This window comes from Carcharodon carcharias, chromosome 10 (assembly GCF_017639515.1).
Source record: "Carcharodon carcharias isolate sCarCar2 chromosome 10, sCarCar2.pri, whole genome shotgun sequence".
Classification (NCBI taxonomy): Eukaryota; Metazoa; Chordata; class Chondrichthyes; order Lamniformes; family Lamnidae; genus Carcharodon; species Carcharodon carcharias.
In genome coordinates, this window is record NC_054476.1 from 22,027,156 (window position 1) to 22,099,244 (window position 72,089).

Below are 72,089 nucleotides of genomic sequence, written 5' to 3' on the forward strand. Positions count from 1 at the left end.
CCCAGGGTTTTAACTGAGTGAAGATGAAAGAGGAGGTGTATTGTACAAGGCAGGACAGTGCATGACTTGGGACAGCCCATATAGGATGCAGCTGTCATTGCCTATTGAATCGCCACACCTGCTTCAAATACTCCTTGTCACTCTCTTCTTGTTACTGTAGCAGTGCTACCTGGAGATGACCTCATGTTCACTTATCGCTGACTTGCAAAATCATGCCGATTGTTTGGGGCATTTTGCTTTTCCTTTGTTTGACCTAGAGTTTGCATGCTTTTTTATTCAGTCATGGGATGCAGGCATTGCTGGCAAGGCCAGCATTTGTTGCCCCTCCCTAATTGCCTTTGAGAAGGTGGTTCTGGTGATCTGTCTTCGTGAGTGGCTTGCTGGGCCATTTCAGAGGACAGTTATGGGTCCAGCGCATTGCTGTGGGTTTAGAGACACATGTAGACCAGACTGGGTAAGGAGGACAGATTTCCTTCCATGAAGGGCATTAGTGAACACAGTCTGGCAATTTCATCATCATCATCACTGATATGAGCCTTTTGTCTCAGATCTATTTATTTAATTGAATTTAAATTCCCAAACTGCTCTGTTGAGATCAATAGTCCAGGCCTCTGAATTACTAGTCTAGTGGCATAGTTTGCTGTACCCCTTGCTCCTTGCTGGACTTCAATCCGAGCCTCAGTAAAGGGGTGGCAAGGAATCAGAGACCATCAATATTATTTGTTTCCACATTTAATAGGGTAAGTGCATTTTATCATTTGGGAATACTGCTTAGTGTCAAAATGAATATAAATTGTCTTTTGCACTTCCATGAAAATGAACTTTTACTTTTGGTCACGCCCATGTTTTTTTTGCAAAATGCTGAGCTGACGAGGGTGTGGGGTGTTGCTGCGGTGAAAATTTTATTGGTTGTTGGCAATGTGATTTTGGATACAACAGTCTTGCTGGTACACCCTGTCTGTTGAAAAAAAAAAGAAAGACATTTTCCACCACATCATGATAAATTATTGAGGTCCCCAGTCACCTTGGCAAAGTATTTTCTCTGTCCTCCCACGGGCTAAATAAAACTCACCAAAAACTAGTCAAAACTTCTTTTTCTCTTCCCACACACCCAATAACAAGCTACATGTCTTGGCTGGGTTATCAGAGAACATTGCAGAGATTATGTACTCTGCTCCCTCCCAAAGGAGAACGGAAAAATCAGTGTGCCAGTTATCTTGATGCTCATACATACTTCTTGGTGTCTATTTACAGAGGATCATTGTGATAGGTCTGGGTGGAGTTTGTCTATCCGCCTTTTTGCCTGAGGAATTGTGAGCCTGTGGGGAAAGTGGAGGGTAGGAGACAGTCAAATACCATCTTTAAGTGTTGTGTATATCTGTCTTACTTGTGGTGTTTACTTTTTCTGCTGGTGACTCTGACAGGTCATTTTTAATAACCTCCGCCTGAGCTCTAATCACACTGCAGAGACATGAACTTAAACTCTGGCCTGACTCTGGTGCAGTACTGATGGAGTGCTGCACTGTTTGGAGGCGCTGTCCATGATATTGACTGGGGTGGGTTTTGGAACAGTGGGGAAGAGCCTTCATCAAAAAATCTGGTTGTGTGTTTTTTTAACAGACTCCCTGGCTGCTTGATGCCTCAGGAAGGCTTCAGAAATGGTTGCTGTCCAGGATCAGGTGGATGTGGGTGTGGGTAGAACAAGTCTGGAGGGGTTCAGTGATGGCCACGGGGTATTGGGGTAGATTGTGAGGGTCAGGAATGATCGAATGGTTGGGCAGAGAAGATCACAGGGATCTGAGATCACAGAGGAGTTAGAGGTTGTGGAGGGGGTATGGCAGGAGATGGTAGGTTGAGTAGAGTGAGATCATGAGAGACGGGTCACTGATATGTGAGGTAGGGATTATCGGTTCGTGGAGGGAGATCATGGTCATGGGAGGAGTGCTTACAGGTAAGTTGGTTGGGCCCGAAGGGAATGCTCTTGCTTCCCGTGGCCCACAATCAGTGCTGTAAAGGCATTTAATTTATGGGTCTGACATTTCTCTGGAGAATTGCAAATTTTGCACATTTGCTCGAAAAGGATGTAAAGATAAACCCAGAAACTACAGGCCAGTCAGTTTTTAACTTCATGATGGCAAATCTTTTAGAAACAATAATCTGGGCAAAGTTAGCAGTCACTTAAACAAGTGTGAATTAATTAAGGAAAACCAGCACATATTAGTTACAGGAAGATGATGTTTAACTAACTTGATGGAGTTTTTGATGAGAATTGATGAGAGTAATGAGTTCAATATGGTGTACATGGGCTTTCAAAAGGTGTTTGACAAAATGCCACACAATAGGCTTTCCAGCAAATTTGGAGCGTATGGAATTAAAATGACAGTGATAGCATAACTGAGTGACAGGAAACAGAGTGTAGTGATGAATGGTTGTTTTTCAGGCTGGAGGAAAGTGTACAGTGAGGATACCCAGAGGTCAGTACTAGACCACTGCTTTTCTTGATCTATATTAGTGACCTAGGATCAAATGTACAGGGCACAATTTCAAAATTTGCAGATAGCAAGTATTGGAACTATTGTGAACTGTGTGGGGGATACCGATACACTTGAAGAGGACATTGACAGGCTGGTTAAATGGACGGACCTATGGAGGATGAAATTTAATGCAGAGAAGTGTGAAGTTGGTGTGAAGAATGAGGAGAGGCAATATACAATAAGGGATGCAATTCTAAATGGAGGTGCAGGAACAGAAAGACTCGGGGTATGTGTGTACAAGTCATTGAAGATGATAGAGCAGGTTGAGAAATTGGTTAATAAGGGGAATCAAGTGTATCGGTATCCCCCTCACAGTTCACAATAGTTCCAATACTTGCCATCTGCAAATTTTGAAATCTATCCTCATAACTGAAATTCCTCCTTTCTTAAACCATTCTTGTAAATCTTTTTCTGCTACTTTAAAGCCTCCACATCCTTCCTGAAGTGTGGTACCCAGAATTGGGCACAATATTCCAGTTGAGGTCAAACTAGTGTTGGACAGAGATTCATTCTAACTTCCTTGTTTTTATAAACTATGCTTTTCTTGATCTATATTAGTGATGTCAGGAACGGGAGCAGACTAATATAAGGTGAGTGCCAAAAAGAACAAATGGCGACATGAGGAAAATCTTTTTTGCAGCGAGTGGTTAGGACCTGGAATGTACTGCTTGAGAGTCTCATGGAGGCAGATTCAATCATGGCTTTCAAAAGGAAATTGGATAAACACCTGCAGAAAAAAAAATCGCAAGGCTACAGGGAAAGGGCTGAGCAGTAAGACTACCCGAGTAGCTCTCAGAGAGTTGGATGGAAACGATAGGCTGAATAGTCTCCTTCTGTGCTCTGATGATTCTATGATTCTCATCTCCTTTTACCTGCTGGGTTTCTCAAGAATCTCATGGCTTAAAAGTAGAAACCCAAAAGCACACCACCTCCTTAAAAGATTTCACTGGCAGACCTGCCTGAGAGTGGACTGGTCATCTGTGTCTTATCTGAACTCCGTTAAAACTGGAGATGGGTGAGTTCGGAGGGGGAGGTTGGGTTTCCTGCTTCATGTTTCTAACATCTCAACCACACTGGAGTCACGGAGGGTCCCAGAGGACTGGAAAATCACTAATGTAAACCCCCTGTTTAAGAAGGGAGTGAGCCAAAAATCGGGAAATTACAGGCTGATTAGCCTGACCTCGGTCATTAGTAAGATTTTAGAGTCCATTATTAAGGATGAGATTTCAGAATACTTGGACGTGCATGATAAAATAGGGCAAAGTCAGCATGGTTTCATCAAGAGGAGGTCATGCCTGACAAATCTGTTAGAATTCTTTTTGGAGGGAATGAGTAGGTTAGACAAAGGAGAGCCAATCTACTTGGACTTCCAGAAGACCTTTGACAAGGTGCCGCACAGGAGGCTGCTCAGTAAGATAAGAGCCCATGGTCTTAGAGGCAAGGTACTAGCATGGATAAAAGATTGGGCTGTCTGGCAAGAGGCAGAGAGTGGGGATAAGGGGGTCCTTCTTAGGATGGTGGCTGGTGACTAGTGGAGTTCCGCAGGGGTCAGTGTTGGGACCACAACTTTTCACTTTATGCATTAATGATCTAGATGAAGGAACTGAGGGCATCCTGGCTAAGTTTGCAGATGATACAAAGATAGTTGGAGGGACAGGTAGTATTGAGGTGGCGGGGAGGCTGCAGAAGGATTTGGACAGGTTAGGAGAATGGGCAAAGAAGTGGCAGATGGAATACAACGTGGGGAAGTGTGAGGTCATGCACTTTGGTAGGAAGAATAGAGGCATAGACTATTTTCTAAATGGGGAGAGAATTCAGAAATCTGGAGTGGAAAGGGACTTGGGAGTCCTAGTCCAGGATTCTCTTAAGGTTAACTTGCAGGTTGAGTTGGTAGTTAGGAAGGCAAATGCAATGTTGGCATTTATTTCAAGAGGACTAGAATATAAAAGCAGGGATGTGCTGCTGAGGCTTTATAAGACTCTGGCCAGGCCACATTTAGAATATTGTGAGCAATTTTGAGCCCCGTATCTCAGGAAGGATGTGCTGGCCCTGGTGAGGGTCCAGAGGAGGTTCACAAGAACGATCCCAGGAATGAAAGGCTTAACATATGAGGAACGTTTGAGGACTCTGGGTCTATACTCGATGGAGTTTAGAAGAATGAGGGGGGATCTATTTGAAACTTACAGAATACTGAAAGGCCTGGATAGAGTGGACGTGGAGAAGATGTTTCCATTTTAGGAGAGACTAGGACCCGAGGGCACAGCCTCAGAGTAAAGGGAAGACCTTTTAAAACAGAGATGAGGAGAAACTTCTTTAGCCAGAGAGTGGTGAATCTATGGAATTCATTGCCATAGAAGGCTGTGGAAGCCAGGTCATTGAGTGTATTTAAGACCGAGATAGATAGGTTCTTCATTGGTAAGGGGATTAAAGGTTATAGGGAGGAGGCAGGAGAATGGGGTTGAGAAACTTATCAGCCATGATTGAATGGTGGAGCAGACTCGATGGGCTGAATGGCCTAATTTCTGCTCCTATGTCTTATGGTCTTATGGTCACCCATCTGAAGCACACCTACCTATTTTCCTCCCCCATCACTGGCTTTCATTCAGATGAGATGTTAAACCAATGCTCTTTCTGAAATGTGTGTGCTGGAAGGGAGAGGGTAATAGGAAAGGTTGTCATGTTGAAGTACAAAATTCCAACACACCATCATACCAATAGTTGTTTCCACTCACCCCCTCACCCCACTCCACAATAAGTTCCCTGAATACATTGCTATTGTGATGGTAAATTAGATGCTTTGTCATGGGGATCAAAATGAGAGCCAGTTTCTCACCCTGCTATTTAGAAATCTTGCAGGACAAGAAGATCAGAAAAATAAGTTTGCCTGCTGATTCCATTGGTTGAGGTATGTAGCACTTATTGATAAAGACACATTTGCATTCATTTAGCTTTGTTTACATGCTCAGGATATCTTAAAGGTGTTGTCGATGACTAATTAATTTTTAAGTGTTCACAATGCAAGAACTCAGAAACAGTAAGTAGGATATATGACCAGATAATCTGTTTTTGATACAAAATCAAAAATTGCTGGAAAAACTCAGCAGGTCTGACAGCATCTGTGGAGAGAAAGACAGAGTTAACGTTTCGAGTCCGTATGACTCTTCTTCAGAACTAAAAGGAAGTTAAAATATGGTGAAATATATAGTGTTTAAGGGGGATGGGACAGGTGAAGCTGGATAGAGGGCCAATGATAGGTGAAGGCAAAGGAGAGATTGCAAAAGATGTCATATACAAAAGGTCGAAGGGGTGTTGATGGTGGTGATACTGGCTAAAGGAGATGCTAATGGTGACATTGAGAGTAGAGAGCAGGATGAGCAAGTGGCAGACGGCCCTAGTGGGGGTGGAGTGGGGGGAGGGGACAGTGTGGGAAAAAAGATCAAAATAGACTAAACGGTGGGGATAAAGCAATGAATGGAAATAAATTTTAAAAATAATAATAATGGAAATAGGTGGGAAAAATATAAATAAAAATTAATAAATAGATATTTGGTAAAAGAGGATCAAAAAGGAGTGAGGATGGAGGAGAGAATTCATGATCTGAAGTTATTGAACTCAATATTAAGTCCAGAAGGCTGTAAAGTGCCTAATCGGAAGATGAGGTGCTGCTCCTCCAGTTTGCGTTGAGCATCACTGGAACAATGCAGCAGGCCAAGGTCAGACATGGGCATGAGAGCAGGATGGTCTGTCAAAATGGCAAGCAACAGGAAGGTCTGGGTCGTCTTTCAAAAATCTGTTTTTGATGATGGCCTCACCCCTCCCTATCTGTGAAATCTCCTCCAGTCCCACAGCCCTCTGAGATCTCCACAACCCTCCAATTCCGGTCTCTTGTGCATCCCTCATTTTAATTGTTCTACCATTGGTGGCTGTTCCAGAAGGCCAGATGGTGAGAGATAGAACTCAAGCCAATCTTTACACCCTTTTATAAGCTTTTATTTACGGAGATACACATTAGAAACATGCACGTCTTAACCCAACCATCACAGATTCAGTCTGTTCCTATTTATAGGAGTTTAAATGAATCCCCGGTTAATCCCATACACCTACATACAATTAAAGACAATTAATAAACAATTAACAGGTTCCCTTCTCTCCTTTAAATAAAATTTGAATTATTATGTGTACAACCAAAAATTGGAAGCAAACTAAATCAAAACGCTCCATGTTATGTACAAAGCATTACATTGTGAGACATCCCTCCCCTCAGACTCTAAGAATTTCTTTGTACATGTGCATTTTTTTTTGTAAAACAATCCAACAGTTGATGATTTGCATCCACCCACTTAATTTTAGAAATATTCTTTCTCTCCAGCATTCGTTTCAAGCCAGCAAGGTCAATCCATAAACTTTTCTCACCCACATTTTTTGTAGGGTGTGCATTATCTCGCGAAGAGCAATTATCAACATAACATTCGATGGGTACGTTATCTTCAATATTCTGAAAATTGTTGACAGGCAGAATTCTAGGCCCACTGCTTCCACAAGAGCCAGGGTGGAATTTTCCACGCCCCTTGGCATCGGGCGTCATGGCGGCCGTGAACGGACAATATGGCGGGGAGGCCAAAAATCGGTCTCACGACATCGTGAAACCAGCTTGCAATCATCTGCTCTGCCTTTCAATGGCGGGCCGCGTTTCCCACTGCCACACGTCGGGAACTTCATTTTAATACAGCTGCACATCATTATAAGCCCATCTTGCCGGAATCGTTCCCCGACATCATATTTACCGTCCATGCTGGCGGGAAAACACGCCAGTGCAGAACACATCTTGACAAATGCGATGTGCAGAAGTCGGGGCTTACTGTCGGGGCCTTGCTCGCTTCGCTGACGACCAAGGGGCAGGAGATGCTGGAGCCTCACAGCAATGGGATCCTGGAGGAATGAGCATCACGTGCTAGGTGGAGTTATACAGACATGGCTCCATTGGGAAGCAGCTCATGGAAGGTGGAAGGTTACCGTTGAAGATTTGCTTCGGGACATCAGTGTCTTGGCCATGGTCTGCAACAGAAGATCAGTGGAGAGGAAAGTCTAAGTTGGACTGGGAGAGGAAGATATGTCGGAGAAGTGGGGTGAGGTGGGTGGCGGGAGGTGAAACGGTGGTGTCGGGGGGGATGAGATTGTGGGGGGCAAACGATGTTGCTGGAAGGGTCAGTTTGGGAGAGGGGGAATGATGGTGTTTGGGGGGGTGGGGGTGAGGGTGGGAGAGGGGAATGATGGTGCCGGAGGTGTGAGGTTGGGAGGGGAGCGCAAGTACGGGGGAGGAGGGTTTAATGGGGGAGGATATGACAACTGGGGAGGTAGGTGTAAGGCAGGGAGAAAGGTGGGTCTAAGGGAAGGAGTTTGGAGGGGGGAGGAGTTTGGAGGGTGAAAGGACTTCGGGGGGAGGATGGAGTTCAGAGCAGGAGAAGAAGGAGTCTGGAGTGGGGAAGAAGTCCAGAGGGGGGAAGAGTCCATGGAGGGAAGGAGTCCTCCAGAGGAAAGAGTCCAGAGGGAGGAAGGAGTCCAGGGGCAAAAAGGAGTCTGGGGGGAGGAAGGAGTCTTGGGGGAGGAAGGAGTCCTGGGGGAGGAAGGAGTCCAGGGGGAGGAAGGAGTCCGGGATGAGGAAGGAGTCCGGGGGGAGGAAGGAGTAAAAAGGAGAAGGAGTAAGGATGGAGGAAGAGGTAAGGGAGTGGATATCCAGGTAAACGTGCAAGGGAGGGGTCTGTGGAGCCGATGATTGCCCCGTGGGGAGTAAGTATTAGGGAAGGAGCAAGGGGTGAGGAAGGAGTAAGGGTGGAGAAATGAGTAAAGGGAGGGTGTCCAGATGAATGTGCAATGGAGGTGCCTGTAGACTCACTGACTGCCTCCTGGGGAGTGAAATGACAGTGGACATTGTAGGAATCTATGGTGAGAATGAGGGCAGAGTGAGCTGGTAACATGGGAGGGTGAGGGTGCGATGGTAGTGGTAGAAGGGACAGTGAGGGTGGTTTTTGGAGAAACAGAGGCAGACATGGACCCTGAGGGTGGGAAGGATGAGGTTGGGGAGGTCATTTGGATGACGGTGGAATTTTGGGATGGTAGGGAACGTGAACATTTACCTGGACATCCCCAAAAGTAAAGGGTTCTGGCTGGTAGGTGATGGTCGGGAGGTGGAGGGTGATGCTAGGGGGATCAGCTGTGATGGGGGCAAAGATATGGATGACTTGGGGAGGGGAAAGGACGGGGGAGATGAAGAAAAATGTTTTTTTTACTTGCCCTGGAGAAGGTGGTGGTGAGCTGTCTTCTTGAACCGCTGCAGTCCATGTGGTGTAGGTACACCCACAATGCTGTTACCGGCACCATGCTTCTAAAACCAAAAGTGAAAGGAGACACCTAGTGGCCGGGAACAGGTGCTGCATGGGAGTGAGACCAGTGGGTGGGTGGAGATGCAGATCAGCTCAGATGGACAACTGAAAGAGAGCCCCAGCAGCAGCATTGAAAATGCCCAGGACAGTGAGATGAGTGTGTTAGAGGTGTGTAAGTGAGACAGGAAGTACTGGAGGGACTGGTATTCTTGAAGGTAGATAAATCATAGGCCAGTCAGTCTGACTTCGGTGGTGGGAAAATTTTTAGAATCAATTCTGAGACACAGGATAAACTGTTACATAGAAAGGCAACAGATTGATCAGGGATAGTCAGCACGGTTTTGTTAGGGGAAGATAGTGTCTTACTAACTTAATAGAATTTTTTGATGAGTGACAAGGAGGATTGATGAGGGCGGTGCAGTGGATATTGTCCACATGGATTTCAGTAAGGCATTTGACAAGGTCCCACATGGCAGACTGGTCAGGAAAGTGAGATCTCATGGGAAACAGAGGAAGGTGGCAGGTTCGATCCCAAATTGGCTCAGTGACAGGAAACAAAGGGGAATGGTCGATAGATCTTTTTGTGAATGGAAAACGGTTTCCAGTGGTGATCCACACAACTCAGTATTGGGGCCCTTGCTGTTCATTGTATATATTAATGAGTTCGACTTAAACATGGGAGGCATGATTGTGAAATTTGCAGATGACACAAAAATTGGCCATGTAGTTGATAGTGAAGAGGATATCAATTGACTCCAGAATGATATCAACGGTTTGGTTGAGTGTGCAGAGAAGTGGCAAATGGAGCTCAATCTGGAAATGTGTGAGGTAATGCATTTGGGCAGGGCAAACAAAGCAAGGAAATTCTCAATACATGGGAAGTTATTGAGGGGTTGAAGAAGTGACAGACCTTGGAGTACATGTACACAAGCCCTTGAATGTGGCAGGTCAGGTGGACAAAGTGGTCAAGAAAGCATATGGAATGCTTTCCTTTATTAGATGAGATAATGAATACAAATGCAGAGATGTAAATGATGGAACTATATAAAATGTTGGTTAGGCCACAGCTGGAATTTTGTGTACAGTTCTGGTCACCACATTACAGGAAGGACATAATTGCTCTGGAGAGACTGCAGAGGAGATTTACAAATGTGTTACCAGGGCTTGAAAATGGCAGCTATGAGGAGAAATTGGATAGGCTCGTGCTGTTTTCCTTAGAACAGAGGAGGCTAAGGGGTGACATAATTGAGGTGTACAAATTTACGAGGGCCTAGATAGGGTAGACAGGAAAGACTTGTTTCCCCCAGCTGAGGGGTCAATTACCAGGGGCATAGATTTAAGGTGATTGGTAGGAAGATTAGACGGGACATGAGGAAATACCTTTTTACCCAGAGGATGGTGGGCATCTGGAATTCGCTGCCTAAGTTGGTGGTTGAGGGTTGAAATGCTCAACTCATTTAAAAAGTACCTGGATCTTCATCTGTAGTGCTGTAACCTGCGAGACTATGGACCAGGCTGGGGAATGGGAATTTAACCGGCTGGTTTCTTTCTTCTCTTTTTTGCTAAAGCAGACATGTTGGGCTGAATGGCCACTTTCTGCACCGTAACTTTTCTATGGTTATGGTTCTACGGCTCTATGGTGAAACAATGATTCTTATTTTGTCTTTGCTCTGTACCTCTTTCTTTCCCCAATCCTTCTTTTATTGTGTGAATGTACAGGGTCATGTAGCGACACCCCCTCCCTGTGTTTTGAGTGTGAGTAAAATAAACTAACTCTTTGATTTTACCCTATCTTGAGTTTGCTGTGGGGTTATTAATAGAGGGTTGAATCATTCCAAAAACCGAGGGGTTGGGGAAAATATGCCACCACTTACAAAGGGGGAAATCAAAAATGAAAAACACCTTTCTGTTTATGGATGGGTGTTGAGAGGAGAAATCAGAGCTGTTCCTATATTAAACCCTTCCCTGCCCATAACAATAGGGATAGGACTAACACTCTCTAGATAGGGTTGTTAAAGTTATTCCAGACATCCCCTTCCCTTAATATCTAAACGAATATGCTTGAAAGCCCTCCAAGCTTAACTCTCAATTTTAAAATCTACTCTAATGTTATTAATAACACATCTCTCATATTCCTCAGCACCACTGTGTAATAAACCGCTAACAAGCATCATGAAGCCTGAAAATTTTCCATCATGATACCAATAAAACATCACAAAATTTTCTTTTACTTGAATGTAACCCATTTTCAGCAAAACATCTTACTGAAGAATACTATATCCTGGAGGTATCATTCAGGCCATAGATGCATATGTTTGATTTCCATAGTTTCCCTTCAGCATCTGCTGTCTCCTTGGGCAGTTTCCGAAATACTTCTATCTGAAAAGCATTGCCCTATGGAAATGAAGCCTTTATGCTGATTGACATATGCTCCCATGAATATGTGGCCAAAAGAGTTAAAAAGATCTTTAAGATTACTTTTTCAGTTGTGGGAGAATCCACTCTAACATCTGTATCACTCAGTCACTCTTCAAAGCCCTTGGCAACTAGCCTCATTTTAGCCCTTTAAGTCCCATCTGCAAGGACTTTTTCAGTATGAATCTGCTTATGTGACAAAGTCGGTTGACCCTTATTTTGTGCCTCAGAATGAGCTCCAAACTCTCTCCTATCACCTAACCCCCTTTGCTTTGCCTCTTTTATTCATTTATCTCCAAGTTTATTGGCAGCCACTCCCCAAAACTTCACAGTCATGAGGACTTTCTGCTTCAGTTCTGTTATGAGACTGTTCTGTTGCCTTTAATTTATTGTCTAACCTACTCAAGGTATGACCTCTACTTTCCTTTACACGTCTACAAGGACTACAGCTGTGAGATTCCTTTCTTGCGTTACTGGAGATTCTTTCTTTAGTACGCGACTGATCTCTGATACAAGGGTCACTTCTGGACTCACTGCCACTACTTGCACTGCGCTTTCTTACTTTCCACCCTTTCATCCTATTTTGCAAGTCCATGGACGTCCCTCCCTGGCCAGCATTCTGAACATTCAACCAATATTTAAACTTGCCAGTAGCTTTTCCTGCATGAACCATTCTGTATCCCTACATTCATTAGGCACCTCTGGAATATATGTCAAACGCATACCCACTCTTGGCAATTGGCCTGCGGATATGATAGTTTTGTATTATGGGACTTGAGCACTCACAGTACCGCTATCCAGCCCTAGACCTACCACATTTTGATCTTCAGAACTCTTAGCATAAAACACATGAACATTTAAGGTACAAGGTGCCTCACTTAATTCCATCAGCAGCTCAGAGTCCGATGTTTTGGAAGTAATTCCGATTCGTCACAAAGAATGAACCTTAACCATTTGATTGTCTTGTTTGATAGGTCCTGTCATACCATCACAACCTATTACCTTACCAGGACCTTTCCATTCCTTATGCACCCCTCTTTTATAATATACCAAATCTCTTGAATTAAACTGTGTCTCAGTTAGCCATATGCTCTGTGGTCAGTGCTCTCTCAATTTTCTGTGAGACCTCAGCCTTGGTGAAAGTCCTTCTCCCTGCATGTCAAGCATTGAAAAATGCAGAAATATTTGAATAAATTCCAGAGAAGGAGGCCAATCACACAGAACAAGAGACAATTTGGAATTGTGCCAATAGACTGATCGATAAAGACAATATCTCCAACCGTATGGGATGAATTCTTTGCATAAACTGCCCAACTTGCAGCCCAGTTGATCAACTAAAGCTTTATGCAGCATTTTATGAATCACTGCATGATTCCATATGACCATATTGTTCATATTTTCACTTTGAATTAGTCATTGGCAAATTTCCATTCAGTATCAGTCAGAAACTTTGCTAGTGCCCCAAGTAAACTAGTTGAGGATGGATGAGTGGCTAACTGGACTGAGTGGGAAAATAGTGGTCACCTGAAAGTAATTGAGTTGTCATAACTGTAATGCACGGTCAGTGTGCCTTTGGGGATCTTGAATCTAGGGTGCGCGTGTCATGGTGGTCAAAGGAAGTGTTACAAGGACACTCTGAAGTCTTCACTTAGGAGTTCTGATATCAACTTCGAGTCCTGGCAGAAGCTAACCCTGGATCGCTGCACTTGATGCAACTAAATGAAAATCGGTGCAGCCTCCTTTGAAAGCCACCGCATCTCAGAGGCAGAAAGAAAACGCAAGGAGAGGGAATACCGAGCCAACAACCCATCCAAAACTAAGTCGTCTGTGGTGTTTGCAGCAGAACCTTCCGGGCACAGATTGGCCTTAGCAGTCACCCACATACCCACCGGAACCCTACTAAACACCTCAAGTCACCTTGAAGAATGAAAACAAGACCATTGCGCTAAGTATATTTGGAAGCTTTTTATTTTAATGATAAACTTTGAAGAGAATTTGAAAAGCGGCCTTTTTCTTGTTGCAGGCAGTCCCATTAAAATCTGAGGCATAGTTGCATAAATAGTTGTAATTCGTCACCCACTTCCAGGCAGAATATTTATATAATTGGAATACATCGTTAAACAACTTAATAATGTTCTTGGTGACTACAGCAGTGGCTTCGCGAGATTATGTTAGCCAATTGCAGGATTTCTACACAGTTCACTCCAATTTGTTGAAACAGCTGAGGAAGTTCCTGTAGCAACTGTTCTGTATGACATCACAAATGGTGCAGATTAAATTGATTTAATTGCCAACAGTGGGGAGGTGGTGGTACAGTGGTAATGTCACTGAACCAGTAATCCTGAGGCCCAGGCTAATGCTCTGGGGACATGGGTTCAAATCCCACCATGGCAGCTGGTGGAATTTAAATTCAATTAATAAAATCTGGAATTATAAAGCTAGTCTCAGTCATGGTGACCATGAAGTCATTGTCATAAAAGGCCATCTGGTCCACTAATGTCCTTACCTGGTCTGGCCTGCATGCGACAGCAAATTCATTCATTCACTCAGTTGTGTCAAATCACTATGAAGCCTAACAAGGAATGAAAACGGATGGACTATCCAGTGTTGACCTAGGCACTGGAAAGGACACTCAGCCCTGTGACCCTGCAAAGTCCCCCTTACTAGCATTGGGATAGCTGTCCCATGGACTAGTCAAGAAACAGACTGATACAGATATACTCATGGAATCATACCAGATGTGGTAGCACAGTGGTATGCATTAGGGGGAGGGGGGTGTAACCCTGGGGGTCCTCAACATTGACTACTGGACCCCATGAAAGTCTCATGGCATCAGGCCAAAGATGAGCAACTGAGAGTGGCAAGGGCAGAGAATGTACTCTGGGTGGGGAACTTCAATATCCATTCAGTTTGGTGGCAAGACATAGCTGCTAGTCTGCAGCAGGTGGTGAGGGAGTTAACAAGAGTGAAAAACCTACTTGACCTCATCCTGTTGCAGATATATTTGTCCATGACAGTATTAGTAGAAGTGACCACTGCACAGTCCTTTTGGAGACAAAGTCCCATCGTCACATTGAGGATACTTTCCATCGTGTTGTGCAGCGCTACCACCATGTTAAATAGCATAGATTTTGAACAGATCTAGCAGCTCAAGGCTGGGCATTCATGGGGTGCTGTGGGCCATTAACAGCAGCAGAATTGTACGCAACCACAATCTGTAGCCTCAAGGCCCACTCTACTTTTACCATCAAGCTGGGGGATCAACACTAGTTCAATGAAGAGTGCAGGAGGGCATGCCAGGAGCAGCACCAGGCATACCTAAAAATGAGGTGTCATTCTAGTGAAGCTACAACACAGGACTACTTGCGTACCAAGCAGCAGAAGCAGCATGCGCTAGACAGAGCAAAGTGATCCAACAACCAATAGATGGGATCTAAGCTCTACAGTCTTTTCACATCTAGTTGTGAATGGTGGTTGTGGTAATCTTTAAGAAGAATGTTGTAATGGAAGATCACATGATCTTAGTATCCAATGGTAGAGTAACGTGGCCTACTTAAGTAGTCAGTAGTAAGTAGCCTATAGTTAGAGTCTGTAATGTAGAGATAGGGTTTGAGTTATTAGAACACAAGTGTAGCTGCTGAGTTCCTTTGTAAGTAAATAGATTGTCTTCTACCTAAGAATGATTTGCTCATCCACTCTGTGTATGGTACCAAATTGGCCATCCCCAAACAAGCTTGCAACCCGGATCCATAAGTCCAATCAAACTAATGAGGATCCAACAATGGTGGACAATTAAGCAACTAATTGGAAGAGGAGGCTCCACAAATATTCTCATTCTCAATGATGGGGAGCCCAGAACATTAATGCAGAAGTCAAGGTTGAAGCATTTACAACCATCTTCAGCCAGAAGTGGCGAGTGGATGAACTATCTCGGCCTCCTCTTGATGTCCCCAGCATCACAGATATCAATCTTCCAACAATTTGATTTGTTCCACATGAGATCAAGAAGGCACTGGATACAGCAAAGGCTAAGGCCTTGACAAAATTCCGGCAATTGTACAGAAGACTTGTGCTCCAGAACTAGCTGTGCTGTTAACCAAGCTGTTCCAGGTCAGCTACAACACTGGCGTCTACCCGACAATGTGGAAAATTACCCAGGTATGTCCTGTACACAAGCAGGACAAATCCAAACTTGCCAATTACTGCCCTATCAATCTACTCTCGATCATCAGTAAAGTGAAGAAAGGTGTTGTAGATATCTCTATCGAACGGCACTTACTCCGCACTAACCTGCTCACTGATGCTCAGTCTGGGTTCCTGGCTACTCAGCTCCTGACCTCATTACAGCCTTGGTTCAAATGTGCACAAAAGAGCTGAACTCCAGAGGTGAGGTGAGAGTGACTGCCCTTGACATCAAGGCCATATTTGACTGAGTGTGGCATCAAGGAGCCCAGCAAAACTGGAGTCAATGGGAATCAGGGGGAAAACTCTCTGCTGGTTGGAGTCATATCTGGCACAAAGGAAGATGGCTTTGGTTGTTGGAGGCCAATCATCTCAGTTCCCGGATGTTGCTTCAGGAGTTCCTCAAGGTAGTTCCTAGGCCCAACCATCTTCAGCTGCTTCATCAATGACATTCCCTCCAATACCTTCCCTCCATCATAAGGTCAATTATGGGGATGTTTGCTGATCATTGCACAACTTTCTGCAACATTTGTGACTCCTCAGATGCTGAAGTAGTCCGTGTCCATATGCAGCAAGACCTGGACAACACTCAGGCTTGGGCTGATAAGTGACAAGTTACATTCGTGCTACAGAAGTGCCAGACAATGACCATCTCCAACAAGAGAGAATCCAAACATCTTCCTTTGACATTCGATGGCATTGCCATTGCTGAATGCCCCCCTCCCCCACTAGCAACATCCTGGGGGTTACCAGAGACTGAACTGGACCAGCCATATAAGCACTGTGGCTACAAGAGCAGGTCATGGACTCGGAATTCCATGGTATGCAACTCACCTCCTGACTCTCCAAAGCCTGTCCATCATCTGCAAGGCACAAGGCAGGAGTGTGATGGAACACTCCACTTGTTTGGATGAGTGCAGCTCCAACAACACTCAAGAAGCTTGACACCATCCAGGACAATGCAGCCCCATCCAACACATTCAACATTCACTCCCTTCACCTCCAACGCACAGTGGCACAGTGTGTGCAATCTACTAGCTGCACTGCAGCCACTCATCAAGGCTCCTTAGACAACACCCTCCAAACCCCTGGCCTCTACCGTCTAGGAGGACAAGGGCAGCAGATACATGGGTACATCACCACCTGCAAGTTCCCCTCCAAACCACACACCATCCTGACTTGGAACTGTGTCGCCAGTTGTAGTGATTGTAGGTATAACTTTTCCTACTGCCTTTAGAGGTCACATGATTGTACTGACAAATGAGACCTAAGCTTGGGTAATCTTAGGGGCGGGACTTTCTAGTCATGGGCCTGGTTCAAGCATGTAGCTTCTAAACGAGTTCTGTAATGAGGTTACATCAAGTTCACTACAATTGGCAACAAGGATAAATAGCTCTGATGCTGCACCTCGCCTTGTGAATGTGAGTGCATCAATTTTTAAGGAAAGAAAGAAGATTATACTCATCAGTCATGCCACTCTTCGGCGGAATCGACCCTTATAACTTGTCCATGGAAGACTGGAGCCAGTACATAGAGCGCCTAGGTATTTATTTTGTGACAAATGCAATAACAGCGGAGGAGAAGCAGAAAGCAATCCTTTTAAATATCAGTGGTAGCGAGACATATAACCTCATCCGCAGTCTGATGGTCCCAAACGTGCCCAATTCTAAATCTTTTAATGAATTGGCAGATCTTGTGGAGACACATTTTCAGCCAAAGCCATTGGTAAATATGCAGAGATTTAAGTTTAACTCCAGAGTAAGGGCCCTGAGAGAGTCCATCGCAACTCAGATAGCAAAGATGAAACAGTTGACTGAGCACTGTGACTTCGGAGACACACTCAATGACAAGTTGCAGGACCGGTTGGTTTGTGGCATTCACGACAAGGGCATTCAGTGCCCATTTACTTGCAGAAGCTAACATTGATTTGAAGCACATCATGGAAATAGCGCTTGCAATGGAGAGTGTTGAGAGGGACAGATAGCATTGTACATGCTCCAGTGCCACAAGAGGTTGTGCTTGTGTTGAATTTCTTGGACTCTTCGCCAGTCTATGCGAATAAGGAATAGGACAAACAGGGATCTAATTTTGTCAAAAGTCTGAGACATTGTATTGCAAGGATGGTTGAATTCACCAATGTCTGAAGAGATGAGACCATTCCATGCCTGTAAAACAGAGTTAAGTTGTCAAGATAGAACCTTATTGTGGGGATCAAGAGTTGTCGTCCCTTTGCAGGGAAGAGAACCACTCTTGATGGAGCTTCACAATGCACATCTAGGCATTTTGCAAATGAAGATGCTTGCGCAAAGCTATGTCCGGTGACCAGGCATAGACAGTGACATTGAAAGCATGGTCAAGCACTGTGTCCAGTGTCAGCAGCAACAGAAGTTGCCGCTTTCAGCTCCACTGCATCCATGGGAGTGGCCTGGTTGACCCTGGGTTAGACTACACAAAGACTATGTAGGTCCATTTTTGGGTACCATGTTTTTATCAATCATTGAAGCGCATTCTAAGTGGATGGATGTGTATGAAGTTGGATTGCTAACATTGTGTGCAACTATTGAAAAGCTGCGCCAATGTTTTAGTGTACATAGCCTACCAGAAGTCATTGTTTCAGATAGCTACTGTCTTCATTAGTACAGAATTTCAGAGATTCATGAGTTTAAGCGGAATTAAGCATATTAAAACAGCAGCATATGATCCCTTATCAAATGGGTTAGCCAAAAGAGCAGTGCAAACTTTCAAATCAGGAATGAAGAAGTTATCCAAAGGCACTTTAGAAACTCGACTTTAACATTTTCTTCTCAATTATCATACAATTCCTCATGCAATTACAGGGTCAACACTATCTGAATTACTGATGAAATGCCGCCTTCGTACAAGGTTAAGTCTGATGTTTTCAAACTTCGAGGGGAAGGTAGAGAACAGCCAGAGTAGTCAGAAATTGAATCACGATATTCATAGCAAAGCTCAAAGATTTACTGAGGGAGATCCAGTTTTCATGCAGAATTTTAGAAATGGACCTTCTTGGGTTCCTGGTATAATTGCCTCAGAAACTGGACCCTTGTCATTCCAAGTGGAAGTGGAAAACGGATTGCTCGAAAACATGTGGATCATCTAAGGAGTAGGGAAAATTTCAAACAACCAGCTATTCCACCTGTAATTAATGTTGAACATTTAATCCCGGAGGTGACAGGTCGACCTAGAATAGACATACCTGATGCCTCTGTTGAATTTCCTAACCCTGAACTGCCACTTTCTAATGATGCACCAGATGCTGCAGTTCCTAACTGTGCTGATCCAGTGGCAGAATCTCAAGTGGTAGAGCTACACCGCTGTAACCGAATTAGAAAACCACCTCAGAGACTCAATCATTAATCACATGACCTGTGCATATATGTATATTTTGTAGATTAAAGTATTCTTTGTAAATAGCAGATGTAAAAAAACTAAAGGGGGAGGAAACGTAGTTATTGTAGGTATAGCCTTTCCTACTGCCTTGAGGTGTCACGTGATTGTACTGACGAATGAGCCCTAAACCCGGGTAATCTTAGAGGTCGGGCTTTCTCACCGTGGACCTGATTCAAGCATGTAGCTACTAAACGAGCTCTGTTATAAAGTTATCTGTTTCAAATAAGAAACCTGTCTGATACATTAAGTTCATTATACCGTTCCTTCACTGTTGCCGTGGCAAAAGTATGGAGCTCCCTTCCTAACAGCACTGTGGGTGTATCTACACCACATGGACTGCAGCGGTTCAAGAAGGCAGCTCACCACCACCTTCTCAAGGGTACTAAGGAATGGGCAATAAATGCTGGCCTGGCCAACGATGCCCACATCCTGTGAAAGAATTTTTAAAAAGTTGCCTTTCAGCTGGAACGTCTCAGTGTCTTGTGCAGGATGTGACATTTTTAGTCCTTTATTAATACACTAACACCCTTTAGCGTTTCTCTATTGAACATTTAACCATTAGTATAATTTACAGCATGTTAAATTGTTTGGGACATTTCTCAATGATATGGCTGGGTGATCAACAAAGTCGTCATTTCATTCCTGCTCCATTGCTTTCTTTCTTCATTTTGCTGACATGGAAGGAAGTGGGAGCACCTGCATTGATGAAGCAACTTTCACCACCTCAGTCTCTCCCTAAACACTTTGCAGGCAATGAAGTACTTTCTGAGGTGCAGTCACTGTTGTCATATAGGAAGTATAGCAGCCAAATTGCACGCAGCAAAGTCCCACCAATGACGTTGAAATAAATGAACAGGTCACCTGTTCCAGGGCTGTTGGGTGAGAGATATATGTTGGCCAGGACACCAGGAAAACCCCCCTGCTCTTCTTCGAAAAGGCAGGCTCTCAACTTAACAGACATCCTAAAAGACAGCACCTATGGCAGTGCAACACCCCCTCAGTGCTTCACTGGAGCATGAGGTGAGACGAGGTGTTCAGATCTTTGGAGTGGGGCTTGAACCCACAACACTTCTGAGAGGAGCACAAGGTGACCATTTTATTAATTCCTTTCAGTTGAAATGTTTCAATCTATCAAAGATGCTAGAACTGGATTCAAAATACAGCAAAGTCCCACCCTGCGTGACTTCCTCTTTTCGAATTCGCTTACCGCGCAAAAGTCTTTGTACACCAGTTCACCCACTGAAGGCCCAAATTCACTTATCTCCGGTTTTAAAAACAAAAAAAAAATGAAGCCATCTTTACAAAATGCCAAATAAAAGAAAAGCTATCTAAATAAATTTTTTTTAAAAATGAAGGTGTCCATGATGTATTTCCTGCAGCCAGCTTCCTCCCCCACCCCCCATTTCCTTGGTCCCAGCAACATGAACCCCCTCCCACACAAGGGCCCCGATAACAAGAAGCCCCCGTGGATCCAGCAGCAAGAACTCCCCGTGACCCCGATTACAGTCCACCTCCACTCTCAAGTAAAATACTATAAGTGTGACAAACCCTTTTCTTGTTTTATTCAACAATTTCTCCAGTAAATTTTTCATGAAATTTATTAACACGATAGGGTGGAATCATCCCAGATTTGCACAAAGTGTGGGAGTGGGTTGGAGAAAGCGGGCCACAATGGCGACTTTTCACGCTGTATCGTCTCATCCTGGTGCGTTCCGCCTCATGAATTATGCGGGGAACGTGCTGGGTCGCTGGTGGGTGAGCTCGGATTTGCCCAGTATGCTGTGACCTCAATGTTTCTTTGCTCTGGGCATCGTATTTAAAACGCACCAGAGTGCGTTCCTACGTTCATGTCTACAGACCAGAGGACTGCTCCAGGTGTGACAGATGGCCTCGAAAGCAAAGAAGACGGCAGCCCCCAAATTTAGTGACGCCTCTCTGGGCCGCCTGTTGGATGCAGTGGAAGGCCGACTTGATATCCTCTACCCCCGCTCTGGCCGCTGGAGGTTAGAGAGTCCGCCAGAGTCACCCATCTGGCCTGGGAGGTGTTGGCAGTGGTGGTCATCGCCACCAGAGCACAGAGGAGGTCAGCCATCCAGTGCAGGAAGAGGATGAATGCTCTCATCTGTTCCACCAGGGTAAGTCAACCACTCTATCACTCTCAATTCACACACATTCCATCACACATCCACATCTCGCACATCAAGGGACAACACCACTAACTCTCACACACGCCCTCACATCTCCACCAGGCTCATATCCTCTGGTGTTCACGTCCTCATCCTGTCCATGGCTCCACTCACCACACAAACACTCCACGCAGTGCCATGCGTCCTGCTCACACTCTCCTCATCTCTTTTCATGCAGGAGAAACTGGTTCTCAACAGCAGGGAGAGGTCCCAGACTGGGCATGGAGTTTCCTACATTAGGCCCCTCACTCACTTTGAGGAGCGTGCCATTGCGCTGACTCGTGAGGATGTGGACCATGCCTGTGGCTATGGTGAGTCAGCGGCAAACAGTCACATGAGCATCCTGCACGCCATCGTCCCTTTCTCAATGCAACTGTGAGTGCTCTCTCTCATCTGCTTTTGACCCTGCTGCCATGTACTAATTATCTCTACTTAGGTTCACAGGGAGCTCTGCCAAGTGACTGACACCCTCAGCCAGCCAGTCCCTCAGCTCCATCCACATCCTCACCTCCAGTCAAGAGGACACCTCCTCCATTGAAGAGCTGGAATAAGCAGCCTGGAAGACCCGTCACAGCACTTACCCACATCCTGCACCAGCACAGGGACACCCATCGGCGGTACCTAGTTCTCGAGCAGGCTGAGGTTCACAATCTGGTGGTCACAGCACGCACACGTGTCCACAGCAGGAGGAAGGAGGTTCAGCTGAGCTCCCTGGCATGTGGGGAGCTGCTGGGGGAGAGGCATCTATGAGGTCCGAGTCAGATAACAAGCCTCTGCATTCGGCCTTCCAACTCATTGTGGAGGGTCAGCAGACGGTGGAGAAACATCATGCAGAGCTGCTGGGAGTGGGATTGGCGTTCTGCCAGTGCAGACGCCATCGGATGATCCCACAGTGCATTCACGCTGGCGTGAAACTGATTTTTGGCCTTCTCGCCATATTGCTCCCCCCTCCCCCACCCCGCCCATCATGACGCCCGACGCCAACAGGGCAGGAAATTTGTTTTTACTTCCTTTGATCCTTTATACATGTCAAATTTTAGGATGGCGGGAAGCTATATATTTGACTCCTATTGTAAAATATGTTTGTTGTTCGCAAGTTCGCAATTTGCGAGTTTTTGCAGGAAAGTAACCCCTGTGAACAGAGGGACTTTACTGTAATAAACTTTTACCAAAGAAGGTGATTTGAGCTGGATATGAAGCTCAGGGGCCTGATTTTAACTCTGTGTGAGTAGATTGGTTTTGAATGAGTTAAAACCTCGCCCTCATTACTGTTCAAAGGTGAAGGACACTCAAGCCTTTCCCCATGCAAATTGTTCTCTCTGTACCATATTTGCAATGGTTTTTAGTTACACCCTTCCTATCAAGAATTGATGGTTCCCACAGTTGATTTATAAATAGTGGCTAGAGGATTGCATGAAACAGTTTTGAAAGTGTAAGGGCTGTTGTCTGGACATGTACATCTGTCAGGTAGTGCTGAACATGTCATTAAAATTTTTACCGCAATGTCAGGTTACAATAGAGGTAAATTTAGTTTAAAATGATGGGATCATATTTACATTGAATGAGGTGATCTCTTCAGCCTGATCTAAAGTAAAACTGGCATTGCTCTGTGCTCTGGTTTTCAGCTTGTTGAACAACTAATTGTTTCTGCACCACGATAAAAGCAAAAAACTGCGGATGCTGGAAATCCAAAACAAAAATAAAAATACCTGGAAAAACTTAGCAGGTCTGGCACCATCTGTGGAGAGGAACACAGTTAATGTTTCAGTCTTGGAAGAGTCAAATGGACTCGAAACATTAACTGTGTTCTTCTCCGCAGATGCTGCCAGACCTGCTGTGTTTTTCCAGGTATTTTTATTTTTGTTTCTACACCACTTTGTGTTTCATCCTCAGCCAATGTCCTTTTGCCTCTAATTTGGGCAGACATCAAAGCTTTGCTGGGATACTAATTATTTGGTAGAAATTAAGTGATGCATCTAAAATTTTTTGATAGGGGACCTTGTGTGGCTTATTAAATACAGAGTGTGACTGCTGCACGAGTGGATGATCCTGAATCATTTTACCAGAAATAGATAAAGTCTGAAGTACAGTCACTGCTGTGGCATATGCAAACATGGCACTGCGATGATACAAAATGCTGCAAAATAGGAAATCCCAGTGCTTTCTTCCAATTAGTACTCTGGGAATTTTTACTAAAATAACCTGACCAGGGTACCTTGTAACATACCCTTTAATTTATTCTGTCCTGCATGTCTGATTCGTTAATGTGCTCGACCCTTTAAGTATTTTTGCCTGGCCACACCATAACTTAAAGAGGCTGACTTGAGCCCAGCCTGCATGGGAACTTTTAAGTTGCTGCATGCCAGGAAAACTTAGAGGGGACAGTGGTAGCTTTGTTTAACTGAACCTCTGACAATGCAGCATCCCCTCAGTGCCATACTGGGACACTAGTTCACATTATGCATTCAAGCCATAGAGTGGGAGGGGGTCGAACCCACAACCTTCTTATTAAGAGGGGAGAATGCGATCAACTGAGCCTAGCTGACGCTAAGAGTGTTGGTCAATGTTACCACATTTCAGTTAACTGTCTCCTTTGATGAGTATAATTTGCTATAAGAATTGTAACAATTAGCAAATGATAAACTTCTCATTCATTTAATGTCTGCCCTGTATAACCAGGCATTAATTTAGAAATTCCTAGACCACTAAATATAAGTTATAAAGATTCAGAGAAATGATATCCTCTGGTGGAGGGATCAAGAGTAAGAGGACATAATCTTAAAATTAGACCTAGGCCATTTAGTTGAGGAATCAGGGAGAACATTTTCACACAAAGGCAGTTGACATTTGAAATTGTCTCACCTCATAAGGCTATGGAGACTGAGTCCACTCAAATTTCAAGATACTTTTTGTTGGATAAGTGTATCAAGAGACATGGGGCTAAGGCAGCTAATTGGGGTTGAGATACAAACCAGCCATGATCTAATTGAATTAGTGGAGCAGGCTCCAAGGGCTGAACAGCTTCCTCCTGTTCATGTGTTTCTATGTGTAAGTGTGGAATCCTGATGACACAGCTCAAGAAGAAAAGAACTTGCATTTATCTAGTGCCTTTCATGATTAACTGATGTCCCAAAGCACTTAAGGCAAATGAAGTACTTTTGAAATGTGTTCACCGCTATAATGGTGGAAACATGGTTGCCAATTTGAGCACAGCAAGATCCCACAAACAGAAGTGCGATCATACTATTCTGCTCTTATGATATTGATTGAAGGATAAGTATTGGCCAGAATACTCAGGATAACTCCCCTGCTCTTCCTCAAAGTAATTCCATCAGATCTTTTATGTCCACCTGAGAGGGCTTAACAGCAGTTCTCACAGTGCACTCCCTCAGCCCCGGGCTAGAACATCAACCTTGATTTTTGTCCTGGAGTGGCACTTGAACCCACAACTTTCGAATGCAAAGATGTGAGTGTCACCAACAGAGCGTTGTCAACAGCTGATTCCAGGATCTGCCCTGAGCTAGCTAATTTTAGTGGGGGAGGTGGAAGAAGCACAATAATTGGACTCAAAGTCAAGACGTTGCTTGACTGCAAGCCAATATGTAACACTGGGGTGATGGGGGATCAGGACTTGCTATGAGTTAAGACATATCAGCAGAGTTCTGGCTGACCTGAAGTTTACAGAGGTAGGATGTGAGAGACCAGCCAAAGTGCATTGGAATAGTTGAGTCTAGAGGTAATGAAGGCATTAATGAGAGATTCAGCAGAAAAAATATTAAAGAAACACCTAGATCATGCTAATCAGACCCAGTCTCTTGATGGAGAGAGGGAAGGGGGTGGATATTGCTCCTCTTATCCACTGACTCTGCTGACTAGTGCACAGGTGAGGAATGGATTAAACTGGCTCAGGTAAAGGGCTAAATTTTCACCGAGTCAGGGTGACAGGGGAGCCCATTAAAAATGATGGGTGGGTTCCGATTCTGGGATTTCGGACCCCATTCCCAAGCTGTTGAATTTTCCGGTATGCGGGCAGGATCCTTTCACAAGCCCATTCACAGCACTCCCTACCTGGCTGGCTCCATTACAGAGGTAGACATGTCCCACTCCTCCACAATTTTCATGGAGTCGGGCCAGGTTTTTAAAGAGATGTGATTCACAGCCCGTCAGGGGAGTCGCGAACTCTAGTGTGCCTCATGAGACCATTAAAAGGTGAGTTCAACAGGTCCTCCTCAATCCTTCTATGCCAAACTATGACACTTCCAGACCATTGACCCATGATACACTGTATAGAACCAATGAACCCTATAGTAACAGAAGGATGTATAAAAATAAAAAGCTTTCAAAAAATTTAATTCATTCATTGCTTTCCACTATGTTGAAAAAAAGTCATTTCACTACAAGGCAATAAAAGTATCAATCATTCAGGCCATTTAAAGCATCAATAACAGAACCACAAGCCCTTGAAACCACTTAAGCTTGTGTAAATAAACATTGCAAAATTGACCGCAGAGATCAGAGAGCCAGAGCTGTCAACCAAGCATACATAATGAGGCTTTGCTGTGAGCCCAGACATCTGTTACTCTTGTTGAAACAGTGGCACCTGAGGGAAAACATTGCTTGATGGATAGCTACTGTCACTATAGGGGTCATTGGTTCTATACAATCAGTGGGTCAGTGGGCATGGAAGTGCCATTGCTTGTCATACAGAGCATGAGGGGCCATTGGGAGTGTGAGGCTTGCTATAGCATGGCATAGAGGGCATGAGGGTCCATGGAGGGGAGTGTGGGGGGCATAAGGTGCATGGATGGAACATGGAGAGAGTGCGGGGAGCGAGGCAGTGTGAGGGCTGATGGCTGGAGGGCCATGGTGTTTTTATTTTAACTGGGATGAAGTCCCACAGTGGGCCTTTTAAACAACCCTGCCTTGGCATCTGGCTGCCCCTGTGGGTGCTTCTGGGCTTTTTCCCAGGTCGGCTAGCCCAGCTCCAGCCCATACCCACCCCCTCCCACCCCCAGCAATGAAGATCCCACCTTTGCGCGCATTCTCTCCCAAGGCCGGTGGGCCGAGACAGGAATTTTCCTGACTCCCTCTACTGCCTTGAGGATAAAAATTCAGGCCAAAGTCTCCAGTGCTTAAATAACCAACCTGGACTCATTGGGTGAAACCATTATATACCCTGCCCAATTTGGTTATCCGAAGATAATCTCAAAGTTCGGAACTTCCTCCTTTTTGCTCAGGTTTCCTTACATTATCCAACCTTCAGCACTGCAGTATGTTATGGTTTAAAGAGAACATACTGTAGAAGTGCAGTAAAGTATGTTGCTGACAACAGTAACTATGTTATGTTGGAATGTATGGCTGCACCTCTCTTTTCTAAGCATACCAGTTGGCACAGTGTGTCTACTGTTTTGCATATCAGGTAGCGACATATCAAGTTTGTAAAAATACTTGACATTCTTTCCTACAGCCTGGTTACCTTTTGCAGTCATGCTCCAGTCTTCCAGTTCAAATATAAGGTATTGGTGACAGATTAATATTATTTATCAGCTTTAAGTGCGCCAAGACCTGAGTAATTGAGTAGCATACCAAGATGTATAATAGCAGCAGAAATCCCATCTGGAAGCAATTGTGTGACATAAACCAGCAAAGGAAGTTAACACTAAACAAAATCATGGGGTCATGGGTGTGTTGAAAGGCCCTTTCCCAGTTTGTTCACTTTAGCTGCTTTTATCTTGGGATTACTGGGGTGCGAGGCCCGCCAGTACCCATTGCAATGGGTCTCATGCGGCTCGCAGTGTTGGCAAAGCAATTCACGAATGCCGGTGACAGGAAAAAAAATACCATCAGGTCTTCCTGGCTGTTAGCCTTAGCAAATCTGGCAAGTTTCCTTTGTGTTTGCTACTCACTTCAGAGATCCATGTGTCGGGGCCTGAAACACAAATAAGAGAAAGATGAAGATGTGCATTTATATGGCGCTAATGTTTTGAGTCAAATATGACTCCTGTCCAGAACTGAAGGGAGGTAGAAATATGATGGGATTTATATTGTTTAAAGGGGAAGGAGAAGGGAGTGAAAAGAAAGGTCTGGGATAGGTTAAAGAGTGGGAAAGATTAAATAACTAAGATATCCTGGAGCAAAAAGCAAAGAGAGTGGTAAAGGTTGTAGTAAAGAAACAAAGCATTGATCCAGGGTAAGTGTTCATGACAGAATAATGGACAGATCTGTCTGAAAGTAAAAACGTGAAAACAAGATATAGACTAGCCCTTGGCAAAAAAAAAAGAAATCAAAATGGAGGATCAAGCTTATGGTCTAAAGTTATTGAACTCAATGCTGAGCCCAAAAGGCTGTAAAGGGCCTAATCGGAGAAGGAGGTGCTGTTTCTCCAGCTTGCGTTGAGCTTCACTGAAATATTGCAGCAGGTCGAGGACAGAAATGTGAGTGTAAGAGCAAGGTGATGAATTAAAATTGCAAGCAACCAGAAATTGAGATCCTGCCTGCAGACTGAGTGGAGGTGTTCCACAAAATGGTCACCCAGTCTGCATTTGATCTCTCGAGTATAGAGGAGGCGACATTGTAAGCAGCGACAGCAGTACACTAAATTGAAAGAAATACAAGTGAGTCACTGCTTCACCTGGAAGGAGTGTTTGGGACCTTGGATAGTGAGGAGAGTGGCAGTAAGAGGGCAGGTGTTACACCTCCTGCGGTTGGATAGGAAGATGCTATGGGAAGGGGATGAGGGGTTGGGCTGATAGAAAAGTGAACCAGGCTGTCACAGAGGGAATGGTCCTTTGGGAAAGCTGACTGGGCAGGGGAGGGGATGATATGTGTGGGGGTGACATCATGCTGGAGATGGCAGAAATGGTGGAGGATGATCCTTTGAATATGGAGGCTGATGGGATGGAAAGTGAGGATAAGGGGAACCTTATTGTGGTTCTGGAAAGGAGAGAAGGGGTGAAAGCAGAAGTGCAGGAAATGGGCCCAACACATCTGAGGGCACTGTCAAGCACAGTAGGCTTCGATTGAGGAAAAAGGAAGACATGTCAGAAGTGCCATGTGGAATGTAGCATCATCAGAACAGATGCGATGGAAATGAAGAAACCGGGAGAACGGAATAGAGTCCTGACAGGAAGTAGGTTATGAGGAAGTGTCATCGAGGTAGCTGTGGGAGTCATTGGGATTATAATGAATATTAATAGAGAACCTATCCCCAGAAATGGAGACAGAGAAGTCAAGGAAGGGAGGTATTGGAGATGGACCATATGAAGGTAAGAGAAGGGTGGAAATTGGAAGCAAAGTTGATGAAGTATTCCTGTTCCAGGTGAGAGCAGTCATCAATGTACCGGAAAAAGAGTTGAGGGAGGGAGCCGAGTAAGACTAGAACAAGGAGTGTTCTACATGCTCCAGAAAAAGATAGGCATAACTGGAGCCCATGCCGGTACCCACATCAACACCTTTTATTTGGAGGAAGTGAGACAAGTTAAAGGAGAAATTGTTCAATGAGAGAACAAGTTAGACAGACAGAGGAGAGTGGTGATGGATGGGGACTGTTTGGGCCTCTGATCAAGGAAGAAGCTGAGAGCCTTCAGACCCTCCTGGTGTGGGATGGAGGTGTAGAAAGATGGGATATCCATAGTGAAGAGGAAGCGGTTTGGGCCAGGATACTGGAAATTGTTGAAATGACATAGTGCGTCAGAAGAATCATGAATGCAGGTCGGGAGAGCCAAATAGAGTCAAGATGGGAAGAAATAAATTCAGTGGGGGGAAGGAGCATGCTGAAACGATGGAACACCTCCACTCAGTCCACAAGCATGATCCCGACATGGGATGCTACCCCTTTAAACTATTTTTGCCTCCCTTCAGTTCCGAAGGAGTCATATTAGATTCAAAACGTTAACTCTGTTTCTCTCTGGATTCTTCCAGACCTGAAGTTTTCCAGCATTATCTGTTTCTAATTTTAGATTTCCAGCACCTGGAGTAATTTGCTTTCATTTATATACCGCCTTTCACAATCACTAAGTGTCTCAAAGTGCTTTACAGAAATACCTTTGAAGAGCAGTCACTGTTGTAATGTAGGAAATGTTGCAGTCAGATTGTGCACAGCAAGATGCCACTTTTTGATAATGACCAGATAATCTGTTTTGTAGTGATGTTGATCGAAGAATAAACATTGATCAAGAAACTGGAGTAATACCCCTGCTCTTTTTTGAAATAGTGCAATGGGATCTATTACATTCACCTGAGAGATCAGGCAGGGCCTTGGTTTAATGCCTCATCCCAAAAACAGTACCTCTGACAGTGCAGCACTCCCTCAGTCCTGCATTGGAGTGTCACCTGTGACTTTTGCATTCAAGTCCTGGAGTGGGTCTTGAACCCAGAGGCAAGAGTGCTACCAGTTGAACGATGGCTGACACCTACATGCAATGCATGCACAAGAAGGAAAGTAGTGGCTCTTTCCTTGAGAAAAGAGCAAACTGAGGGGTGACCTGATAGATGTCTTTAAGATTATGAAGGGATTTGACAGGGTAGATGTAGGGAAGGTGTTTCTACTCATGAGGGACACCAAAGCTAGGGGTTATCATTATAAAAACAGAGAATAATAGAAATAATCAGCAGGTCAGGCAACATCTGTGGAGAGAGAAAAGCAAGAGTTAACATTTTAGGTTATTGAACTTTTGTCAACACTGGCAAAAGTTAGAGACATACCAGGCAAGGAAAAAGGGGAGGGAGGAGGGAAGAACAAAACAGAAGCTCTGTAATAGGGTGTGAGGCAGGAGTGATTAAATAATAAAAGTTATAATTGGGCAAACCAAAAGAGGGTTGGTAATGGAACAGGTAAAGAAACAGAAGATGGGTCTAGTCAAGCCTAGCCACTAACATAACTATCAAAGCACTACTCCTATTTTTTTTGGACAGCAAGTGCTGCCAATGATTCTGTTGATGCCATTTACAGCTCCTTCAGACACATCTTATGTTTTGAAGAAACTTATGCGCCTGGAGAGTGGTTAAAATGTGGAACTTATTACCACAAGGAGTAATTGAGGTGAATACTATAGGTACATTCAAATGGAAGCCAGATAAACACAGGAGGGTAAAAGGTTATGCTGATAGAGTTAGATGAAGAAGAGTGGGGGGAGGCTCGTGTGGATCATGCACCAATTGGGCTGAATGCCCTGTTTCTGTGTTGTACATTTTATTTAATCTACGTAACAAGAAATTGTATTCACATGGCACCTTATGACATCCACAGGAAAAGTCAAAGCACTTCTCAGCAAATTAATTGCTTCCGCTGTGTTGCTGTTTTTATTGTAGGGGCAAACATGACAAGTAATTACATATAGCAAGGCCATTCACATGACAAGTGAGATGAATGTTGGCTGAAGGAAGAATATTGTCCAGGACACTGGAAAAACACATCTCTTTTTGAATAGTACCACAGGATCTTTTATGGCCACCTGAACACACATGCTTCATCTAAAAAGATGGGAGCTCTGCCAAAGCAGCACTTATTCAGTGCGGCAGCTGTGGTCGGAATTCACGTGACCAGTTCTTTTGAGATCTCAAAGTGCAAGCTGCAGTGCCTAATATTGTTTAGGGGATGCTTGATTTTTAATGCTTTGCTACCCACGGGTGCATCTCCACATTTTAAAATTACTGACTCATTCTTCATGTTGACGTTTCAACAGCTGGGTAAAAATTCTGAATGAGAAAAAGCTATTCATACAGCTGTGTATCCGGTAGTTTTTACTCCGAATTACAGCCAACCCAACAAATGCATAGAAACTAATGAAAATTTTTTATTATCTCTCATAATTTAAATTATTGGGAAAACTGTCTTTTGATATCCCATCGTTCCTGAATGGACCTGAATAGTTTCTACAAAATGTATTTAAGACCATGATGCAATTGTAATGATTATGATTGATTTACGTTTACACGAATTAAACATGTAGATATAAAAACAAAAAAACGGCGGATGCTGGAAATCCAAAACAAAAACAGAATTACCTGGAAAAACTCAGCAGGTCTGGCAGCATCGGCGGAGAAGAAAAGAGTTGACGTTTCGAGTCCTCATGACCCTTCGACAAAACTTGAGTTTGAGTCCAAGAAAGAGTTGAAATATAAGCTGGTTTAAGGTGTGTGTGTGGGGGGCGGAGAGATAGAGACAGAGAGAGAGGTGGGGGGGGTGGTCTTCCGACTAGGGACTTTACAGCCTTCCGGACTGAATATTGAATTCAACAACTTTAGGTCGTGAGCTCCCTCCCCCATCCCCACCCCCTTTCTGTTTCCCCCTTCCTTTTTTTTTCCAATAAATTATAAAGATTTTCCTTTTCCCACCTATTTCCATTATATAAAAAAAAAACCCCACTAGAGCTATACCCTGAGTGCCCTACCATCCATTCTTAATTAGCACATTCGTTTAGATAATATCACCAACTTTAACTTTAACACCTATGTGTTCTATTGTACTATTGTCGTTGACATCTTTTGATGATCTGCTTCTATCACTGCTTGTTTGTCCCTACAACCACACCACCCCCCCCACCTCTCTCTCTCTCTCTATCTCTCCGCCCCCCACACACACACCTTAAACCAGCTTATACTTCAACTCTTTCTTGGACTCAAACTCAAGTTCTGTCGAAGGGTCATGAGGACTCGAAACATCAACTCTTTTCTTCTCCGCCGATGCTGCCAGACCTGCTGAGTTTTTCCAGGTAATTCTGCTTTTGTTTTTGATGTAGATATAAAGTTGGACCTTGACTCACAGAAGTTAGCAACAACAACAACTTAAATTTATATAGCGTCTGTAACATAATGAAACGACCCAAGGTGCTTCATGCGAGCATTATAAAATAAAGTCTGATACCAAGCCACATAAGGAGGTACTAGGTCAGATACCAAAAGCTTGGTCAAAGAGGTAGGTTTTAAGAAATGCCTTAAAGAGGGAAAGTGAGGTGGAGAGGAAGTGGAAGGGAATTCCAAAGCTTGGGGCCTGGACAATGGAAGGCATGGCTGCCACTGGTGGAACAATTACACTTGACAACGCACAAGGGGTCAGAATTAGAGGAACGCAGATTTCTCGGAGGGCTGTGGGGCTAGAGGAGATCACAGAGATAGGGAGGCCATGGAGTGATTTGAAAACAAGGATGAGAATTTAAAAGTCAAGACGTTGCTTGACCGGGAGCCAGTGTGGGTCAATGAGCACAGGGATGATATGGGAATGGAACTTGCAGCAAGTTAAGACATGATGAGCAGGGTTCTGGATGACCTCAAGTTTACGGAAGTTAGAATGTGGGAGACCAGCCAGGAGCGCTTTGGAAAAGTTGATTCTAGAGGTAATGAAGGCCTGAAGGAGATTTCCAGCAGCAAAAATATTAAAGAAACATCCAGATCTTGATAATTAGACCCGGCCTCATTAATCATATCAATAGTGAAATGTTTCAGAGTGTTGTTTCGTTTAAGCACTTTGCTGAGAACTACGAAGAGGAGTAAAAATAACTTAACTATAACCAATTCTGGATGAGTGAGTTGGCTTCGGCACAAATATTCCATGTCTGAGCTGACACAAGTTGAATGTGAAGCCAGAAAATGAGCAGTATCTAAAGAAGAACAGCTGATCCTGGCTGCAGTAGGCTGCTATATCTTTATCCGTGTCCTTAATATCCCCATTGAGTGTTGGCTCATGTTGCATCCTCTTAACTGACAGCTCATAAGAGAACATGGAATGAGAAAAGAGAGCTCAGCCCATGTATCATGCTCGTCCAAAGCACTGTCATGGATGCTACAAAATTTATTCAATCTCTTAAGAGAGACAAATAACGTGAGTAACGTGTCCAAGCAGGAAAAATCTTGGCATTGGTATGTTCCCTCTGGCACTACACGGTCTCATTCAAAACCTTCTTCCACACCCTCTGCCTATCTGATTGATTATTACCCCAGACCAAGTCTGGCTATCACCCTTTCAGAGCAACTTTTGACATAGTTTTAAAAGGAACCCTTGTATTTATGCAGCACCTTATTATGTCAAAGCATCTCAAAGTGTTTCACACAACAGTTGGAAGTACAGTGATAGTAAGCAAACTTGGCAGCTCTCCTGTGTTTTGAGGAGACTGGTTGAGGCAGCAATGTTGGCCAGGAAGAATTCATCAAATGGGGCCATGGGGTCTTTAACACCCATTTCCACCAGCAGAACAGGCTGGGGGCATATCAATGTCTCATTGGGAGAGATAGGACCCCCAACAATGTGACCTTCCTTTGGTACTCAATATTTATGAATCACTACAACAACAATAATTTGCATTTCTAGTGGCTTTAATGCAGAAAAATGTTCCAAGGCCATTGCCAGGGCAAAAAATGGGTAGTGAGACACTGGAGAAGCTAATTTGGGAAGGTGGGGGGTGGTAACTAAAAGTTTTTACACAGAATTACATAGAATGAACAACACAGAAAGAGGCCATTCGGCCCACCTGAACTGTGCTGCCATTTATGCTCCTCACAAATCTCCTTCCATCCTACGTCATCCAACCTTAACACCATAACCTTCGATCCTCCCTCCCTCATGTGTTCACTTAGCTTCCTATTAAATGCATCTATGCTATTCGCCTCAAGTACTTGTGGTAGCAAGTTCCACATAATCATTCTCTGGGTAAAGAAGTTTCTCCTAAATTACCTATTAGACTTGGTATTGATTATTGTATATTTATGGCCCTTCATCTGCACCTCCCACTCAAATGGAAACATCTTTTCTGAGTCTACCCCATCAAATCCTTTCCTACTCTTAAAGGTCTCTATCAGGAGATTCTTTTTAAGGGAGAGCCTTAAAGGAAGATAGAGAGTTAGGGAGGTGAAGGAAATTAATACGGGAATTCCATAGTATGTGACCTGGATAGCCGACAACCTAGTCACCAATGTTGTATGAATGGGTGGAGGGAATTCATAAATGGCCAGAATCAGGTGAACTGAGAATTTATGCGGGAAAGTGGGTAGGATGGGGGATGCGGGGGTTAGAATTTAATGATTCCAACATCCTTATGAGGTCAGGTAATGAGGATGGACCTTAAGTGAGGTTATATAGCAGTATCTGAGCACAATCAATTTGATTGGTGTAGAGATGGTGCATAATACTATAAAGATGTAGCTGTGTTAAGACTGCGTTCTACACCATTTCATTCCTGATACAACTAACTCCTATGACATTGTTTTTGTCAAACATTGCATCCTTGTGTGTCTTTGTGCACTGTTAATGTGCCACTGGAAAAACAAATATTGGTCAACCATAACCAGTAAAGTATAAGTCCCTGGTTCCAAGACATTATGTATCATACAATGTGTATTATCCTAAGCACACCTCTTTCCTGTGGTTCAATGTGTAGCTTGCTTGCCTTCTCAGTCTGAAGGTTGTGGGTTCAAGGCCCATTCCAGAGAACTTCAGCACAAAAGCATAGGCTGAGACCTCTGTGCAACACTAAGGGAGTACTGCATAATTGTTGGTAGATGAGGCCACCCTCTTCCCTCTTTTAAAAGGTCTCACTGCACTATTCGAAGAAGAGCTTAGGAGCTTTCATGATGTTTTGGCCAATATTTTTCCCTCAACCAACATTAGTAAAAATAGGTTATCCTGGCATTATCACACCGCTGTTTGTGGGACCTTGCTATCCCCAAATTGACTGCTGTATTTTCTATATTGTAACCATGACTTCACTTCCAAAAGTACCTCATTGACTGTAAAATGTTTTGCAATGTTCCTGAGTGGTGAAAGGCACTACATAGACAGTTATGGATGGGGAGAGGTGGTGGGATAATTCTTTTCTTCTTTTATCAAGGAGTGTTTTTACCTTTTTTTAGTGCTGTAATGTTAAAGGAGAGATACAAAGAGGCTTTCTTGTAAGTCTAAAATCAAAAGAAAGTTATTGTCACAACACCTGACATGTAAACACAATAAAACACCCACTCCCCAAAAATGCAGACACAAGAAAAGATGATTTCTAGAAATGTAACATGCACTTAGATTACTAACAGAGTAACAAGAAACAAGTCACTTATTTTTTAACCAGTCTTTTAAAATTGAGGTTGAAAGTGGGACAGGCCTGAAGAGTTCTCTCTGCACTCTTTGAAGACAAATGGAGATTGGAAGCTTCTGGCTTTTCCAGATGAAATTGTGGCCAAGCTCCCGTAGTGAAGGAAAGTATAATCTTTCAGGTAAAATGAATTAAACTCCTTTTTGCTGCCAGACATCACTGCCTTTCAGAGGCAGTGTTCTTTTCTCCTTTGCTGGGTGTGACCCCTCTGTGCTGCTGGCCCCAAATTGCCCAGCTGTGTTCCCTGTGGTGTAATAAGGTGTTGAATCCCCTGTCCAGCTAGTATACATCATGTAATGGCAGTATCATTATCATTGTCCACATAATTTGTTAGAATCAATGTGAAAAATCACAATGAGGGGGGTGGGGTGGGAGGGGGTGTGTGGGTCTGATTGACATCCCATCAACATTCCAATATGAGCATCCTCAGTGAATGGCTTTACTTGAAGTCACATCATGCTGTATTGACAGCTCTAGTAGCCATTGTCCTTTAAACCTCTTTCTTTGAAATGGTGAGAGTTAGTTAATTTGCACTTGGTGAATTCATTTGCATTTTTAAGTAACTTCTCAGGCATAAACCTGAATTTTCACTGTTAGGCTGGGAGAACAGAGTTGGGATCATTCCTGGCTCCGCAAATCTTACCTGGGAGAACATGCACCAGGAGTTTGGATTTTTGTTCTGCTGGGAGGGGGAGGGGTTGGGGATGTGGGGAGGATATGGGAACAAATGGGAGTCATGGCTCTCGGGAGGTGCAGAGACAGGCTGAGTGAAAGGCTTGCCTTGGTGTTCCAACTCTTTGCCGAAGCTATGAAAATAAGGAATGAAACAAAACAAGCCCTCCAGCCCTCACCCCTCACACACCCTCACACTTCCCATGCCCAATCCATACCAATGCATGCCACCTCTTGCCTCCCCACCACCCCCACTGGCCCCTCATACTCTCCATGCCAACCTATGTCCCTCTATGCATCCCCATGCCCCTCCATACCCTGAATGCCAACCCATTCCCCCCACTCACTCCCATAGGAATTTATAGGCCCTATGCCAACTTATTGCCAACTCATGCTGACCCTTGCCACCACCTTTTTCCCTTACACCCTCCATGCCAACGCACCCATTATCTACCATAGGCAGACCTCAGCTGAGATTAGATAAAGTTCTTAAGGATCTATTGATGAATTCACTATTTTAAAAAAACACTCTCATTGATAAAAACCCATTCACTACATTTAAATTCCCTTAATCCCTTATAAAAACAAGCATTTGTATTCATAGTCCCACTTCAAAGGCTTTATAAGCAATTGGAGTTGTCAATCAAATTGTAATAATGGGCAATCCACTGTGATAATGATTGGATGTGAAATTAGTCATGCAGCACTAATCCTATAGTGGTAGCCCTCAGGCTTATCTCAACAGAGTGAAATAACAAGCACTGATTTTTTTTAACACTGCAGACAGTTTTCTTTTAAATATTTAAAGGGCGGGAGATTTAATTTTTTGACAGCTCGACAGCTCCCTCTGACAGCTCCACTTGACAGTTCTTTTAACAGTTCTCTTGATAGCTGTCTTTGCAGTTCCAATGAGCATTTATTTTTATGCACATTCATGTCTACTCTTAACAATCCTTGAGGGCACCTGACCTTTCACAAAGGCACCTGACCTCTTCCAAAGGTGTTCCAGGATCTTATCCAAAAAGGTACCTTATCTTTCCAAAAGAGATCGCACGCACTTGCTAAATAAACGGCTCACAATTTTAATCTTTAAATGAACATTTTAGCATTTGTGTTTTGTTGAGAACAGGAATTCTTGTGAAGGAAGAGGAACTTTCAACCCTGTCCCTGGTAAGGTAACCTGGTGGAAATCAGCTGGATGAACATTGGATGGGTTCCATAATGATCAGTTCTGTGGCAGGCTTATTGTCCAGGTGACCAGGTTGAACTCTGACCCCCGAAGACATGTGCCGCCACATTTAACATTTCCAAAAGGACAGATGCATGCAGTGAAGAGTAGGAAAGACATGATTTTATACATCACCTTTCCCAACCCCAGGATGTCCCAAAGCATTTATTATTGACTACTTTTGAAATGTAGTCACTGTTGAAATATAGGTAATATAGAGCAACCAATTTGCACACAGGATGTCCCACAAACATCAATGAAATAAGTGAGTAGATAATCTTAAGTGGTGATGTTGATTGAAGGATAAAGATTGACCAGGACATCGGAGCGAACCTCTCTGCTCTTCTTTGAAATACTGCAAAGGGGTCTTGTACCCCGCCCCGAGAGACCAGATAGGGCTCGGTTTAATGTCCCATCTGAAAGATGGCAACTCCGATAGCACTCCCTCAAAGATATTTATTTTTGCCTATTTCTTTGCTCTTAATGACCTGAGGGTGATGAAAGATTTTTCTCGGCACTTAACCTCAGGCTACAGAGACCACTTTTCTCACGCTGGGCATTTGAATAGAAGTAGACCACAACACTGTCTTAACAGCTAAGCATCACAACCGTGTTTCAGGCCCCTGATTATCAATGAGCGATCAGTACCACACTTATGCTACCTGCCATTATCCTGTTCAGAAGAATAACAGGGAGGCTGGCAAAAATAGAGACAATCTCTGATTCAGTGAGCAAAAGAAAAGTTCTAATCACAAAAAGTAGTAGGACTACTAACTTTAACATATTGCAGAAGAAAGCCTCTAATGATAGGATTGTATGAATATATGATTCTGTGATTACATTTGTCTAACCGTCTGCAGGGTTTGGTGAACATGAATCTAGGTTGGTTATATTGCTTAATCTTTTCTGACCTGATCCTCATTTTGAAGAGGTTAGAGGTTCTGTATGTATAACAGTATAGCCATTCTTGAGTAACAAATACAGATGTTTTATACCTGGAGTGGGTCATGTTCTGGGAATTGTAACGAACTCCAGTACTTACCTTAATTGGCAGTCAGAGATTGAGAGTTCGGAGGCCAGGAACTACAGTTCCTGGAGGGGCTTGAGGCTTCTATACATGCACCAGCCAGAGGATGGCTACACATGTGCAGCCCACTGATTTCACCGTCTTTCGGTTGGGAACCAGCCCTGTTCACGGAAGAAAAAGACAAGAAGTGAAATGGTGTGAAATTGGAGGTCAGGTGACCTGAACTGAAGTGTTGTTTGAGAGAAGGTGCCCCAGGGAGCAGGACACAGGGAGGGGGACAGGGAGATGGTCCTAAATCAAGAAGGCAGTCCCAATCCAGGGGGTGGGATAGAAAGGGGCCTCAGAAAAAACTCCCAGGCAGGGTCAATGAGATAGATCCCATTGAGTCAGTATAAACAATAGGAGTAGATAAAAAGGTTCCAAGCTGAAAAAAAAAGCTGCAGGGAGTAGACTTGAAGTGAAGTAGGATTCAGAGAAGCCCTGAAGATCTGAGAGGTCAGCCAAAGGTTGGTTACTCCATGCTGCAGACCATAAGGGCAAAGGTATCCTTTTGAAGCAGTGGTGTCCTGCTTGGCACAGCTGAAGATCTGAAAGTGGTACTTGGAAGGTGAAGCTTGAGTGTACTCAGAGATCTAAGGGAAAGGAATCTCGGGAAGTGAAATTGAAACCCTGGAATGGATTCTTGTTGAAGTCGTCCGAGTGGGAGCAATTTTTGTAGAGAATTCCAAGGCGAGTTCATCAAACTTGGAGATAGGAAGCCCTCCTGAGACTGGTTGGCACATGGTGTGACAAGCTCTGGGTGGGTTGTTGAGAAATCCATGGACTCTGCTTTGGTCACCTTTGTCATTTACTTTGTAGTGTGGTGTGTTTGACCATGGTTCGCCAATTGGTTCATATGTATTGCATACGTACCCTGAATATTAGAACATAAGATAGATATGGTAAATTGTTTTATCTTTCTGAATTTGCCTGTCTGTAAAGGTATAGCAGGGGTGGTTTTATCTTTCTGAATTTGCCTGTCTGTAAAGATACAGCTGGGGCAAATATTTGAATCATTTTCTTGTGTTTGTATTGAGATCTTTCCAAACCTTTTGTCTGGTATAATATAGTTAATTTTTCTTGTTTAAAACATGTTTTATTCTTTGTGTTAAAAGTTCATCAGCAGACTCCTGTGAATTTGGTCAGTAACTTAACTCCACAGTTTCAAAAAAAAAATAGGATCTATCAAGCCAGGTTTCACTATGGGACCTGACTTGTCCAGTAGTAACATCAGCTGGGATCATAACAGAATTAATGTTACTTTGCAGTTTCTTTGTGATTTTCTGTTAATTTTTGTAACCTGATACATGGGATGTTTCTTAACATGTGCAAAATATTATAGTCATAATTTCATCTTCATCTGATATCTGTATCTCAAACTTAAAATGAAAAACAGCAGTGCGTCCATATAGTTGTGCTGTTATTTTTTAATTCACTCACAGGAGTTTTTATAAAAAATTTGCTAATAGGATGTGGGTGTCACCATTAATGGCCAGCATTAATTACCCATCACCAATTGCCCTCATTCAGAGGGCAGTTAGGAGTCAACCGCATTGCTGTGGGTTTAGAGTCGCATGTAGGCCAGACCAGGTAAATACAGCAGATTTCCTCCCCGAAGGACATTAATTAACCGGCTGGGTTTTTCCAACAATCAGTAATAGTTTCATGGTCATCACCAGAACTCCGGTTTCACCATCTGCCATGGTGGGATTTGAATTCTAGGTCTACTGAAATACCAGCTTGGTGACAATATCACTACGCCAACACCACAGGGCAGATTCATTTCCTTAACTGACATTAGTGAACCAAACGGCTTTTTACAACAATCCAGTTAGTTACAGTCGCTAGCATTGATATTTTTATGTCAAATATATTTATTTAATAGGAACATGGGACTTAGGAGCAAGAGTAGACCGTTCAGCCCTTTGACCCTGCTCCACCATTCAATAATACCATGGCTGAGCTGGCTGTGGTCCCAATTCCACTTTCCTATCTGGCCCCCTTGACTCCCATGTCTATCAAAAATCTATCTCACTCAGTCTTGAATCAATTCAATCACTCAGCATCTATTGTTTTCTGGGGAAGAGAATTCCACTGACTAACAATGGTCTGAGAGAAAAAAATTCTCCTCATCTTGTCTCAAAAGGAGGATCTCTCTTTCTTAAACTTTATCCCCTAGAGTGAATCCCCCTCACAAGAGGAAACATCCCCCCAGTATCGACCCTATGATGTTCCCTTAGGATCTTCTATGCTTCAATCAGATCAAATATGGATAAAAGAGCTGAACTCCAGAGGTGAGGTGAGAGTGACGCCCCTTGACATCAAGGCAGCTTTTGACTGAGTGTGGCATCAAGGAGCCCTAGCAAAACTGGAGTCATTGAGAATCAGGGGGAAAACTCTCCACTGGTTGAAGTCATACCTAGCACAAGGGAAGATGGCTGTCGTTGTTGTAGGTCAATCATCTCAGTTCCAGGACATCACTGCAGGAGTTCCTTAGGGTAACGTCCTAGGCCCAACCATCGTCGGCTGCTTCATCAGTGACCTTCATTACATCATATGTTTAGAAGTAGGGATGTTCGCTGATGATTGCACAATGTTCAGCACCATTCACAACTCCTCAGATACTGAAGCAGTCCATGTCCAAATGCAGCAAGACCTGGACAATATCCAGGCTTGGGCTGAAAAGTGGCAAGTAACATTCGCACTACACAAGTGACAGGCAATTGCCATCTCCAACAATAGAGAATCCAAACATCACCCCTTGAAGTTCAGTGGCATTACCATCACTGAATCCCCCAATATCAACACCCTGGAGGTTACCATTGACCTGAAACTGAACTGGGCTACCCATGTAAATACTGTGTCTACAAAAGCAGTTCAGAGGCTATGAATCCTGCGGCAAGTAACTCCTGACTCCCCAAAACCTGATAATCAGAGCTTTGCTGGAGACCAGGATGATGCCAAGCCCCAGGCAGGTGATGAGCCTCTGGAGTCGTCCATTAGGTTGCAAATGCTGGGTGTCCAGCAGGATGCCCATGAAGATCTGGCAGAAATTCCTGAGGGTTTGCATTCCATGGTCTCTGTAATGGAGGAGTCCATGCAGATGCACAGCATCCTCCATGGAGAGAGTGGCGACTCTTATGGAGTGGAAGCTCCGGGAACTCAATCAGGGGTTTCTGGGATTGTGTTCAGACCTGCAAGCCCACACACTGACATTGGCCTCTGCAAGTCACTGCCAGTGTGAGAGATGGATGAGGCACCTACTGACTCTGTTAGCTGCTCATCCATCTATGGTGAGCAGGGAGGTTCAAACAAACCCCATGCTGATGTTTCTAGTGTAGTCTCTTCATTAGTGTAAGCCTCGAACCTGGAATCACCATTGATCATTGGAAAATGAGGCCACCATGATGCAGATCTCTGTTGTCTCACCAGGTGCCTGGCATGAACAGTGACAGTGTGATGACTTTACCTAATGACATGTCCTTCTTCTCCCTTTTAGGTTCACCAGCAGGCATTCGCTCTGCGGACCCCAAAGGGCCACCCTGACACCGGAGGACCACTGGGCTTCACTTGCATCTGCATTACACCCGCTCTCTGAAGCAGGCAACAGCGCAGATACCAGCACCTCAGTGGGCATTAGAGCAGCGGCTCATATCTTGGTGCACATTGGTGAGGGCCCTTCACAATTACTTGAGGTGCAGGCTCAGAGATTGCCCAGGGCGCTGGCAGTCCTAAGACTGCTGAGGACCAGGATGATGCTGAATCGAAGGCTGATGATGAGCCTCTGGAGTCATCCATTAGGCAGTAGATGCTGGATGTCCAGCGACATGTGCGGGAGGATCTGGCAGAGATGATGGAGGAGTCCATGCAGAGCGTGGGCACTGCTTTGACTGTCATGGCCGAGCGTACTACCTCTTCCATTGAAAGAGTGTCGACTCTCATGGAGAGGCAGAATGAGGGGTTCCTGGGGTTTTGCTCGGACCTGCAATCTCTCAAACACGCACTGACCTCAGGTAGTCAGTGTCAGTGTGGGAGATGGATAAGGCACCAGGTATCCCAGCTAGATGCCTGTCCATCAATGGTGTGCAGGGAGGTCCAGAGCAACCTCACATTGGCACATGACCTGCCTGTCGACCCTGCGGGCTCCTCTCAGGGCACTCTGGATGATGGCATCAGCTCCTCTACCCCTCCGCCATCGTCCGTGGCAACTGATGAGGCTGCATTGACTGGGGAGATGCCAGCCGTGGCACTGATTACTCCCTCCCAGGGGGGGCCCGCACAGGCTCCACAGGCCAGAGGACGACCACCAAGGTCATCAAGGCCAACAAGACAGCAGAGTCAGCAGGTTGTCTCCAATGCCGGTGCCAGCAACAGGGGAGCACCAAGAAGTAGCACTCGGAAGCATAAGTTAAAGGCACCATGAGCACAAGAGGGACAGGTCACAGGTGTTTTTAATGTTCATTTTTGTTTACTTTATGTATACTAGTCTGATGTTGAATATCGGAAATGTTTCTGTTAAGGTTATTGAACTGTCAGAATGATATAAATTTTACTTTTGTCACCATGGCCTGTGTATGTTTCACCTTTTTATTCATTGGCGTGGGGAAACGCCAGAATGTAATGCTGGACGTAGGTGGCTCTGAGTGTTCTTTGGGTCCAGATGAAAGGGTCCTTTTAGACATCCAGGATGTAGGCGGCAGCCCTGGCATGTGTCTGAAGCTGATCTTTGGCAGCCTAGCTGAAGGCACATTGGATCAAGGTGTCCCTGGCATCCCTGCCTCCCTGAAGGTTTCTGAGGTCTGCCTCCAGATCCTCAGCATTCTCTTCCCCGTGCTCCTCTTCAGACTCACTGCTGGACTCATCATCTGTGGCTTGTGGAGCTGCCTCAAGATCCTCTCCCTCTAGTTGTTCCCCCCTTGCCAGTACCAGATTGTGGAGAATGCAGCATGCAACCATGATCAGTGACACCTGCACTGGAGGCTATTGTAGTGCTGTCCCTGAATGGTCCAGGCACCTTGAGAAGACCTATGGTCCTCTCTATCACTGCCCTTGTGGAGGCATGACTCATATTGTAACACTTCTCTGCCTCTGTTCATGGGTGGCGGAGAGGCATCATGAGCCACATTTTCAAGGTCACCCAGCAGTCATCAATTCAGTTGGGCTGGAACACTGAAGAGCCCCGGCACCTGGGAGTGTCTCAGGATGTACACGTCATGGGAGCTGCCTGGGTACCTTTCACAGACTTGAACTACCTGTAACCTGTGGTCACACATTATCTGCATGTTCATGGAATAGAATCCCGTCCTGTTAACAAAGGTACCCGGCTGACCCACTGGCGCCTTTATGGCCACAGCAATCGCTACAAACCCTCTGGCCTCCTCCATATGGTAAAGAATAAAGGTCAGTACCCACCTGAACAGAGCTTCTGTCACCAGTGTGACACAACTGTGGACAGCTGATTGGGAGACTTCACAAAGATCCCCCACTGAGCCCTGGAAAGAGCCGGAGGCATAGAAGTTGAGGGCCACTGTGGCCTTCAGGGCCACTGACACGGGGTGTCTACCCACACAGTTGGAGATGATCTCAGGCCCAATCATCTGGCAAATGGAGGTCACGCTCTCCCTTGAGAGGTGGAGCCTCCTTTGGCATTGCACCTCAGACATATTGAGGTAGCTGCCTGTATACCCTGGCAGCTGGACAGTGGCATCTTCTGGATTCCCTTCCACCTTGGACTATCTGCTGGCCCTGTGCCTCTTGTGCCTGCACCTCTCCTCCCACAGGTCGCTCCCCTGGAAGCTGCATTAGGACACCTTGCCTCCTCTCCCTTCTGCCCCTCTCTTCCTCCTCAGAGGAGGTGCCTCCAGCGGAGACCACAATTCCCATTACCAAGGTAAGGGAAGGTTGTCTGATACCTGGAAGGGTCCACATGGTCTGAATCTTCCGGGGGTCTAGCAGAGAGCAATGAGTCCTGAAATGAAGCCTGGAAATGCTCAGAATGAAGCCTTGAACAGAGATGAGGCTGCCAAGTACCAATAAGCAACCAGCAGCAAACTATCTCCTAAACTCCTCACTTCTCACACTGGCATTGCTGCTGACCCTTTTTACCCCGTCCTTGGGGAAGGTTCGTGAAAATGTCGGCTGCCTGTCTGCCCGTCTTGCTCACGCGGCGAGCAGAAACTCGCATGGGCAAGGGAAAATCACAGTCAACTGGACAGTTAAGGACCTTAAGTGGCCACTTAATTAATGGTGGGTGCCGCTCCAGCACTCGCGCACGCCCTTGAGTGAAATATCGCACACTAATTTACTCCTGACCAAGTCAGACACGTACCTGCCTGCGGGACGAAAAATTCTGCCCATATAATGTAGCCTGTCATACTAAGGAAGTGCTGCACTGTTGGAGTCATCGTCTTTCAGAGCAGATATAAACTGAGGGCTTATTGGCCTAATCAAGCCTATCTTTAATTGTAATAGAAATATTGTTGGAAGAAGGAAGACTACTTTTGATTTCAAACATGCTCATGTGAATCACTTTGGGATGCATTACTATGTTAACCATGCTTTTTAATGCAACTTTATATTATTATTGACCTGAACAATGGGCTTCCCTGAACCAAATAAAAATAGATTAGTTAGCCATCAGCTAAATGCTGTTCATGTGACATTGCTGAGTGAAAAACAGCTGCAGCCTTTGCCTTCTGAACAAGTTATTCTGTGTCAAAGGAATTTCTTAGAAGTGAAACACTTTGCTATGTCCTGAAAATTGTGATCATGCACTGTCAGGTATATTTTTTGAATTAATGCTTCCGATACAGAGTTTTATGCAACTGAAATGTACCTTGAATATCCATTTCCAACTCCAGATGTACACTTTATTGGATGGAGGTCTGTGCTAGGAATCCCAGCTGATATCAGTAGCTCTGAAACCTCCTCTAGCCTTACAGTCTTCGGAGACCAGTTCATCAAAACCTGTCTCTTGTGCCTTCACCCTTTCATTGCCAGCTTTCAGCTCTCTAGGTCCTTAGCTCGGGAATTCCCTCCCTAAGTTAAGTTATCCATATTATTAGGAAAAATAAAAGAGCAGAATATTTTCTGAATGGTGAGAGACTGGGAAATGTTTGTGTTCAGAAGGACTTGGGTGTCCTTATAAGCCCAGTGTGCCATTTTATGACTTTGGGGCTTCCATAGCTCTGGCACCAATGGCTACAGAGCCCAATTTTACAGGCTCACTTTTCCTGGGGGACCCAGTTCTTCCTTCTCTTTCTTTCTTTATTTGTTCACAGGATGTGGATGCCGCTGGCTGGGCCAGGATTTATTGCCCATCCCTAATTGTCTTTGAGAAGGTGGCGGTGAGCTGCCTTCTTAAACTGTTGCTGTCCCTATGGTGTAGCTGTAACCATAGTGCTGTTAGGAAGGGAGCTCCAGGATTTTGACCCAGCGACAGTGAATGTACGGCGACATAGCTGCAAGTCAGGACGAAGTGTGACTTGGGGGAAAACTTGCAGGTGGTGGTGTTGCCATGCATCTGTTGTCCTTGTCCTTCACATGAATAGGGCATTGAGTACAAGAGTAAAGAGATCATGTTGAACTTGTATAAGACTTGTATGTTAGGCCTCATCTGAAGTACTGCTTCCAGTTCTGGGTGCCATACTTGAGGAATGATGTGAAGGCATTGGAGACAGTACAGAGGAGATTCACCAGAATAATTCAGGATAAAGAATTGTAGCTATGAGGATAGATTGGAGAGGTTGGGACTGTTTTCCTTGGAGAAAAGAAGGCTGAGAGGAGGCTTGATAGAGGCATTCAAGATCCTGAGGGGGTATGGACAAGGTAAATAGTGAGAAACTGTTCCCACTCAAGGGAACATCAAGAACCAGAGAGCACATGTTCAAAATAATTGGCCAAAGAAGTAAATGTGATGTGAGGAAAACATTTTCACCCAGAGGGTGGTTGGAGTCTGGAGCAAACTTCCCAAAAGGGTGGTGGAGGCAGGTTTGATCGAGGTATTCAAAAGACAATTGGATTGCTACCTGAAAAGGGAGAATGTGCGAGGTTATAGGGATAAGACAGGGGAGTGGGACTAGGTGGAATGCTGTTTCAGAGGGCCAGTGCAGACTCGATGGGCCAAATGGTCTCCTTCTGCACTGTAAAGATACTGTGGTTGGATTTTCTTTTGTTGGAGATGGTCATTGCCTAGCACGGATGTTACTTACCACTTATTAGCCTAAGCCTGAACGTTGTCCAAGTCTTGTTGCATATGGACACAGACTGCCTACACTGGTCTGGTGGATAAACAACAACTTTGGCTCACCGTTAAAATAGTAGTCAAGTCTTGATGCCCAATCTACATACTTACAGGGGAATCCTGTTCATTTTCCAACTGATGTCCTTCTCGCCTGTTCAGAGGAACAAGTTAAAATTTTAAACAGTGAGATCTATGTGGGGCATCAATGGGTGAGTCCCCTGGATGGTTTTAACCCACTCAGTTTCTATTGGGTGGGCAGGACTAAATCCAAACTTCTGCAGTCTCATTACTGAAACTGATTTAAAGCTTCCAAGGTAAATTGATGAAATTGTGGAATTTGAGTCCCAGAACACCAGTTAAAATTCAAGGGTCCCACATAATAAAAATAGAATTTGAGTGCTTTAGTCACTATAAGTTAATGTCCCTAATTGTAAACGGATGGAATTGCAGAATGTGGTTCCCAAAACGCTGGTTAAAAGGAAAACTTAGAATGCCATGTAATAAAAACAGAATTTGACCCATTTGGTCACCATAAATCAAGCCCTGGTGATAACCCAAGGCACAATTCACCATTTGTTGAAGCGAGTCCTCCAGCCACTCAGTCTGAAAATAAGTTCAATAACTAGTTAATGATCATTTTGAATTACACAAGTTCATGCATTGTGCAATTGGAATACAGCATGATCATTACCAATCCAGAAGCAAATCCAAACCCAAAATCTGTCTCAATGCAAGTTCCTTCTACACATTCCACTTTTGAGGCAGAGCTACCTAACTCCTTTGTGCACTGAACACTGGACATGCCCATTGAAAGTGTAGCCTGTAAAACAAGCATGAAGGAGGTCCACTGCCTACTGCAATGCTGATATTGTAAAGGATGGATAAAAAGTGGAGACGACTGCGAAATCTGAATATAAATTCAAGAGATTGAAAATTATTTAAAACCTTTATCAAAAGAGGTAAGCTGTATTTCATGTAACCACGCCTTTGAAAAAATAGCATTAAATGTGAATCAAAATGTAAAATGTTCTTTGGCGTCTGGCTAACATAATTTTTCTATGGTGTCTCACTGAAAAAAGTCCCATCATCGTGGTCATGATTTAGGATTAGGAGCCATTTTAAGTAGGTTAGAATTTTTCAATTTTATTCATTGTAAATATGTTGGCATGGTCAGTTTCTTACTGTGCATTCAGTTTCCCTGGTAGTTTATTGGGGGACGGGGGTGGAAATGGGGATGGGGGGGGGCAATATCTGATCCACAGCACAATATGATTGATGGTGGTGATTCAGAAGTGGAAGTCAGAAGGTGAAAGAATTGGAAAAGGTATGAGGGTCATATTTGCTTACGAACATATGAACAAGGAGCAGGAGTAGGCCATTCACCCCCTCAAGCCTGCTCCACCATTTAATAAGATCATGGCTGATCTGATAGTAACCTCAAATCTGCATTCCGCCTACCCCCCCAATAACCTATTACCCCCTTGCTTACCAAGAATCTATCCGCCTCTGCCTTAAAATATTCAAAGACTCTGCTTCCACCACCTTTTCAAGAAGAGAGTTCCAAAGACTCACAACCCTCTGGGAGAAAAATTTTGCCTCATCTCAGTTTTAAATGGGCGACCCCTTATTTTTAAAGAGTGACTCCTAGTTCTAGATCCTTCCACAAGAGGAAACATCCTCTCCACATCCACTCTGTCAAGTCCCCTCAGGATCTTATATGTTTCAATCCAGTCGCCTCTTACTCTTCTAAACTCCAGTGGATACAAGCCTGGCCTGTCCAACCTTTCCTCATAAGACAACCCGCCCATTCCAGGTATTTGTCTGCTTATGGACCTGCTTGTCTCAGGGGTTTAATTAATGAAAATAATTTCTTATCACCTCCTTAAGCCTTTCTGCCTCTCTGCCTCTCTCTCCTCTAAGATGCTCCTTAAAGCCTAACTCTTTCAACAAGCTTTTGAACACCTGTTCTAATATCATCTTATGTGGTTCGCTGTCAAATTTTGTTTGATAATGCCCCTCTGAAGTCCCTGAACATTTACTAGTTAAAGGTGCTATAAAAATGCACGTTGCTGTTGATGTTTGACAATATAATTTAACTTTAGGCCTAAAATAGAATTGTGAAGGGATGGGCTGTAGGTGTACACTGGTGATATATTTCACAAAATTCGCTTTGGGAAAAGTTGTGGTTAAGTATGACTGGTAATGAACATTATTAGATTTTGAACAATGTTGGGGAATGAGTTGAGCATTGGATGGAGTGCTGCTCCTGGAAACGAGATCCGGATATGGTAAATCACTTACCATTGTAGAATTGCACAACTGTCCCACAGAGGCTTCAGTCTATCCAGCCGTTCTGATAGAAAAGTGTAACAGGGGTCTATGTCCCAATATGAGCCCCTTTGGCCTTGCATACTCATCTATTTGTCATTTTATCACTCCTGTCCTCCGCTCTGTCATGGGTCTTCCCTTTTTTCCTTCCTCTGCTCCTCTTTTCCTTGCCTCCGCTCATTCATCCTCTCAAAATGATTAACCTCCCACTTGTCTGCATTAAACTGCATCTACATCCACCCATTGCACCAGCCTGAATAGGTCCTCTTAGGTAGGGTTTTTAGTTCGGTGGGCACCCGCGATTGGTGGGTCCGGGAGCAGCTGTGGAATAGGCCACCAACCATGCTCGGCCCCCGGACTGTGATTTCACACTTACTGGCCAAATAATGGCCAGCTAGCGTGAAAGGTGCGCTGAAATGCTCAGTGCTGCCAGGGCGGGGGTGGGAGGAGAGCAAGCGCTGAAGTCAAAAGTAACAAATAAAGATTTCAAAATGCCGAAAAAATTGTCCATGCATCAGAATCAGTCAACTAAACATATGGATGATGAAGATTCTGTCCAAACATTTTTTAAAGTATTAATATCGTAAACCTCATTCCCGCCCTTGGTCGAGGTTTCCTCAAAAAGGCAAAGGCCGCCTGGTCGATCCGCCCGCCCGCCAAGTATAAATGTTGGACGGACAATGAAAAATCTCTGGTAATTACAAAATTAATGGCCTTCACAGGCCTCTTAATTGTCAGCGGGCATGCTCGAGAGTCGGGAGTGTGCCCGCCGACTGAAATATCGCATGAGTGTGTGATGGCCTCGGGACATTCGCCTGATGTCAACACGTGCTATTTCATGCGCGCCCGCCTGGTCAGTGAAAACCCCCATCCTTGAAGTCTATCACTAGCCTCTTCACAGTTTACAACACTTTCAAAATTTGTGCAATCTGTGGATTTTGAAATTGTGCCCTGCACACCCAAACCTAGGTCATCAATATAGATCAAGGCGAGTAGTGGTCTTAAAACAGACCCCATGGGGAACTCCACTGTAAACCTTCTTCCAGTGCAAAATGTAAACACCACTCTTTTTCCTGTCATTCAGCCAACTTCATATCCTTGATGCCACTGACCTCCTAATTCCATGGGCTTCAATTTTGCTAACAAAGCTGTTATGGGGTCTTTTATCAAACGCCTTTTGGAAGTCCACGTATACCAGAAAACCATATTACCCCCATCAACTCTCTCTGTTACCTCATCAAAAAACTCAATCAAGTTAGTTAAACATGATTTCCCTTTAACAAATTAAGGGTTTTCTTAATTAGTCCACATTTGTCCAAGCAGTTGTTAATTTTGCCCTGGGTTAATGTTTCTAAAATCTTTCCCACCACCAAGGATAAACTGACTGACCTGTAGTTGCTGGGCTAATCCTTACACCCTTTTTTCAACAAGGATGTAACATTTGCAATTCTCCAGTCCTCCAGCAACACCCCAGTATATAAGGAACATTGGAAGGTTATGACCCATGCCTTGACACTTTCCACCCTTACTTCCTTCAGTATCCTCGGATTCATCTGATCTGATCCTAGTGATTTATCTATTGCTGGTTTAACATGAAGTGTTGACCTGGTGCATTCTGCTGATTTGCTGGATTTGCACTGCTAGTTGAAGACCAGAGTTCAGCTCCCCAGAAGGAAAAAAACTGCAATAAACCAGGAAACAAGAATATTGGTCCGAACTGGCCTTGTATATCTTAAAATGGAACACCAGTAAAACTGAGAAATAAGAGTACTGGTCTGAACTGGTTTTTCCTTCTGGGTTGTTTCAGGTCTAAACTGGGACAATATGCTAAGTTTAAAGTTTGACAGTGTGCATCAAAAAATATATTCACAATCTCTCGGCCTGTACTGCGTTCTGTTTGCTCGAAAATCTACGACCAAAAGGTCTACAGTGGAGTGAAGCTCCAGTCTAAATTTTAGTTCAAACACTTTACATTTGTATTTACATTTACTAGGTGTCAGTTTAGCTCAGAAATAATACACTCCCTTCTTAAATCAGAAGTCTGTAAATTCAAGTACCAGTTGAGCACATAATGTATGCTGAGACTCCAGGACAGAAGTAAGAGATTTCTGAATTGTCAGAGCAACTCTTTTTCATGTGGGTGTTCAATGGTCATGAAAAACCTCTTGGCATTTAATGCAGAAAGAAAAAGAGTTCTCCCAGTGTCCTTGCTAATGCTTATCCAATGCAGAGAGCCGTCATGGTCATGACGGGCAATTGGCCTCCTTCTGTGCTGTAACTATTCTGTGATTTGTGATTATAACTGGTCTTTTAATTCATTATCACCAGATCTGACTGTGCCATGTCAAGCGATATCTGGAGCAGGGCTTTTCGGACGGCAGGGTGTCCTGCCCTGCCACCCAAAGAGTCGTTGAGGAATGCATTCCTGCTGATACTGGCTGCCTCGCAGCCATTTAATGTTTGGTGGGGCATTGATTGGCCAAGGGCGAGACTCTGCAAGCCAATCAGTTGTATCAAATCACTACAAAGTCAATAAAAAGGAATGAAATCGGATGGACCACCCAGCATCGACCTAGGCACTGCAAATGACAATGGCAAACTCAGCCATGTTGACCCTGCAAAGTCCTCCTTACTAACATCTGGGGGCTTGTGCTAAAATTGGGAGAGCTGCCTCACAGACTAGTCAAGCAACAGCCTGACATAATAATACTCATGTAACATACCTTATAGATAGTGAACCAGACACCATCATCACCATCCCTGGGGATGTTCTGTCCCACTGGCAGGATAGACCCAGCACCCTCCTTCATGTTGAACATCACTTGGAGGGAGCACTGAGGGTAGCAAGGGCACAGAATGTACTCTGGGTGGAAGACTTCAATGTCCTTCACTAAGAGTGGCTCGGTAACACCACTAGAGACCGAGCTGGCCAAGTCCGTAAAGACATAGTTGCTAGACTGGGTCTGCAGCAGGTGATGAAGGAACCAACAAGAGGGAAAAACATACTTGACCTCATCCTCACCAACCTGCCTGCCTCTGACGCATCTGTCCATGACAGTATCAGTTGGAGTGATCACCGCACAGTCCTTGTGGAAGCAAAGTCCCGTCTTCACTTTGAGGGTACCCTCCATCATGCTGTGTGACACCACCACCGTGCTAAGTGGGATAGATTTCGAACAGATCTAGCAGCAAGACTTGGCAACAATGAGACATTGTGGACCATCAGCAGCAGCAGAACTGTATTCAAACACAACCTGTAACCTCATGGTCTGGCATATCCCCCACTCTACCATTGCCATCAAGCCAGGGGATCAACCCTGGTTCAATGAAGAGTGCAGGAGGGCATGCCAGGAGCAGCACCAGGCACACCTAAATATTAGGTCTCAACCTGGTGAAGCTACAAGATAGGACTACTTGCATGCTAAACAGCATAAGCAGCAAGTGGTACACAGAGCTAAGCGATTCCACAACCAATGGATCAGATCTAAGCTCCACAAATATCCCCATCCTCAATGATGGAGGACCCCAGCACATCAGTGCAAAAGATAAGGCTGAAGCATTCACAACAATCTTCAACTAGAAGCACCGTGTGGGTGATCTCAGCCTCCTCCAGAGGTCCCCAGTATCACAGATGCCAATTTTCAGCCAATTTGATTCACTCCACATGATATCAAGAAACGGCTGAAGGCACTGGATACTGCAAAGGCTATGAGCCCTGATAATATTCTGGCAATAGTACTGAAAACTTGTGCTCCAGAACTTGCTGTGCCCCTAGCCAAGCTGTACCAGTACAACTACATCTACCTAGCTATGTGGAAAATTGCCCAGGTCTGTCCTGTATGGAAAAAGCAGGAAAAATCCAACCTGGACAATTACCCCCATCAGTCTACTCTCCATCATTAGTAAAGTGATAGAAGGTATTGTCAAAGTGTTATCAAGCAGCACTTGCTGAGCAATAACCTGCTCACTGACATTCAGTTTGGGTTCCGACAAAGCCACTCAGTTCCTGACCTCATTAGAGCCTTGGTTGAAGCATGGACAAAAGATCTGAACTCCAGAGGTGAGGTGAGAGTGACTGCCCCTGACATCAAAGCAGCATTTGACCAGGTGTGACATCAAAGAGCTCCATCAAAACTGGAGTCAATGGGAATCAAGGGGAAAACTCTCCACTGGTTGGAGTCATACCTAGCACAAAACAAGATGGTTGTGGTTGTTGGAGGTCAGTCATTCCAGCTCCAGGACATCACTGCAGGAGCTCCTCAGGGTAGTGTCCCAGGCCCAACCATCTTCAGCTGTTTCATCAATGACCTTCCTTCCATCATAAGATCAGAAGTGGGGATGTTTGCTGATGATTGCACAATGTTCAGCACCATTCACGACTCCTCAGATACTGAAGCAGTCCATGTCCAAATGCAGCAAGACCTGGACCATATCCAGTGGCGAGTAACATTCATGCCGCACAAGCGTAGGCAATGACCATCTCCAGCAAGAGAGTCTTTAACCATTACCCCTTGACATTTGATGGCATTACCATCACTGAGTCGCCACTATCAAAATCCTGGGGGTTAATATTGACCGGAAACTGAACTGGGCTACCCATGTAAATACCGTGTCTACAAGAGCAGGTCAGAGGCCAGGAATCCTGCGACAAGTAACTCACCTCCTGACTCCCCAAAGCCTGTCACCATCTACAAGGCACAAGTCAGGAGTGTGATGGAGGACTCTCCACTTGCCTGGATGAGTGCAGCTCCCACAGCACTCAAGAAGCTTGATACCATCCAGGGCAAAACAGCCCGCTTGATTAGCACCCCTTCCATAAACGTTCACTCCATACAACACCAACAAACAATGGCAGCAGTGTGCACCATCTTTAAGTTGCACTGCAGGAACTTACCAAGACTCCTTGGACAGCACCTTCCAAACCCACGACCACTACCATCTAGAAGGCAAGGACAGCAGATACATGAGAACTTAACCATTTGGAAGTTCTCCTCCAAGCCACTCACCATCCTGATTTGAAAATATATTGCTGTTCCTTCACTGTCACTGGGTCAAAATACTGGAACTCCCTCTCTAACAGTGTACCTGCACCACATGGACTGCAGCAGTTCAAGAAGGTAGCTCACCACCACCTTCTGAAGGTTAATTAGGGATGGGCAATAATTGCTGGCCTACATCCCATAAATGAATTTTTAAAAAGGATAACACTCAAGTAGTGACCATAGAAGGCTTGAGGGGGCTGGTGGGGGGTAGAGCTGGATGTGATCAAAATGCATGAGGAAGGTGACCTCATGTCTGTGGATAATGTTGCCAAGCAACCACGTGACGGTGAAGAAGAAGACAATTCCAAGCTGAGATTCTTGAGGAACCTTTGAGCTAACAGTATGAGAGTGGGAAGAGGTACAGTTAATACAGATATCTGAATAAAATGCCCTATAGCAGCCAAAGACTCCTGATTCAGGCTCTGCAACAGCATGCGACAAAAGCTAAGTGCCCCAAAAGGCGAACAGTATAATTCAGTTCGGTTCTAAACATCATGTAAACTTTTCTTGTATATGTCTTCGATTGATAGCTGTCTTTATATTTAAAGGATGCTCATTGAAATTTGCTTTAGAGTTATAGACTCATAGAGGTCTACAGCACAGAAAAAGGCCCTTCGGCCCATCGAGTCTGCACTATTCAATCAAGTACCTAATTGTCCTAATCCCATTTTCCAGCACTAGGCCCATAGCCTTGTATGCCATGGCATCGCAAGTCCACATCCAAATACTTCTTAAATATTGAGGGTTTCTGCCTCTACCACCCTTTCAGGCAGTGAGTTCCAGATTCCCACCACCCTCTGGGTGAAAACATTCTTCCTCACATCCCCTCTAAACCTCCTGCCCCTTGCCTTAAATCTATGCCCCCTCATTATTGATCCCTCCACCAAGGGGAAATGTTCTTTCCTGTCTACCCTATCTATACCCCTCATAATTTGATACACAATTTTATTTTGAACATCACTAGAACTCAAGAAGACAAGTAAAGTCCTTAAAAATGTGCAGTCGAGCAAAATGAAAAATCACAATTACTTACACAGTTCACAGACAATATCTTAATACAACTCACCATCAGACTATTACTTGAAGAAAACACTTGCATTTAAATAGTACCTTTCACAGCCTTAGGATGTCCCAAAGCACTTCAATGAAATAATGACTAGATAATCGATTATACTGATAGTTGAAGGGTACATACTGACCAGGACATCGAGGATAGCTTCCTTGTTCTTATGCAAATAGTGCCATGGGATCTTTCACGTCCACCTCTTGGCTACAGGTTTGTCCAGGTTATTTTCTGAAAAATATTTCTCAAGCTGTTTTGTAAAATCTACAGTCATGTCATTGTTCCTGCTCTTATATCCATTTGTTGTTGAATAAATCTGCTTGACACCGACAGACCATGCACATTCCAGTGAAATGTTTATTCTACCACCTTCGGAGTTTGAACAAAATTACGCGAGTGTTTGTGATCTACCAGTGCACCAGGACTCTGCAGTGTGGGTTTTCTGTTCAACCCTAGGCTAATTACAAAAATGATCTTGATGTTGGACAAGCTGAGGCATATTCCCTCGGAGACAAGGAGTCGTCCGTGGAAATGATCTGAGACGCTGTATCTGAGCTAACTAAACATATAGATAAAAACAACCACGAAATTTAACATGATATACATACGGAACATAGACAAAAAAGGTTCAGTTTATGCAAATCTCACAGCATACAGGAATTCAGTTCATTTGCTAGCTTTGTTTTCATATTTTTTTGCGCTAGAAGGACGGATGTCTATTTCTTCAAGAAATATAATAACCTCTGAGCATCTGAAGGACCATTTTGGTAGCATTTTAGCAAAGTGAAAAGAAAGATCAAGATCAGGAGCACCATACGTAAATTATTGGAGACTCCACCATGGTGGACCATGTCAATCAGCCGAGGTGCAGATTGGAAATTGGTGCGGAGATCAGCATTTTTGATTCAAGACATTCGTGCCATTAGTTTAATGTTACTAAGTAGAAAATGAAGAGCATTGAAAATCACGAGCGGAGTTGCCAAAAAATAATGACACTTTGTTATAATAAAACCAACTCTTTATAAAGGCATTTACAATTTTGTTTCATCTAGCACACCGAGAAATCTTCTCCACCGTAAAGGTCTTGGGATAGATCTTGACTTTGTGCAAGAGTGTAATATGGGCCATTGTAAAACAGCAACCTAATTAATATCTCTCCTGATTGTTTATTTCATTGTCATCAAACCCGCTGACAAGGGTGGTGCTGTTGTTGTCTGGCGCACTGACCTCTACCTCGCGGAGGCTGAGCGTCAACTCGCAGACACTTCCTCCTACCTCTCCCTGGAGCATGACCCCACCACTGAACATCACGCCATTGTTTCCAGGACTGTCACTGACATCATCTCCTCTGGGAATCTTCCTCCCACAGCTTCCAACCTGATAGTCGCCCAACCTCGGACGGCCCGCTTCTATCTCCTACCCAAAATCCACAAACAGAACTACCCCGGTAGACCAATCGTGTCAGCTTGCTCCTGCCCCACAGAACTCATTTCTCGTTATCTTGACTCCCTTCTCTCTCCCCTTGTCCAGTCCCTTCCCACCTACATCCGTGATTCCTCTGACACCTTACGTCACATCAACAATTTCCAGTTCCCTGGCCCCAACCGCTTCCTCTTCACCATGGACGTCCAATCCCTCTACACCTCCATCCCCCACCAGGATGGTCTGAGGGCCCTTAGCTTCTTCCTCGAACAGAGGCCCGAACAATCCCCATCCACCACTACTCTCCTCCGTCTAGCTGAACTTGTTCTCACACTGAACAATTTCTCCTTCAACTCCTCTCACTTCCTCCAAATAAAAGGTGTGGCTATGGGTACCTGCATGGGCCCCAGCTATGCCTGCCACTTTATGGGGCATGTGGAACATTCCTTGTTCCAGTCCTACTCCGGCCCCCTTCCACAACTCTTTCGCCGGTACATCGATGATTACTTCAGTGCTGCTTCATGCTCTTGTTGGGACTTGGAAAAATTTATTAATTTTGCTTCCAATCTCCACCCCTCCATCATTTTCATGTGGTCCATCTCTGACACTTTCCTTCCCTTCCTTGACCTCTCTGTCTCAATCTCTGGTGATAGACTGTCCACCAATATCCATTACAAACCCACTGACTCCCACAGCTACCTCGACTACAGCTCCTCACACCCCGCTTCCTGTAAGGACTCCATCCCATTCTCTCAGTTCCTTCGCCTCCATCGCATCTGTTCCAATGATGCTACCTTCAAAAACAATTCCTCTGACATGTCCTCCTTCTTCCTTAACCGAGGTTTTCCATCCACGGTCGTTGACAGGGCCCTCAACCGTGTCCGGCCCATCTCCCGCGCATCCGCCCTCACGCCTTCTCCTCCCTCCCAGAAACATGATAGGGTCCCCCTTGTCCTCACTTATCACCCCACCAGCCTCTGCATTCAAAGGATCATCCTCTGCCATTTCCGCCAACTCCAGCATGATGCCACCACCAATCACATCTTCACTTCACCCCCCCTATCGGCATTCCGTAGGGATCGCTCCCTCCGGGACACCCTGGTCCACTCCTCCATCACCCCCTACTCCTCAAACCCCTCCTATGGCACCACCCCATGCCCACGCAAAAGATGCAACACCTGCCCCTTCACTTCCTCTCTCCTCACCGTCCAAGGGCCCAAACACTCCTTTCAAGTGAAGCAGCATTTCACTTGCATTTCCCCCAACTTAGTCTACTGCATTCGTTGCTCCCAATGCGGTCTCCTCTACATTGGAGAGACCAAACGTAAACTGGGCGACCGCTTTGCAGAACACCTGCGGTCTGTCCGCAAGAATGACCCAAACCTCCCTGTCGCTTGCCATTTTAACACTCCACCCTGCTCTCTTGCCCACATGTCTGTCCTTGGCTTGCTGCATTGTTCCAGTGAAGCCCAATGCAAACTGGAGGAACAATACCTCATCTTCTGACTAGGCACTTTACAGCCTTCTGGACTGAATATTGAATTCAACAACTTTAGGTCTTGAGCTCCCTCCTCCATCCCCACCCCCTTTCTGTTTCCCCCTTCCTTTTGTTTTTTTCCAATAAATTATATAGATTTTTCTTTTCCCACCTATTTCCATTATTTTTAAATATTTTAAAATCTTTTATGCTCTTCCCACCCCCACTAGAGCTATACCTTGAGTGCCTTACCATCCATTCTTAATTAGCACATTCGTTTAGATAATATCACCAACTTTAACACCTATGTGTTCTTTTGTTCTGTTGTTTGTGACATCTTTTGATGATCTGCTTCTATCACTGCTTGTTTGTCCCTACAACCACACCAACCCCCTTCACTTCTCTCTCTCTCTTTCTCTCTCCCCCCCACACACACCTTAAACCAGCTTATATTTCAACTCTTTCTTGGACTCGAACTCAAGTTCTGTAGAAGGGTCATGAGGACTCGAAACGTCAACTCTTTTCTTCTCCGCCGATGCTGCCAGACCTGCTGAGTTTTTCCAGGTAATTCTGTTTTTGTTTTATTACTTCCAGAGACTTGCTATGTGTTCTCACTTTCAAAGTCATGATCTACCCCTTGAAACCTTCAATTTATTTCATGGCGGTCTTGTGACCATGTCGGCCTGAGTTACAAAAAACTGAGGTTGGTAGCGTTGAGTTTACGAATCGATCTGAATATGATGCATGAAGTTCAGTTTTGCAGGGGTGAGAATGGCTTAGTTCTAAAATAAAGACAAAAAACTCTGCTGAAGAAGAGTCATATGGGCTTGAAACGTTAACTCCTTTTCTCTCTCCACAGATACTGCCAGACCTGCAGAACCTTTCCAGCATTTTTGTTTTTATTTCAGATTTTCAGCATCTGCAATATTTTGCTTTCATCTTAGTTCTTATAGGAGTAAGAATTCCTGGTTTATGAAATAGCAGTGATTTATGCTGAAGCAAAGTAATGCTGTTGTGATGGGAAGAACCTGTATTCAGATACATATATAGTCATTTAAGTAACTTTGAAGTGTAGTCGCTGTTGTAATGCAAGAACAGTTTCAATTTATAAACAGTAAGTTCCCACAAAGAGCAATGAGGTAAATGACCACTGTTGTCAGTGGTCTTTGTTAAGGTGTAAATGTTGGCTAGGATGCCAGAAGAACAATTAGTTGAATAGAACCATGGGATCTTTTACATCCGTAAGAGAGTGTAGATAAGGACTCAGATTAACAACTTAACTGAAAGCAACACAGGTGAAAATCCAACATATTACATATAATTTGCAAAACAATTTATGACACACTGTTCCATACCTGATTTATTCTCCACACGAGCTTCCACCTACCCATCATCATTTAACATTATCAGCTTACTCTTCTATTCCTTTTTCCTTCATGTCTTTATTAATGTTGCCATCGTCCCATCTACGAAAGATGAAGGACGCACAGCAAACAATTCATTTAGTTGGGGTGTCTTCATCTGGTACACCTTTGTTGATGGCTGGGAAAGGCCAATCCTTGAGAGGCTGGTTCTGCCATAAGCACCATACATGAAGCTGCCAAGCTACATTTTTCAAGTCCTTATGACTCTTTTTCAGGGAGTTTTTTTGTTTTTATTTCAGAACTAAGCCATTGTGGCTTGTTGTTTTCATGGTTTTATTAGCTTCCCTTTAACTGCATCGATGCCGTTCACCTCAACTACTTGTGCTAGCAAGTTCCACATTAACTATCCTGTGAAGCCCTTTCATAAGCTTAAAGATGTCTAACGGGCCACTCTTCAGCCTTCCCTTCTCTACAAACTGTTGCTGTGGTTTGTTTTGCTTGCTGATTCTCGATTGTCACTCTTGGTCGGAATGACTGAGACGATCAACAGCAAAAAGGGGACTGGCCCTTTTAAAATGAGAATCCTTCAAGCTTGTCAAATCTCAACAGTGCATGCTTCTTCAAGCAGATGAAGTGAACCAGCATACTCTGTGTTTGAGGTTGGTAATTATACTTGTAGGAATGCTTAATTTTAGTGACTTCCTTCTCTCTGACCTTTGCACAAAGCGGAAGGAAAGCTGTCTGGAAGTGGTCCTTTTTCACAAATACAGCTTTCGGCACCGTCATTCTTCAATTCAGTTGTGCTTATTTTAACCTGTCAAACACAACCTATCAGAACAATTATATTACTATCCTCAGCTTGCAGTTTTAGGGGAAAAGGGATAAAATTGATGCACTGAACTTCCTGCCAGTGTAAGCATAACTTTCTTCAACCAAATTGCTGCAGTTAAGTTGAGCCAGACTCAATGCTGATCTCTCAATCTAAATCTTTCGTATCGGGATGGGAAATTATTAAAGCCTCAACTTCTGTAAATTTTTGCAGTTAACTGATCTGGAGGCTGAAGCTGCAAGTTTTCTTGATTTTAGTTTCTGCAAAGCTGTTGGCTTTAAAAATTGTTGCTTACTTTTTCTCATGACAAAACCATATGAACAAATGAACATGCAAATTAGGATCAGGAGCAGGCCATTCGGCCCCTTGAGCCCGCTCCGCCATTCAATAAGATCATGGTTGACCTGACTGTGACCTCAACTCTACATTCCCACCTACCCACAACAACCTTTCACCCCTTTGTTTATCAATAATCTATCTACCTCTGCCTTAAAAATATTCAGAGAGTCTGCTTCCACTTTTAAGGAAGGGAGCTCCAAAGACTCACTACGTTCTGAGAGAAAATAATTCTCCTCATCTCTGTCTTAAATGGACAACCCCTTATTTTTAAACAGTGACCCCTTGTTCTAGATTCTCCCACAAGAGGAAACATGCCCTCCATATCCTTCCTGTCAAGACCCCTCAAGGTTTCAATCGTCGCCTCTTACTCTTCTAAACTCCAGTGGATACAATTCTAACCTTTCCACACAAGATAAGCCGCCCTTTCCAGGCATTAGTCTAGTAAACCTTCTCTGAACTGCTTCTAACACAGTTACATACTTCCTTAAATAAGGAGACTAATGCTGTACACAGTACTCCAGATGTGGTCTCATCAATGCCTTGTACAACTGAAGCATAACCTCCCTACTTTTATATTCAATTCCCCTCACAATAAATGATAAACATTCTATTAGTTTTCCTAATTACTTGCTGTACCTGCGTACTAATCTCTTGCAATTCATGTGTTAGCACACCAGATCCCTCTGCATTTCAGATCTCTGCAATCTCTAACCATTTAGAAAATAGCTTCTTTTTTATACTTGCTAACAAAATGGACAATTTCACAGAGATAAAAGCAAAGAACTGCGGATGCTGGAAATCGAAAACAAAAACAAAAACAAAAATAGCTGGAAAAACTCAGCAGGTTTGGCAGCATCGGTGGAAAGGAGCACAGCCGACAATTCGAGTTTGCGTCATGCGGATTCGCAACGTTAACTGTGTTCCTCTCCACCGATGCTGCCAGACCTGCTGAGTTTTTCCAGCTATTTTTGTTTTTGTTTTTGTTTTGGACAATTTCACATTTGCCCACATTGTACTCCATTTGCCAGATCTTTGACCAACCGGAAAAAGACCCATTAATGCCTACTCTCTGCTTCCTGTTAGCTAGCCAATCTTCTATCCATGCCAATATGTTACCACCTACACCATGAACTTTTGTTATCTGCAATAACTTTTGATGTGGTACCTTATCAAATGCTTTCTGGAAATCTAAGTATAGTACATCCACCAGTTCATCTTTATCCACAACACATGTGACTCCTTCAAAGAACTCCAATAAATTGGTTAAACATTATTTCCCTTTTACAAAAGCCATGTTGACTCTGCCTGATTGCCTTGAATATTTTTAAGAGCCCTGCTATAACATCTTTAATAATAGCTTCTAACATTTTCCCTATGACATGTTAAGCTAACTGGCCCATAGTTTCCTGCTTTCTGTTTCCCTCCCTATTTTCCAGTCTGCTGGAACCTTCCTGAATCTAGTGAATTTCGGAAAATTAAAATCAACTCATCACTTCTTTTAAGATCCACTTCTTTTAAGACCTTAGGATGCAGCCCATCAGGACCCAGGGATGTGTCAGCCCGCAGCTCCAACAATTTACTAAATGCCACTTCCCTGGTTATTGTAATTTTCCCAAATTCCCCCTCCCTTCCAATTCCTGATTTACAGCTATTTCTGGGATGTTACTTGTTTCCTCCATGGTGAAGACTGATGCAAAATACCTGTTCAAAACTTCGCTGCCTTCAAAGAATTTGAAAATCTCTGTTGTCCGTGGTTAAAGGTGTTGCATTTTTTAAAAGTTATGCAGCGTTTGATGTCCAGCATCTTCATTGTAATTTGCCCTGATTCAGAAAGGGGGGAGGAGGAATTGCTTTTTGTGTTTGCTGTCAGACTAATGGGCAAGTCCGATTCCTAAGCGATCAGTTGGAAGCAATGTCTCGATTTTAAAATTCTCATTCTTGTTTTCAAATCCCTCATGCAGCCTCACTGCTCTCTATCTGTGATCATCTTCCACTCTACAACCCTCCAAGATCTCTGCACTCCTCCAATTCTGGCCTCTTGCGCATCCCTGACTTTAATCACTCCACCATGGACGTGCCGGTAGCTGTCCGGGCCCTAAGCTCTGAAATCCACTTTCTAAACCTCTCCACTTCTCTTCGTTTCTTGCCCCCTTTAAGGTGCTCCCAAAAACCTACCCCTTTGATCACCTTTTGTTCACCTGCCCTAAAATCTCATATGGCCAAGTGTCAAGGTTTGGTTCTTTAGGATGTTTCATTACTTTACAGGCCCAATATAAATGCAAACTGCTGTTGTTAATTTAATTACAGATGACTTACTGTTAGGCATGGCTCTATTGGTAGCTTCTCTCTTCTGGTGGAGACTTGATGGGCAGGATGGCTTCCTGCTGTGCAGTACTAATCTATAATTCTATGAATTATGAAGGTTGTGGTTTGAAGTGCTACTCCAGAGAGCTTTAGTGCAAAATCAAGGCTGACATGCCAGTGCAGTCCTGATGGAGTTCTGCACCATCAGAGGCACAAACTTTCAGATGAAATGTTAAAGTGAGGCCCTGTCTTTCCTCTCAGGTGAATGTATAGGATCCCATAAGACCATAAGACATGGGTGCAGAAATTAGGCCATTCGGCCCATCGAGTCTGCTCCGCCATTCAATCATGGCTGATAAGTTTCTCAACCCCATTCTCCCACCTTCTCCCCGTAACCTTTAATCCCCTTACCAATCAAGAACCTATCTATCTTGGTCTTAAATACACTCAATGACCTGGCCTCCACAGCCTTCTATGGCAATGAATTCCATAGATTCACCACTCTCTGGCTAAAGAAGTTTCTCCTCATCTCTGTTCTAAAAGGTCTTCCCTTTACTCTGAGGCTGTGCCCTCGGGTCCTAGTCTCTCCTACTAATGGAAACATCTTCCCCACATCCACTCTATCCAGGCCTTTCAGTATTCTGTAAGTTTCAGTCAGATCCCCCCTCATCCTTTTAAACTCCATCGAGCATAGATCCAGAATCCTCAAACGTTCCTCATATGTTAAGCCTTTTATTCAAAGAAGAGCAGGGTAGCTTTGATACGTCATGACCAATATTTATCCCTCAATTAACAGAGTTAAAACAAATGATGCATGCTTTCATTATCACTGGAGGGGAGATGGTTGTGTAGTTCTAACATCACTGGACTAGTAATCCAGAGACCCAGGCCTTTGTTCTGGGGACATGGGTTCAAATCCCACCACTGCAGCTGGTGAAATTTGAATTCAATTAATAAAAGCCTGGAGTTGAAAGCTCGCCTCAGCAATGGTGACCATGAAGCTACCATTGATTGTCATAAAAACCCATCAGGATCACTAATGTCCTTTAGGGAAGGAAACCTGCCATCCTTACCTGGTCTGGCCTGCATGTGACTCCAGACCCACAGTAATGTGGTTGACTCTGAAATGGCCTAGCAACTAGGGACGGGCAACAAATGCTGGGCCTTGTCAGCAACACCCACATCCCATGAAAGAATAAAGAGGAAAAAAAAATTGTCACATTGCCCTTTGTGGGACCTTGCTGTGCACAGATTGGTGGCTGTGCTTCCTACATTACAACAGTGACTACACTCACAAGCACTTCAATGGCTGCAAATTACTTCGGGACATTGTGAAAGGTGCTACATCAACATATTTCTAGCTTTGCAGTGAGGGCGTCTATTCACCTGAAGTGCTCCAGTAGGTAAAGAAAGCAAGAACTGACATATAACATGTTCGATTGTCTCCGTTTAAATTTTTATTTGTGAGCAAGAGGTCAGCAGATTCGCCAGCTGCTGAAAACAAACATCAATTTGAACTTTTCCCACTCAAACTAATTTTGACCCCTGAGGATTGAGCAAAGAAATTGATAAAAGGAATTTGCCTTTGGCTGATACAAGTTTGCTATCTAACATAAACACCACTTAAACATGGGCACACCATTTAAGGATCGCATGTTTTACTGTGCAAAGCGGGATGCTGTTGAGAAAATTAGGCTTCTCAGAAGACACCTAGCGAGTGATTTATGATTTCTTGTACCAACCTGTTTGCGCTGCTTTTACAGCTGGTCAGGATTTTGGGGGCATTAATCCTAGCTGCCAGAATTTGTGTCTGAAACAGGCAGGAGCCTCATGAGTAAATTAATGTCAGGGTCATGTGGCATTGTTCCAATGTTGCTGCCATTTTCTGACCTCACGGCCTTGTTTAATGCTATTTCTTGATCCGAGCCACCATCCATAGGAGGTAAAAGGACCAATGTTATCATTTTACATGCTATTAAAAGCAGCACTCCCAGCTGCTCACCAATGAAGTGGCATGGAAACCTGGGGAGATGCTTTGTTCTTGTGAGTTACTTTTTACCGTAAAGAGTTTGAAAGTGCCTTTCATGGCTACTGTAGGTTCTGTGCCATGATAGAGTTTATAGCAACACAGTTGGCGCTTGGTGGGGTTCTTCTAGAATCCAGATAGGAAAGGAGCTGCAGGAGGATGAGGAGAAGGGAGTTGCATATGAAGCTGCAGCAAATAAAATAATAAAATAGCTTGGAAGAATCCCTACCCTCCAACTGAGTTTATAGGTCCAGAATGACCTGTTCCGTGAGAAGCACAATATAAGGTGGCTTTAGTTCTCTTGGCAGACAGTAACAGAATGGTATCATATACTGCAAGAAGACCTGTAGCCAACTGCTGCAGTCAAGGTCACTGGAGCCCTGAGCTGCTTTGTCTCTGACTCCTTACATCTGCAGCAAAGGATATCAGCAACAACAGTCAGCTTCCACCCTATGCTTACATTACACATCCGATCGCTGCCAGAGCAATCATGTTCATCACTTTCGCCATGCATATCTGGAAGCAGTGAGATAGGCTTCTGAAGGTCGCACAAATTGCAGGATTCCTTCAAGTCAAAGGCATTGTTGATGGCACCCATCTTGCGCTGTGGGGTCCTTTAGTAATTGCAACGGCTTCCATTCCATTAATGTTCAACTGGTGTGTGAACACCAGCAGTGTATCATGGAGTTCCATACCTGCTTCCCTGATAGCTTCTGTTGTGTTTTTATATTGTGTCAATCATCCATGCACCCAGTATTTGCCACTGTATAGCAAAAAGCTAGCTGCTTGAAGTGAATGTCATCAGCCATGCTTTATATCCACCCCAATAACATCAGTCCAAATCATAATTGATATTCATGTGAACTAACTTTGCAGGATCATCGATTGCTTTTTAAAAATTCATTCATGGGATGTGGGTGTCGCTGGTTAGGCCAGCATTTATTGCTCATACCTAATTGCCCTTGAGAAGGTGGTGGTGAGCTGCCTTCTTGAACCGCTGCAGTCCATGTGGTGTAGGTACACCCACAGTGCTGTTAGGGAGGAAGTTCCAGGGTTTTGACCCAGTGACCCGGTGAAGGAATGGTGAGATATTTTCAGGTCAGGATGGTGAGTTGCTTGGGGGCGGAGCATCCAGGTGGTGGTATTCCCATGTGTCTGCTGCCCTTATCCTTCTAGATTGTAGTGGTCATGGGTTTGGAAGGTGCTGTCTAAGGAGACTTGGTGAGTTCCTGCAATGCATCTTGTTGATGCCACTGTGTGTCAGTGGTGAAGGGAGTGAATGTTTGTGGAAGGGGTATCAAGCAAGCAGGCTGCTTTGTCCTGGATGTTGTCAAGCTTCTTGAGTGTTGTTGGAGCTGCACCCATCCAGGCAAGTGGAGAGTATTCCATCACACTCCTGACTTGTGCCTAGATGGTGGACAGGCTTTGGAGAGTCAGGAGGTGAGTTACTTCACTGCAGGTTTTCTAGCCTCTGACTTGCTCTTGTAGCCACAGGAATTATATTGTTAGTCCAGTCCATTTTCCAGTCAATGGTAATCCCCAGCATGTTGAAAGTGGGCTTTTCACCAATGGTAATGTCATTGAATGTCAAGGAGCGATGGTTAGATTTTCTCTTGTTGAAGATAGTCATTGCCTGGCACTTGTGTAGCATGAATATTACATTGTCCAGGTCTAGCTGCATTCAGACATGGACTGCTTCTGTATCTGAGGAGTTGCGAATGGTGCTGAACATTGTGCAATCATCAGCGAATATCCCTACTGCTGATCTTATGGTCATTGATGAAACAGCTGAAGACGGTTGGGCCTAGGACACTACCTTGAGGAACTCCTGCAGTGATGTCCTGGAACTGAGATGATAGACCTCCAAAAACCACAACCATTTTCCTTTGTGCTAGACATGACTCCAACCAGCGGAGAGGTTTAGCCCTGATTCCCATTGACTTCAGTTTTGATAGGGATCCTTGATGTCACATCTGGTCAAATGCTGCCATGATGTCAACGGCAGTCACTCTCACCTCACCTCTGGAGTTCAGCTCTTTTGTCCATGTTTGAACCAAACCTGTAATGAGGTCAGGAGCTGAGTGGCCCTGGCAGAACCCGAACTGGGTGTCAGTGAGCAGGTTATTGCGAAGCAAGTGCCATTTGATAGCACTTCCATCACTTTACTGATATACGAGAGTAGACTGATGGGGTGACAATTGGTCGGGTTGGATTTGTCCTGCTCTTTGTGTGCAGTATATACCTGGACAATTTTCCACGTAGCCGGGTAGACAGCAGTGTTGTAGCTGTACTGGAACAGCTTGGCTAGGGGCATGGCAAGTTCTGGGGCAGAAGCCTTCAGCACTTTTGCCAGAATATTATCAGGGCCCATAGCCTTTGCTGTATCCAGTGCCTTCAGCCATTTCTCGATATCATATGGAGTGAATCAAATTGGCTGAAAATTGGCACCTGTGATGCTGGGGACCTCTGGAGGAGGCCAAGATGGATCATCCACTCGGCACTTCTGGCTGAAGGTTGTTGCGAATACTTCAGCCTTATCTTTTGCATTGAAGTGCTGGGCTCCCCCATCATTGAGGATGGGGGTATTTGTGGAGCATCCTCCTCCAGTGAGTCCACCCCCATTCATGACTAGATGTGGCAGGGCTGCAGAACTTAGATCTGATCCGTTGGTTGTGGAATAGCTTAGCTCTATCTATCACTTGCTGCTTATGCTATTTGGCTTATATGATGTTATAGCTTCACCAGGCTGACACCTCATTTTTAGATATGCCTGGTGCTGCTCCTGGCATGCCCTCCTGCACTCTTCATTGAACCAGGGTTGATCCCCTTGGCTTGGTGATAATGGTAGAGTGGGGGATATGCTGGGCCATGTGGTTATAGGTAGTGGTTAAGTATAATTCTGCTGCTGATGATGGCCCACAGCACCTCATGGATGCCCAGTCTTGAGTTGCTAGACCTTGTTGCTAGATAGTTTGAAATCTATCCCATTTAGCATGGTGGTAATGCCACACAATGCGATGGGGGGTATCCTCAATGTGAAGGTGGGACTTCGTCTCCACAAGGGCTGTGTGGTTGTCACTCCTACCGATACTGTCATTGACAGATGCATCTGCAGCAGGCATGTTGGTGAGGATGATGTGAAATATGTTTTTCCCTCTTGTTGGTCCCCTCACTCAGTCTAGCAGCTCTGAAGCAGAGTCATATGGACTTGAAACATTAACTCTGTTTCTATTTCCACCGATGTTGCCAGACCTATTGTGCTTTTCCAGCATTGTTGATTTTATTTCATCTTTCTTTTAAAGGCTGGGCAAGTCTGCATCTCTGGGCGGGATTATCCTGCCCTGTTTTGGCGGGTCCGGCCAGAGATTTGGCGGTCCAGCCAAAAGTCCATTGACTTTCGGCAGGACTGGACAATCCCGGCAATGGGCGGGGCTGGAAAATTTCACCCTTTGTCTTTTCCAGGAACTCTAAGTGTGAGCATGCTCTTTGGCTTGCTCTTCCCTGGGTCTTCTTTGCCATGTCTATTCACTGCTGTGCAGTCCCTCAAACCCACTGAGTTACAATCTCCATAGAGACCGATAACTTTTAAAGAGATTTGAACTTCCAGTTAGAGCTGAAAGAAAGACATAGCAAGATTTTAAATTTTAATACTTCTAAAGTAACAAGTGTTTTAAAATAAAACTCTACTGACTGTGCACTTTTAAAAACATAATGAAAATAGGAAGTGCTAGAAAAGCTCAGCAGGCCTGACAGCATCTGTGGAGAGAGAGACAGAGTTAACGTTTCGAGTCCAATATGACTCTTCTTCTGAATTACCTCCCTGGACCATGACCCCACCACTGAACATCAAGCTGTTGTTTCAAGGACAGTCACTGACATCATCAAGACCTTCCCTCCATAGCTTCTCGCCTCATAATCCCCTGAACAGCTTGCTTCAACCTCCTTCCCAAAATCCACAAGCAAGACTGCCCTGGTCAACCCATCATTTCAGCCTGTTCTTGCCCCACTTAAATTATTTATTCTTCTCTTGACTCTGTTGTTTCTCCCTTTGTCCAGTCTCTTCCCGCCTACATTTGTGATTCTTCTGACATCCCCTGACACTCCCTACATCATTTCAGCAATTTCCAGTTTCCTGGCCCTAACCACCCCCTTTTCACTATCGATGTCCAATCCCTCTACACCTCCATCCCCCACCTGTACAGCCTGAGGGCTCTCCACCTCTTCCTTGAACAGAGGCCTGAACAGTTCCAATCCACCACCCTCCTCCGCCTGACTGAACTCATTCTCTCACTGACCAAGTTCTCCTTCAACTTGTTTCACTTCCTCCAAATAAAAGATGCAGCTTTGGGTGCCCGTATGGCCATTTTTTATTCATTACTAGGATGTGGGCATCGCTGGCATTTATTGCCCTTGTTCAGAGGGCATTTAAGAGTCAACCACATTGCTGTGGGTCTGGAGTCACATGTAGGCCAGATTTTCTTCAGGCACATTAGTGAACCAGATGGGTTTTTTTTTATGATAACCAACAATGGTTTCACAGTTATCATTAGACTCCTAATTCCACATTTTTATTGGATTCAAATTCCACCATATGGCATGGTGGGATTTGAGCCCTGGTCCCAGGGTGTTTCCCTGGGTTTCTAGATTACTAGCCTAGTGATATTACCACTCTGCCAACACCTTTTTGGGGTATGTGGAACATTCCTTGTTCCAGTCTTACTCAGGCACCCCCACTCCCCCCCCACCCCCCCAACTCGTTTTCCAAAACGTTGATGACTGCTTACTGCTCTCATCCGGAACAGGAAAAATGAATAATTTTTGCTTTCAATTTCCACCCTTCTCTCACCTTTACTTGGTCTAACTCTGACACTTCCCTTTCTTTCCTTGACTTCTGTACCTCTATTTCTGCTGATAATCTGTCTACCAATATTCATGATGAGCCCACCGACTCTCGAGCTACCTCGACTACACTTCCTCACACCCTACTTCCTGTAAGGACTCCATTCTATTCTCCCAGTTTCTCTGTGTCCGTTGCATCTGTTCGGATGATGTTATCTTCCATCTTGTCTTCCCTTTTCCTGAACCAAGAATTCCACTCCCCTGTGGTTGACAGGGCCCTCAGCCATGTCTGACCAATTTATATAATTGGAGTTCCATTGTGAAGAGCCATATTGAACTTGAAACATTAATTCTGTTTCTCTCTCCACAGATGCTGCCAGGCCAGCTGAGTTTTTCCAGAGTTTTCTGTTTTTATTTCAGATCTCCAGCATTTGCAGTGTTTTCCTTTTATTTTCCTGCTGTTATCTTCTTTTCCTTAGACCACTGATACTTTAAACTGGAGAAAGGGATGTCCCCCTTTTATACTCATCGCCCATTGCACTCTCCACAGTATTACAGTCCTTTTAGCAACTGCAGAATGAAGTGGATGGTTCAATCATTTTCTATCTGAATTCCTGCAGTCTGGAGGTGGAAGTGGAGGAAGAGAGTTGGGGGTTGGGGGAGTGGTGGCGGGGGTGAGGGGAGAGAAGCTTCCTGATCCAAGCTCACTGATATTGGGCTGCAACTAATTACCCTGCAGGTCCCATAGAGGACAAGCGCCTACTCATCATTCAAGCTGGACAGCCGGCCTGGTGATTGAAGGATCATTTCATGTGGTGCAGAAAGGCAGTTCTCCAGTTTGTGTGGTTGAGCTGTACGTTTTTACAAGCTGAATTCAGAATCTGACCAAATGTCTCTGTGTGTGTGGGCATTTAAAAAAATGTACTTACCCAGTCAGTAACGAGGCAGTCTGTGGACAGCTTCAGTAATATGAAACTAGAAAAGAAGAAGGCTAAGGGAAAGAAAGAAAATATCAAGGAATGTTTTTAAAAGAATAGCTGCCAGTACCCATGTTGAAACTGAGCAGCTTCCTCCGCCTCATATCCCCCGCCACTCTCGGATTCTGCTCCCGACTCCTCGTCTCCCTGCTGTTATGTGAGTCTGGACATTCCAGTTTAATTCTTGACCTTTATTTATTAAAATTTTAACCCATGAGCAATGCCAAGGGACATTCACTAATATGACCAAGTATTGATACAGAAACAAACATTTGACTGAGATATAGCTGCTGCTTCCTGTGCAAACCACTTCAGTGGTATAAAACTGTCTCAATGAAAACACCCCAGTCAAAGGAATGGCACTGAAAGGGTTAAGCTACAGTGCAGATAACAGTTGTTGAGAGATGGCCTTTAAAATGCAAAATGCTTTCAGAAATGATCTCATGGACATAACCAGCTGTCACTGAGATTTGTACACCCACAAATGCCAATTGCCCAATATTTGTGCAGCAATTTGTTAAAAATATATACACTAGATGTGAATGAACTGCTTTCAGTTCTGGTTCAATTTGAGTTGGGCCGACCCAAACCACTCAAACACAGACCTAAGATTGGATATAATAAGGTGTCAGGCAATAGCAAAAGGAAATATTGAGTCAGCTCACAGGTAAGCCTCAAAATTGTGCCATATTTCCCCTGATTTCCTCCCATTTAATTCTTAACTTCATGCCCACCTTTGCACAGTTGTATGGTCAGCGTTATGGATCGGTCCAATCCATGAATCAAATCTACTCCTTTGTCAGGTTGCAGAGAAGAAACGCTTGTTCTTGTCTAACTAACCTTCCATCCTCTCTAACTACAAGCCTACACATGATTGGAAAACCTCACTTACTGAGGCAAATAGGGACGGGCTATAAATGCTGGCCTTGGAGTGACAGCCATGTCTGTGAATGAATTTATAAAGCACAAGATAAAATCATAGACACCCATCCAGATTCAGCTTCATACTTATCTCTCCTTGTCACATGGGACGTAGCTACCATTTCACACTCGTCCGAGGCTAAGTTTGGCAAAGTAAGGTTTTAGCCCAGGTCAATCAAATCCACCAAGATAGAATGGAAGAGCTGAATATTTTTTTAAACATGAGAAATTTGTAAGTGTTGATGTTCAAAGAGACTTGGCTGTGTTCGTACAACATGAGAACAAACGAATTAGGAGCAGGAGTACAAGGAAAGTAAAAATTTAACATACAGGTACAGCAAGCAGTTAGGAAGGCAAATGGTATGTTGGCCTTTATTGCAAGGGGATTAAAGCACAGGAATAAAGAAGTCTTGCTAGAGTTGTGAGAGCATATTTGGGGGCCATTAATAGCGGCAAGTCATTCAATGGTCCATGGACTCTAGCGGGACAGCAAAATCTCACTGGGGTAAAATTCCACCCTTGGTCTCCACATTCAAGAAAGGGTATACTTGCATTGGAGGCAGTACACTGAAGGTTCACTAAATGGGTCCTTGGGATAAGGGGGTTGTCCTATGATGAGAGGCTGAGCAAATTGGGTCTATTTTCTGCGGAGTTTAGAAGAATGAGAGGTGATCTCATTAAGACGTATAAGATTCTGAAGGGGCTTGATAGGGTAGACACTGAAAGATTGTTTCTGCAGTTAGGCGAACCTAAAATGTAGGGGCACA

At 44.3% G+C, this 72,089-nt stretch overlaps 1 long non-coding RNA gene across 1 annotated transcript; it reads right to left on the minus strand.

Moving 5' to 3' along the window:
* Nucleotides 1-26,808: 26,808 nt before the first annotated feature.
* Nucleotides 26,809-55,231, minus strand: LOC121283595. The gene is made up of 4 exons (XR_005944291.1): nt 54,961-55,231; nt 38,126-38,271; nt 34,941-34,995; nt 26,809-27,037 (listed from the first exon to the last, which is right to left on the minus strand). It is a non-coding gene; the product is annotated as an uncharacterized LOC121283595 (long non-coding RNA).
* Nucleotides 55,232-72,089: the final 16,858 nt, after the last annotated feature.